At 39.3% G+C, this 72,089-nt stretch overlaps 3 protein-coding genes across 3 annotated transcripts in view; all 3 read left to right on the top strand.

The window, feature by feature from the left end:
• Positions 1-31,568: 31,568 nt before the first annotated feature.
• On the top strand, positions 31,569-60,539 carry LOC117806554 (serine palmitoyltransferase 2-like). Its single transcript, XM_034675501.1, has 12 exons — positions 31,569-31,961; positions 37,487-37,681; positions 38,327-38,481; positions 39,314-39,462; positions 41,442-41,566; positions 43,158-43,251; positions 45,396-45,501; positions 47,333-47,552; positions 48,100-48,226; positions 51,040-51,175; positions 52,052-52,181; positions 56,161-60,539. The coding sequence occupies exons 1-12, from the start codon at positions 31,809-31,811 to the stop codon at positions 56,278-56,280; spliced, it is 1,710 nt and encodes a 569-aa protein (XP_034531392.1). The 5' UTR covers positions 31,569-31,808; the 3' UTR covers positions 56,281-60,539.
• A 2,168-nt stretch (positions 60,540-62,707) lies between these two features.
• LOC117806295 (alcohol dehydrogenase 1-like) lies at positions 62,708-67,309 on the top strand. The gene is made up of 10 exons (XM_034675168.1): positions 62,708-62,757; positions 63,176-63,246; positions 64,485-64,586; positions 64,824-64,965; positions 65,128-65,215; positions 65,379-65,598; positions 65,772-66,032; positions 66,198-66,330; positions 66,652-66,790; positions 66,888-67,309. Exons 2-10 carry the CDS (start codon positions 63,229-63,231, stop codon positions 66,919-66,921), a joined length of 1,137 nt encoding a protein of 378 aa, XP_034531059.1. The 5' UTR covers positions 62,708-62,757; positions 63,176-63,228; the 3' UTR covers positions 66,922-67,309.
• Positions 67,310-68,937: 1,628 nt separating this feature from the next.
• Positions 68,938-72,089, top strand: part of LOC117806294 (alcohol dehydrogenase 1-like) — a 5,852-nt gene continuing 2,700 nt past the window's right edge. The window contains exons 1-5 of the mRNA XM_034675166.1: positions 68,938-69,049; positions 70,884-70,985; positions 71,377-71,518; positions 71,642-71,729; positions 71,889-72,089. The exon at positions 71,889-72,089 is cut by the window's right edge and continues 19 nt beyond it. Coding sequence (XP_034531057.1) covers positions 69,032-69,049; positions 70,884-70,985; positions 71,377-71,518; positions 71,642-71,729; positions 71,889-72,089 — 551 coding nt within the window. The 5' untranslated portion in view covers positions 68,938-69,031. The remainder of the gene's footprint in view (positions 69,050-70,883; positions 70,986-71,376; positions 71,519-71,641; positions 71,730-71,888) is intronic.

The following is a 72,089-nucleotide window of genomic DNA, read 5'->3' as shown; positions in this document are numbered from 1 at the left end:
GAATGGAGTTGGCCAATTCATTCCACCATATTAGCTAAAAAATAGTTGAACATTAGTTGAATATTATCAAATATTAGTTGAATATTAGTTGAACATTAGTTGAACATTAGTTGGTGCATTATCAGTAGATATTCAGTTGAATGTCAACAGAGTGCCAGTAGTCTATATGTTCATTTCAGGTTTTAATGATTTTACAAAAAGTGTATCCTGACTCATGGTGGGTTTATTTTGCCACAGGTTATTAACCAATATTAAACTAACTATCTATAGATTGTCAACTTCTTCTAAGTTGACTATCAATCTGTCAGCTGAAAGTCAACTGTGTGATATAAACATATGATCAAGGGTATGATAGCATGTCCTCCTCACTCACAGATATACCTCAAACTTCTCAAATGAATGAGCCATCAACTCTGTCAATAATCTGTTGATTGCCAAATAATTGTTGACAATCAACAGACAAGCAACTAATGTATCTGTTGACTGTCAACATATCTATAGATGGCTCAACAGACTATCAGTATAAGCATTTGTTGACATGTGTTAGGAGTATCCAGTTAAAGGGAAAATCAAATTATTAACTTTTCTTATAATAATCAAACAAGCCCTTCCAAAATGAAGGAGTTGCAGTCAGGAGGTATTTTTCGTCTTGGCGCATCACTTTTGTTTCCCTCTTTGTGACCTTGCCGCCAATTAGCCGGAGCAACCCATCTGGTAGTTGACCTCAATGCCAAATGACCAGAGTCAGCCTGCCATCCTCTGCCTTTGCAGGCCTATCCCCCCTTAGTGTCCTCGCCCATGAGGTACAAGGCTTCATCATTATGGTGATAATAAAATATCCTTCACTATGAGGCCAACTTACCCTCTGGCAGAGGCTCAGGAAACCATATTTCTTTCCCTGGCAATGTGCTTCAATACATTTAGGGCTAGAGCCTCTGAAAGTTTTATCACAATAAGTAGTAGGAGTGAGTGAAGAATTTATCCTACATGAGACAAATACATTACTTTGCCTTGTGAGAAAAGAGAAACACTGGCAGCCATGCATTTTCACTCTAAAACTGTCCTCATTGTTTCTTATTTGGGAGACAGTATGAGAGGAAATTCTTTGGGCACCATGTTGCCCATGGTTTGTTGAATAAACTCAGATATTGACCTGCTGTCTGTCTCAGCAGCTCTTTATTGACTGAACTTGTTGTATCTAATTGAGAGGGTTTGTTGCTGTGGCTCATAACCTGCTCAGCAACAAACAAGAATATAAAAATAGTACGCAGGTTGAACCAACTTTTTAAAATGATTTGGTTTTATAGTGCATTATAACGAGGATTATCAAATTCAGGTTTAGCTCCGGGGTGTCAGAAGTGAATCCCTGAAGGATTTAAAGAATGTTAAATTCTTTGGTAAGTTCATAGTGGCTTTGCTTTGAGGTTTTGTATCTTAAGCCTTAAAGTTTGCATGGCAGGTTGGCAAACTGGCATCACACAGGCGAAAAAGAAAAAGTGGTTTCACTTAGTGATGAGTGATGAGTTTTATTTGAAAGTTTGCACAGCAAAGGCTTCAGAAAAAGCATCTAAACCATGATTATATGAGTGTGAGTTTCTGTAAATGTGTGTTTGCTTTACATACATGAAAATTGGTACTTAATTATTATATGTACAGACTTTTTATTTGATGAAAATATTTCATGGATGCCAATTAACGTAGTTGAAGAAAAGAGGGACCATTCAGCTTGTTATTATTGCACAGTGTATGATGGTATGTGGAGGTTACTCATGGCATGTGCTGTAACAGGTCCCTGGATGCTAGCTTTCCAACAGTGCACTCATCACAAGTTCTTCACTGTAGCCCAGATAATGCAGCATTCATGATTTTCTAACTGAATTTCATGTTTTGACAGTACACTGGACAGTTTTCCGCTCTCCCTCAGTCCATCTTAAATGAGCTCAGGTCCAGAGAACGCTTTGTTTTTGTAGCTGGTTAATATACAGTTTCCTCTTTACATGGAGGAGTGATGTTGTGTTATGTGATGTTTTTATACCAGACCTTTGTGAATAGCCTCTTCAGTAACTTTTGATGAGATCAGACGAAGCAAGTTTATGTTAGTTAGGGATGGTGTTAGACGACAACATGTCCGTTTTTTGATGAAATGGTGTCGGTTAAAAGAGGCCGCTCTCTGTCAATTACAAAGACTCTGAGCCTTGTGAAGGAGAAAAAAGTAAACAGCTCTTGAACAGAAAAGTTCCATTCCATTCTTACTTTTGTTCCTACTTACCCTGTACTCAAGGTAAAAACTCTGTTAAGGTATGCCATACATAGTATACATAATACACACCATAAACTGACCCTGTAAAGGCCGTCCTTTGTTGCTGTATTCCTCTCCTGTGCACTGCTCAATGATGCAGCATGACAATCTGATTAGCACACATTCTCTAACTATGAAAAGCCTCTTGTTCTTTCCTGAGTTGTGTGGAGATACCAGATTCTTTGCATGAAGACTTTTGAAAACAGTTCTGATTGAACTGGCAAAAAGCTCCTGCTGGTACAGCTTCCGTGCTCAGTGAGGCGTTTAAGCCCCTTTCTATGAAAGAGGGCACAACCTTAAAAAGTAATATTGTATTTCACAGATAAAAGAAAGCAATGGATGGCAAATTTAGTTGATCTTTTTTAAATTATTTTAATTCCACAAATCCCTCAATCCGTTGAATGACCAGGGCGGACTCAGTGTTTTGCCTGTCCTCAATCACTTCCCCCTTCTGATTTTTTTCTCTGGACAGTTCTCACATTGCGGATCCTGCCTTGAATTTGTCCTTTAGCCTTCTCTTAAGAAAAGTCTTGCCCTGCTCTCTTTTCCTTTGCTAACATACTAGTAACAAATCTCTCCTAAGAAGTTAAAAGCAAAGGCTCTGCTGGATTGCATGCCATTGACCTTTTGGGCGGCTGTGGCTCAGTTGTAGAGCGGGTCATCTCTCAATAGAAAGTTTGATCCCCAGCTCATGCTGTCTGCAAGTTACACTTTCCTTGGGCAAAACACTGAACCCACGTGTCTTCCAAACACATGGTCGGCAGTGTATGAATGTGATTAGTGCTGATGAGCAATTGGGCACTTAATACAGCAGCCTCTGCCATCAATGTGTTAACGTGTGTGTGAAAGGGTCATGTGACGTAATGTCATAGTGGTTTGAATAGGCAGAAAACTAGAGAAGCAGCATATAAGTGCTGCCCATTTATCACTTACTGTTCTGCCTTCTGTCAGATTTTTTGGGAAGCCAGATGTCCATGTACTCAGTGACAAGCATCTGGAATTACTACACACACAATTAGCAAATCTTCTTCTTGCTGATTTTTTTTTCAACTAACAATTGTGAGTGTACTATTTACATAAGAGTACATGTAATACTGTCTGTGGTTTAAAACAGGGGTTCCCAAACTTTGCAGCCCTAGATCCCCAACATATTGGCGCGAAGACTTGCGACACCCACTGTCCCTCAAAGTGATTTAATGTGGCTTCATTTAGCTGGTCTGGAGAAAATTAGCCTACCTTTATGAGCATGTGGCTGTTTCCTGTGCTGTTATGAATTGACCTACTGCTACTGATGCTTTTGATAATTAACTGTTCACTAACCCTAAACTTAGGAGTCATCTGGCAAAAAGAAAGGCAGAAAACGCATTACATTTTCTATTTTCAAGGGTTTATTTAAAGTTTAGCTACTATTTTTGTTGATATTTTTTACTATAATGGGTAAAATGTACTAATTTTAGCTAACTTAAAAAAAAAAAAAACAACACACATTGTGGAGGACATCCCACGACCCCCCATTTGTGTCTTGCGACCCACCATGGGGTCTCAACCCACACTTTGGGAACCCTGATTTAACACATATCCACAAATTGATTCAAAAAATCTGGTACATGTGCAAAGGCGATAAACACATCATGCATTCCTATCCCTCCCTCGACAGCTACCAGCCCATCCAACAAGTACTCCTGGGCATGTGTTTGATTGGCTCTCTGAGGATGGACATCAATCGTCTGTTCATCACAGTTGTAGTCGTTATTGTGTTTCCCACAATCAAGCAACAGCTAACAAAAACACGTAGATACAACTCAGCATTCCCTTATATTTACATCTAACAGAGGTCAACAACAGACAGACATAATGAGGTTAAATCCTTTACTGAACAATTTCATTTGATTGGCTTATGGAAAGTCATTTCCCAGGATGCTCTTTGGGTTATGTTTTTCATTTTGCCCTTCATGTATTGTTTACTGCTTGTCTTGATATTCTCACCTCTTCTCTTGTTTCTGATATTTCAAATCATTATCCTTCCTCCCTGCTGAATTAAGTCTGTGTGTTTTCCTCCCTTGGTGCCAATCTCCTTGCATGCAGAGACTATCATTCAGTCCTCCTAGTTTTAGAAGGGATCAGAGAAACACAGGTACACAGTTCACCTGAACTCACCTCAGTCTTTCTCCTGTCAGAGTTTGCAGCCTTATTTCTGACTATTGTACCGTAACGCTTTGTCAGGTAAGGAGTTTTTTTGTGTTTTGTTTCTGTTCTCAGTTACCGTCTCTTGGCTGAGTCGCTGAATCCTTTTGCTTGTATTTTCTAATGTTGGAACAAAAAGATTTAAAGGATAGTTCCGCTTTTTTTGTGTGTGCGGTTGTAAGACGTACTTGTCAATACTAAGTGTGCTGGCCACAGTACAGATCACATACGGCATCACTCACCATCCAGAGCTCCCTGCCTTACTGAACGCTGTTGTTTTACCCACTTTCTTCAGTTTGAAAGATGATCAAAAAAGAAAAAAAGCCTAATGGAAGTGTGTCTGTCTAAAAAACTGCATGAATTGACTTCATGTGTTCCTATAACAAGGGACTACGTAGACACCAGAAGAAAATGGAAATGAGATACTGTCTTGGACACCGATTCTCCACCCTACCCTCAATCATGGGAATAATTGGGTAACTAAAGATCCTTTCATTCATGAACTGTACACTTAAAAAAGTTCTGGCGTTGTTGAGGTAGGATGCACGTGTGAGCATGAAATGCCAAATCCATAATGGCTGACTTGGAGTAGACATTTTGTTGCCAGCCCACTAAAAGGTCTGGATCAGTAGAGGTGAACAGACTAGTACAAAAAACAGTGCGGTATAAATTACGTTTTTTCTTTGTTGAAATCTAGAAGTTAGTTAGAGTCGACATTTGTGATATGACCATCATATTGCCTATATTGCCATCCTTAAGGCTGATTTATACTTCTGTGTCTCCCCTACGCAGCAGGGGCTGACGCGAACATGAGCCCCACATACTTGTGCGTCGGTGTGTCCGTGTCGCGCAGCAATTCTCCGCCGAAACGCCTGAGGGCAGTGCGGTCTCTCTGATAGCCGGCCGCCTGCTTCCGGTCCCGCTACGATCTCTGTTTACTTTTCCACAGAGATTCAGAGCGTGTTATGTTAATCTACAGCTGATACATGTTGCTGTTTATCATACAGACATGATTACATGAAGAATAGAGAGGAGGAGATGAAATACACGGCCGATGTGCTGCCGATGTCCGGGATCCCAGAAGTGTTGTAAATGCGGGAAAGACAAAGCCGCTGAGCGGACCAATCACAGAGCTTGCGGTCCGCGTCGGCTCTACAGGGAGTTACATTTTGGAGGAGGTGCACATCAGCTACGTGCGTAGGTCTCGGCGTAGGTACGGGAGCTACGCGGACCCCCGGCGTAGGGTACGCCGTTGATTCAATGCAGAAGTATACATCAGCCTTTAGGCTCCACTTAAGAAACCAGTGGATGACGGCGATGCAAATGTGTCCATATTTTCTGCAGTCTTTGGTCTCAAGATATATTCTACCCCACCTCTGTACTTCATCCCCCAAATACCATCAGAGTCTGCTTCCTTTTTTTAGTTTCTACATATTCAATCTTTGATGAAAAGATTGGCTCATGCCTCCACTCATCTCTCCATTCTATTTATATATATTCTCTCTCTTCTGTCCTCTTCCACTCTCTCGTTCATCATTCCTCTCCTCCACACTACACATTTCAGGTTTAATTCCCTCTGGTATTTCCTCCTCTTTTACTTTTTTTTACTTTGTTTTTATCCTGTCTTCTGCTTTCACCGTCTTCTGCTTCCATCCAGTTTATTTGTCTCATGTCATTTATTCATAAATTCATCCCTTTTTTTTCTACCTGTCTGCTTTATACGTGGATGTTGTTTCCTTTTTAATTATTCTCCATTGCTTTTATGGAGAAATAACAGAGTTTGCCTGAGGACAAACAACATCCAGGTTTTGTTGTTGGATATGCAAAGGGGTCAAAAACCTTGCCAAGCTTTGGAAAATATTTCCTTCATATTCTGTCTGACAGACTTGGCAGTGTTCAGCCAGCTGGCTCCTGTGTTCATCCTTTGATCTTAAAGACCCATAATGTGGGTCATCCAGCAGGTCTGATCCGGTCTGTACACAGAATTGTCTTTGGTATTTCAAACCAAGCATTTAAAACTTGTGATGAATACTGTCGGAACCATAGACTGTAAATAAAAATGGACAGCGTTGATCAGCCTCTTCCCGTTGTACAGTTCTGAAGCCAAAAAATCCCTCTCCTGGGCGCAGCCATTGTGCAGCCAGAGCCTGTGAAGCCTTTGTAATAAGTTCCGTCCTACAGCGTAACGTCACAAGACGCTGTGTGCCCTTTGAAGTTTCGTTCTACGGCGGCTGTGAATCAAAGGAAACCCGGAAGTAAAACCCCGTTTTTAAACTCTAATAACTAACGAAAAAGAAACTTTACAGAAAAAAGAGGCCTTGGACACAAAACAGTCAAATACTAACTACATATCACCACAGCATACGGATGTGAGAAACATTTGTACGACGTGTATTTATTTTTTAAAGTTTGACTGCTCACCCATTCAAATGAATGGGGGAGACAGATTTTTTTACCTATACTGCAGCCAGCCACCAGGGGGCAGTCACACTGCTGAAAGCCTCACCACCAGGGCCGTATCCGGCACGCTTGGTCGAAACTCATTCTTGGGTACAAATTTTTTTTAAAAAGTTCCTTAATTTGATTCATGAATTACATTTGGAGATGATGTGTCAACACTGAAGTATTATGTATTATCTTTGAAGGGAATGTCACTTACCCCTTTTCGACCGAGGCAGCTAAAGGGCCTTTTTTTCATGTTTCAACTGTGAGTGAACCGGCTCCCTGCCGGGAAAACGTGAACCGCTTAGGTCAGGGGGGCGGGCGGAGAGCGGGGTTGCCGTGATCCAAAAAGACAAACCAAACGTGTTTCCGCCATTGTCCTGCAGCGAAAAAATAAAAGAGACTAATGGATTCCAAGGCAAAGCAGTAGTCGGCTGAGGAGAAAAGCTGCCGTTGTCCGCCATTGTTGTTGTTGTGAAAGAAAGTTCGCGCTAGTGCTGCTGGGAAAAGCAGTCATGTAAATCTGACGTCATGGCGTGCCTCTTCCACGGGCTTGAGCGGGCAGAAAAACAAACGGGTGCCACGTTGGTTCACAAGTTTAACCAGCTCTGAACCAGCTCAAGCACCAACCCAGAAACACAACCCGGTTTGCGCTGGTCGAAAAGAGGTAAATGAGACTCAAAAGAACAGTTGAAATATTTGTCATTGCACTACCATTATGAAATGTTACTTCATAAGACTATATTAAAGATGTTTATTGTAATTTTATAATGATGCTTGCCATGAAGTAACAAGCAACATTTTTATGGAACAGTTCATGAAGTTTAAAAATCAAGAAATGCTTGTGTATGGGGTGCTGGTTACGCTTTATGATTTATGTGTGCACCCTATGTACAGAGACTCTGGTTCTCATTGCAGTGGTCGCTCTGTCTGTCTGTCTGTCTGTCTGTCTGTCTGTATGTATGTAAGCTCTGTGATGGACTGGTGTAACCTGCCTTTTGCCCAATGCAAGCCAGGAATGACTCCAACCCCTGCATCCCGAATGTGAACAGTAAAGATAATGTCTCTTATTGCCTCATATAAAGGCACAATGAGTTTATAGATTGTAACTAATAAAGCTTGAGCAATCAATTGAAGTTGTACAATATAACTAAGTTCTCACTGTTGCAAACACAGCTGTAGTGCTAATGTGATATTTAATGCTGCATGGGTTTTATGATGTCAGTGCACTTCCAATGTCTTCCCTATTACACACTGAGAGGGTTTGGCTTAAGGTGTAGAAAGTTTGGTTCAGGAGTGCTCTTAAATGTAGGAAAAGGACGGACGGGATGAAAGAACAGGATGGAAGAAAATAAATGAAACAGCTGCCTACTCGTTTCATTCTTCCTCACCACCTCCTTTATTCCTCTCTCACTCCCACTGCTTCCTCTGATTAATGAACCCTTCAGCTCAAGGATACATTTATGTAATACACACAAATTTATCTCACGTCTGTATACAGCAGTGCTCTAACCCGAGCAGAGCACATTTCCCGTGTTCATTGTCTTTCTCATTGTATAGCAGAGTTTTCCCCATCATTCATTCCAAACTAGATGTGATCTGAAACATCAATCATGCGCTGCTGTGTACAGTGGAGTTTCTTAATCACAGCCAGCTTCAGGTTTGAAAAGATAGGCTGTGATATTCTCCACAAAATCAATTAAACATGCATAACAAAAACTGGTCTTTGTTAGGGTTTGAATTTATTAGATTAAACATCAATCAGGCTTTGCTCGTACAGAAATATTGATTAGTATATGACACTGTGGACTCCAACATGGTTCCCTTTTTTTTTTACTCTTTTCACTTTTCATTTAACATTTTATTAAATAAAATTACAAGCCAGCACAATTTAACCTCTGAATATCCAATAAGCTTCCTGTTTACACTTCTGACAGCAATATATAATCTAAAAATATGAGAACCATGTTTGTTTCAAGTGTTTTTTTTAGTTGTAAAAAACATGTTTCATAGAGTAAATAACAGACAACTAGATTAGAATCCAACGTGATCCAACTTGATTTTAAGTACACACACACACACACACACACACACACACACAAAGTGTGCATAGTGTGTATTTATATATAATTTTACATTTAATTTAATTTTAAATTTGTGATATTGTGTTATTCTGGTCTCTTGTTGTGAGCTGCTGTAATAACAGAGTTCACCCAAACAGTCACGTCACACCGCCCCACGCCATGCCTTTGTCTCGTCACGTCTCATCTCATACCAGGCCACAACAGTAACACACAACATGCAATCTAACTAAAGATACTGTCCCAATGTGCAGTAATGTATTTGTAAATGTGTGCAAGTGAATAAAAGGCACAAGATGATTCAAGTAAAGCATGTTCTGACTGAGAGACAGCACAATAAAAAGATGACTGCAGAAAAAGTAGCCCCCAGTACTACATATCATGTGTGTGAGACTGTGTGGTTTTATTCAGTGAGGGTTGAAGTGTTTTGGATGATTTTGCCATTACAGTAACAAGGGTGGTTACTTTGGGTGCAAGATCCATGCAGGATCCCAAAATAACCTCTCTGTGAGGTAAATCTAACACAAATGGACAATGTGTTTTGCTAACAGATCTATATAATATATTACCTCCAGGCTTCGTATACTTCACATGCAAATATTCACACACAAATCCAATGTCCTTGACAGGTTGACAAGTTATACTTCTGTGCTCTGTTGCTTGTCCTACCTTGCAGATGACACTTTGAATTTGCATTCACTGTTCTATTGTGCAGGCCATTATTCATGGTACTCCAGGGCGGACTCTGCGTCTTTATCTAACCCAACATTGTTCGAGGCAGTGCAGCTTCACTAATCAAGCCAGTATACTTCACAGTGAAATCCGGACTGGCCTTGTCACAAAGAGCCAGAGCGGAGATGATTTATCATCCATGTCTGGATGCAGAAACAGCCACTTAAAGTTCCAGTAGGGAAACCTCATGTGGACAGAAGCTAAGCCAGGCACATTTCTCCTCAGCAGGACTGCAGGACTAGTCAAAATGTGAGTTTGAATGTCTTCATAGTGTGGCAGTAAGTCAGTGAACTAGGTTAACCCTGTCATTTTTTAACCAAAATTACAGTCTTAGAGTTCAAAAGTAGGGAAATTCTGAATTAATTTGAATTAGATTATAATTTCAAGCTTCACCAAACTGGGTGATATTCATGACTCTTGACAGAAATAGGTGAGATACAGACACACTGTGTGAGCTTGTTGTAATTTCTTGTATCAGCATGCCTCACATTTTATACCCCAAAACTAAAAACAGCTTTTGACAAGACAGAATAAACAATGCATGATGTTTAACAAAAATGGAGCCAAGTCAGCACCATGGTGGGCTTACATTTGCTTCATCAACAGAAAGTTTGTACATGTGTTCTCCATTTGTGACTTTGAGGATTGGACTGGATGGAGTTTGCAACAAGGAAAAGAGAGTGAGGAATGGAATGCAGCAAAGGGCCAAAGATTGGGTTTGAGGCATGGACTGTATGATACCTGGACGTAGTCTCTGTAACGTCAGCCATTTGTTTCTGAAGCTGAGTTTTGAAGCCTATCGTTGGCGGTTGTCATATTGGAAATGCTGGCTCAACCTAATTACGGGCAACGTAGTATAAGGCAAAGAGGTAGCGTTGAGGCAGGCTTTGGGCCTGTCAGTCAGGTTATCTATACCTCTTATTATCCAAAACTTGTGAGTTGAAAATCTTCTAAAGTACTGAATTAAAAAAAAAAGAGTATTGCCAAAAGACAATAAAACTATTCCGTCCGAAAAACATTTATTTGTACCAGGCTCTAAACATGATTATTTTTGCTGTACAGTTTTTTGAATGGGTGTGTTTGTGGTTTCTGGTACTTCCCTAGCCAGCCTCACGTGGACACTCAAGGAACTGCATTTTTTAACACTTCTGCACCAGCTTCATTTTTTATGGCATCAGGTTCCCACTTGGGCTGAACCTGGGGTTGTTGCTAAGAAGGATCTGCACACGATCAAGCAATTTAACCCCAAAGCTAAAACTGATGTTTCACCTATTTGAATTTAAAAGCCTAACTTACCAGCAGCCTTATACAAAAGAAGCAAAAAGAAGAGCAGTAGTAAGTAACAATTTCAAACAGTTACAATGGTTATGCATAGGGATGCTCGATATTAGCTTTTCTTCCGATATTCCGATATTCCGATATTGTCCCAACTCTTAATTTTTGATACCGATATCACCGGATACCGATATATTCAGGCTTTTTACACCAAAACTGTTTGGTAACGACATAACATATCTCCTATTTTGGAATTAACACATTATACCTAATTGTATTGTTATGCCCCACTGGATGCATACATAAAAGCAACATGGCTTTTCAAATGTACACACTGTTTGTGCAAAATAAGAGAACAACTTCAACTTCAGTTATTTAACAACAAACATTTTGCATCATACAACACTACAGACAATATAAAAACAAGGAAGATGCATATCTTCAGTCCAGAGTAGTGAACAAACATAGTCCTCTTTTATTCCAAGTTCAATGAATGAGGAAATGGCCATAACTTGGCAAATAATACAATCATTAAATTATAAACTGGGCTCCATTGCCCTGCTTTCTCAAAATAGTGCAAATAAAAACAAGAAAGATTCTTCTTGAGATGGGAGATCAAATTTGATGTATTATAGGAAGACGCCTTGTTTCCTCCTCGCATAACCAACGCTTTGCAGTCATTGCAAATTGCAAATTTACGATTCATAGGTGACACCTGGAAATAGTTCCAAACCACGGACATCTCATGCACCGGGCGAGCAAGCTTGTTAGCCACGGATAGCAATCCACAAGTCTAGCCTGTTGTTGATGTTGTTATACGTCATCAAGCACGCGCCTGTAAACGTCCCATGCTGCGTTCATGCAGGCTCGGAATTGCTAAAGCCTACCGAACAAACATTGGTTATAAGAACCCGATATTGATAATTCCCGATATTACATTTTCAAGTCAATATCGGCCGATAATATCCGAGAGCCGATTAATATCGGAGGGTCCGATAATATTGCCCATCCCTAGTAATGCACAAAGTGACAGCAACTTATCACTGAGTTCATGATTATTACCTCAAGATTCTTTATTTGTTTTTATGCAATATTTGCGATCTGATCATTTCTTGTGTGTATAATTGAGGTTTTAGTGTGCTTTTGTGCCACAGTCCCTGAATTTTCTGCTCATTCTTTCTTATATTTAATATTTTTAAAACAAAATCCAAACACATTTCCTATTTATTTAACTTGCCTCACTGGGACTGCAAATTCCAGTTCATTTGCTGTCATGGTTTTCTGATTTGCAAGGAAAATTAACTGTGAAACGAACACTTCAACAAACGGAAAAGGCTTCTGTAATAAATCATCTCCCTGCTGTGTCCTTGTGTCAATGTCATTCCGCTAAACTACTGTACAACCACACACGCAATCACACACACACTCAACTCACACACACACACACATTTGTCATGCTGTCAGAGAGCACACACGTGTTTATGATGTTTCAAATGGAGGAACAGTGAGACAAATATGTTGTAGAAGGTAATTACAGAAATGTCACATGGATGGCATGCAATTTTAGAGGTGTGTGTGTGTGTGTGTGTGTGTGTGTGTGTTTGTGTGCGTGTTTGCATGTGTGTGTGTGTGTGTGTGTGTGTGTGTGTTGGCATGTGATAATGTGTGTAAGAATAGATGATTTACAATCTCATGAGGGAAAATGTGAGAATGACTTGAAAAGTGATGTTAAACTGCACCACACGTTACATTACAAGATGTGAAGAATGTGATATAAAAAGACAGTAGGAATGGAAAATAGAACAAAGACATGATGGAGAGAGACAGAAAGACGCTTCCTGACATCATTTTCATGTTAATATTTCTCAAAGCCTGTAGAACATAATGAAACTTGCTGCTCTTTTCCTAGTGCTCTCACACTCACACACACACACTCACACACAAACACACACACACACGGACACACACACACACAAGAAATAATTAATCAGCAGGGCTTTGAATTAAATCATGTGGTTGCAAATGTAAGTAAATGCCAATTATAGAATGCAAATTGTAACATATGTGCTAAAGCAATCTTGCACATAAATGGAGTTGACAAGACATGTTACAATGGAGTAGAAAGAAAGGCGAAGATAAGAGAAATTAAAAGTTTAACTGTGAAGAAGATACCATGAGTGTCTCTGTGTCACATTCTGTTCTTTCACACTTCACGGTAAACTCTGGGAATAACTTGACAACAGGACAGGTGTTATTAGATCAAGACAATTTATAAAAACGTGTTTTTTTAGATTCTTTTGAATGGTTGACAAGGTCTCAGAGGTAATAAAGCCGTTTTTATTCAGTTTGTCCATTTCCAGATGTGCATGTTTTTGACAAGACGCCTAAAGAAACAGTTATTCCAGCCAGTGACATCTTTAGTCTTGTATATTTGGTTTGCTTACCATTCGTAACTTCTAGGTGTTATCCAATATTAAGTTTAGAAGAAATAAGTTAATACAGTGGTGTGGTCTAGGTGAAGCTAAACAGGCTGAAACCAGCCATTACTGGAAGCAGCAAACTCAGGTCTTGAAGTATGAAGTCAATGTGTAAGTGTGAAAAACTGCAGTTCCAAGAGTGTCCACTTGAGGCTGGATCCATAAACAGGTGAAACCGCATACACACCCATTCAAAAAAGATGATCTTTACAGCAATAATAAACATGTTTACAGCCTGGTAACAAAAAACGGTTTAGGTCTGAATATCTCATTTCTGTATCGGCACTCACTGTTAGCGAATAGTCGAAAGAGCCAGCCTCAACTCGACCTCTTTGCGCCATACTAGATCGACCGAAGTTAGGTTGAGTCAGCATTTCAGGTATGACAACCACCGACGATAGGCTTCAAAACTCTGCTTCAGAAACAGATGGGTGATGTCACAGAGGTCACATCTATTTATTATACAGTCTATGAGTTGAACACATCTCATACAATTTATCAATGTAATAATTCATCATCAGTAAAACTGTACTAGATTTTTTGAGCACTGTGTCCTTGAGTTTTTAACCTAGTGACTGAAACACAAAACTCCATGGGATGTGGGATTTCTTGTAAACCATTCTTAAAAGGTATTTGGATGTATGTTGTTGGGATCTAAAGCTTGAGATGTAATGTTTTCAGAGTGTTTTGTCAAAATCACTACGATGTAATTCTTGTAAACTTCAAGGAATTGAAATAAAATATTATTTTGACCGTTAATCAATTGTTTGTCTTTTGAAATGCCAAAACTCAATTCTATTTCCTTTATCTCATTTGGTTGAAAAGAACATATTCCTGTCTAGAAAACATATTCAATGAAGACCAGAACTTTGAAAATAGTTCTTGAATTCATTTAACTACAACCAGCTTTATCCACTGTCCCTTAAATTCTCAAATTCTTCTGACATTTAAGACACTTGAAAACTTTTCTCTGAAAAAGAGAAGCATCTGCCACAATAAGTTTGTAAACGATGCGCTTGGCAGGAACTTCTCTCCTTCATCTCAGTCTCTATTCTTGCACCATCATCTTCCTTCTGCAGTCTCTCTATCTCTCACTTTGTCTGTCTGAATCTTGTTAATTTCTGAGACATGAAAGGTTCTCTGCAGAACAGTCACTCTTTTGTTTCCGAGCATCAAAGGTTTGAAATCTCCTTTGAAGCCATCCGAGGGCCGACTTTTTGAAATGGAGAGCAAGGTGGGCTCAGTTGAAGACAAGAGTGGAGAGTTGACACAGGGAATAGAATAGAAACAGTGCTTCCTCTCCACTCCACCTCCTCTCCTCTTCCTTTTTACCTCTTCAAATCATGAGGAGGTCTGTGAAATCAACTTTGGATAGCAGAAGAGGTACGTGAGAAAGAGATGGGAAATGAGAAAAGCTTGGTGAGGTGACACTGGTTGGTACTTAGAAACCCACAGAAGTTAGATGCTATCATCAGCTAGCTATATCGCCTACTTGATCCATCTGCTCTCTTCTCATAAGTTACAGGACAGGCTGATTTTTCATCAAATGACCTCATGGAAGACATGCAGCAAATGGTAGAGGCTTGGAGTAAAACCCGCCGCCAGAAATGAAAATAGATACAGACATATAATCCACTATCCGGCCTTTGACTTCACTGGTCTTTCATTGAGATGACATTTATTGTGTTTAGTGATAAAAAAAAAAATGCGATTATCGGCAAATGAATTATTTTGGAACTCAATATTTGAAGGGGTCTTCGCTGGATTCTCTGTGACTGACTTTCTTGATTTCTCTCTCTCTCATTCACACAGTCTCACAAGCTGCCAAACAGGTGCACATTAATGGACGGTCCAGATTGTTGGAACAGGATGATGCCGGCTAGATTGGATTTCCAGAGTAATCTCATTTCAGTCAGGTCTAATCTAAGACAGAGAGGCAGAGAGAAAGATAAAAGAGAAAGAGAGAGAAGGAGAGAGAGACAGTGATGGAGAGGAAAGTATATTTTACTGTGGTTGCAACAGTGATGTGTAAAAGTGTGTGAAAGGAGACAATATGAAGTGTGTGGAGCTTTTTAATTTTGCCACTTAGAGTTTTTGACTGAGGGTCTGTGTGTGTATTTTGCGGTGGCCCAGAAGGGCAAAACACAACATATCAGGAAACACAGCGACATTACACAAAACATCCTGGCATGGACTCTTCCATGGGAGATGAAAATGAAACACTTTCCTCACACTATAGACTGAACTGTGCTTTTGAAGTACAATATCCAAATAGTGGAATGAAAAGACCTACCAAAGTAAGTCCATCCAAGCAGCCATGTAGTGTTGAGAATAGACCTACTACCTTTTAATCTGATTGTTCTGGATTCAAATCCTGCTAAGGGCTTCCAACGTGAGATGAAAATGAAACATTTTCCTCACAATGTGGTTGAGCTGTGCTTTTAACTACTAAAACAAAGTGGTGGAATGACACGACCTAAAAAAGCAATCACTGCCAGGCAGCTCGTGGTGTTGTTGTTTTAACTGCTGCCTGCAAACGCAAGGATCCTGGGTTTGAATCGTGGACACGGACTGTCCATTGGAGATGTAATTAAACACTTTCCTCACACTGTAGTAAGAACTGTGCTTTTGAAGTACAATATCCAAATGGTGGAATGAAAACACCTACAGAGACAAGCACTGGCAAGCAGCTCTGTGGTGTTGCAGATATGACTGCTGTCTTTCCATGCAAGGATCCTGGGTTCAAATCCCTGACGTGGACTTATTATGGGAGATGGAATTAACATACTTTCTTCAGACTGTAGCAAGAACTGTGCTTTTGAAGCACAATTTCCAAATGGTGGAATGAAAAGAACTAAAGTAAGTTATCCAAGCATCCCTGTGGTGTTAGGGTTAGGCTTACTCTCACGGTTCTGGGTTCAAAACCCAATAAGGGCTTCCAATGTGTGTGAGTAAGGGGGTTTGTGTTTATATTTATGTGAGAGAGATAGTCTCAAAACAGACAGTGCATAATTCAAGCGTGAGGCTTTACCTACTGCTTATCACCTTGGGAGCAAGCAGCTTTTACATGTGATAGGTACAACAAAAACTACATACAGTGCTTCATTTCCTCTCTTTGATCAGGGCCTTCGTCGTTTGGTCCATTGAGAACAGGACAACGGATTCAGCTCTACCTAAACTGCTTGTTGGGGTAACTAATCAGTCAACAAAACTTTTCAGCGATTCAAAACTTTCAACTTAACATTTCCAGGAGTAACAGAATAGAACATAAAACTATCAAGATAATAAAATAGGTTCTATTCCTCTAATTGTTTGCTTTCGCACTGCATCGGGAGATCTATGAAGATAGTGCAAATTAGACCCATTAAGGATTAAAAAATGAGGAAGGTATTTAAGATGCAGTTCTTAGAGCGGAGTCATCCTGCTGTTCTTTTTATTTACTCTGGTGCAACTGACATATTAATGGATTAATACATAATGGAATTGGAACAAGCTTGAGAAAGCAACTTTAATTGGTTTCATTTTTTTCTCATCACCCCATCATTCAACGTTAGGGTTTCATGGGGGATAATGGCTCAGGCCAGCTAATAAATGTGGGTCCTTTATTCAGTCTTCTCTTAGCTCTGTGTTTGGTCAGGCCAGCTAATAAATGTGGATCCTTTATTCAGTCTTCTCTTAGCTCTGTGTTTGGTCTTCACTAATCTAATGAGAAAATGTCCTTGTAGCAGCAAAAAACATCTAACAAACTTTGTTACTTGTTAGGTGAAAAAACATGACTGCTACATCTAGAAATTATGTTCATGAAAGAAATGAGACTAAATCAAAAACAGTTTCGTCCGATAGTTTCTGTAGCAAAACAAGTGGGACCCTAAGCCTAAAGTATAAGCTAAAGAGTGTTTCTGCACATTCAGTTATGATAAAGAGACTGAATTTAGTTTCAAGTTCTTCTGATGGGGAGATATATATTAATGCTACTTAGTATGTAGAGGGGACAAACTCTGTGTGAAACCAATAGAAGATGAGGTGCGTGATATATAAAGGAAACTAACTCCTATTTATTAACTAGAAGAAGTGTAATGTCATGTAATGCATACTTTCATTTATGATACAAGTTTCCAAGTGCCTAAAAGGGGTTGAAGAAAGATGCCAATGATCACCTTTCTGCATTTATACTATTTGTCTCACAGTTTCTGATCTCCTAAAGTAACCCAACAACAAACTGAGGACTTCTCAGAATTGCATTATTTTTTGTTCAGACTTTGTCCGTTTATCAGCCACCAAACACAAAAAGCTCAATTATTCTTCATTTTTTTGCCTGCTTTTGATTTTAACTCCCATATGCCCAGCAAGATAAGCTCTGTTCAAAACTGTTGTGTGTGTTGTGCACAACATCAAGCAACTCAGACCAAAGGCACAAAAAACCCAAAACCAAACAACAAGCACAGAGATGAAAATGCTGCTTTCATTACCAAATGCAGCCAACGTTTTTTTTGTTTGAGATAGACATTTAGAGTTCAAGAGGGCCTAAGTGAATTTAGGCAGCAGCACAAGAAAGACATTACATCTTTCAGTTATTTGGTGAAAAAGTATAAAAAATAAAGTACAGAAGAAGGAGAAACACATGGAAACAGGGAGAGAGAGTCCGGGTGGGAGAGTGGTTGAGCGACAGAAAGCTATAAAAGTCCCATTAAGCTCTCAGCCTTGATTGCTCTACAATTAAATGTCCATTTTCTCTGCCTACATAGACAAGCTTGGCAACTTCATTTCAGCAGTTGTTTTACTGGTGTGTATTTGTGTGTGCGTGTGTGTGGGAGGTTGTATGCCACGGTGTTAAAGCCATCCATTAGTTGTTGAGTCTTAGTGCTGTTGCTAGAAATGCACACTTACACATTGGGCTGCCAAGTTCCAGTAGCCTGCCAAATTGATTTCAGGTCAAAATCAGTTAATTAAATAAAGAGTCAAACTGCCCCAGAGTCCAAAGCCAAGTCTCTGTAACCACCTCGTGTTTACCTTGGAAGTTCCCACAACAGAGAGTTCAGTCAGACAACTCACGTTTACTTAATGAGTTTATTGCAGCATACAGTATTGTGTTTGGCGTGTGGGCTCCGAACTTCATTACTCCTTGTATATTATTTAATGCAGACATTAGGAGCAATGAGATAGGACTAACCCCTTGGAGCCCGCAGGTGGAAGCCGGGGAGGAGGTGGGGACAAACTTCACACAGCACTGAGCAGAACAGCAGGAGCACTGCAAGCAGAGGCAGAGATAGGGAGACTTGCCGTTTAAATAGACCGCCGAATGAGGATGTTGAGACCAGCTGATGGAGAGGTGGTGACGTGTCAGTATGATGAGCGCGGCTCGAGTTGTCTGCCTGAACTAGCTTGCAGGCGGCGCTCCATTAGTTGAACAATCTATCCATGCGACAGGGAGGAAAACACATCAGAAGCAAAGATTTTATTATGAAATCTTTCACCAAGAAACGTTGAGGAACAGAAGTCTATTGGACAAACGGACGGCTCTGGCCTCCAAGTTTCCATATTGTTTGATAAGGGACACCTCATTGAGTGATTCCCTTACACAGGACTTCCACCAGATCCGTGTTCGGTACGTCTCTGATCCGCTGCGGTCGGCTCTGTGCTCTCATGTCCGTCAACACACACAGGTTGCGTTTTCGGAACGGTGCACGGAGCTGGACTGCCGGACAGCTGGAGTCATGTAACTGAGATTTTCCCGCTGTTATTACTGAATCAACGATTATCCTCATCCATATTGTCTTTATCAGCCTCTGAAAACCTCTGACCTGTTGACTCCAGGTCTGCCTCCACTCAAAATGACATTTTGTTGTCATAATTAAGTTAAAAATGATCTGATGGAGTATTTATTCCGAATATTAACCAGATGTTTGAATTTTGTTTTGGTGCCTGACTTCCTGTCCCACTCCATCTGCTCTGTTGAGATTAGTGCTCCGGCATCCGGCAAAAATAGAGGTGTCTGATCTGTTGCGTTTCGACCTGCCGGATCAGAGACGCAGCCGAAACACAACGGAGCGGATCCAGTGAGAGTTAAGACATTGATTAGAATAAAAACCTACCTGGGGCGCTGGTGGCCTAGCGGTCTATGCGCCACACATTTGGAGGCTATAGTCCCTGTTGCAGAGGTCACTGGCTCAAACTCCCAGCCGGTTGACCATTTTCTGCATGTCTTCCCCCACTCTCTACTCCCCACATTTCCTGTCACTCTTCAGCTGTACTATCAATAAAGGCAAAAAAAAAGTAATATGGCTCTTCATCATGGTGTTCCCTCAGGTACACAGAAAGAGTTGCAGTCTGCTCTGAATCTGTCTGCTGTACGCACTGTTAACCTCTGTTCAAAGCGGCTTCTGTGTTTCTATAGAGGCCCATTAGAGGCATGTTTGTCCCATAGACTGTATAAAATATGGACGTAGTTTCTGTGACGTCACCCATCTGTTCCTGAGAGCTGTTTTGAAGCAAATCGATGGCAGCAGCCATATTGGTAATGCGGAACTCAACTAGGCAGAGTGTGACGTAGTGTGAGTCTCTTAGCCAATGGCTGTGTGTTCCCGACCGGGAGTCACGTCAGTCATGTCCTTATTTGGGCAAAACTCGTAATCTTAATATCTTCTTAACCGCCACGTTAGAAAAAAATTCACCCCCCGTACAGTGTGTGCCATTAGAGAGATTAGCTTTGTAGGGCCAAGTCGTTTTTTGAACCAGGCTGTAAACATGTTTATTAATGCTGCAAAGATCGTCTTTTTCCCATTCATATCTATGTGGTTTCCGGTGTTTCTGCAGCCAGCCTCAAGCGGATTTTAGATGTATTGCAGTTTATAGCACTTCCGCATTGGCTTCATCATTTGAGACTGGAGTTTGCCGCTTGGGTTTGTCCACTATGAGTGAATGAACAGTAAATAAAAAGGTTTGTAATTTCTGTCTTAATGAGGAACAAGTTACTGGGTTGTCATGGGTTGATCTTAATTTTTTTTACCCTTGTGTTTCATGCCTTACTTCCTCCCTGTCTGTTTTTCTGTATTAGTTATAAATTATCATATGTTTTCTTTGTGTGTATTGATCCATGTCTTGTGTTGTATTCCTTCGTGTAATTTCTCGTGGTTCTTACTCAAATCTGTTGTGTTTCCAGTTTAGTTTTACTTCCTGCCCTTGTGTGTTTCCCTCCTTCTTGATTACCCTGATTAGTTTCACCTGTGTCCTGTGTTCCACACCTGTGTTGTTTACTCTGTGTATTTAGTTGCTCAGGCCCAATCAATGTCCACCATGAGCCCTTCTTGATTTAATTGACGTCACCTGGAAAGTGATTAAGGGCCAAAGGCCAAAAATATAACTTTAGAGAATAGAAACCTATCAGATTTGGTGCCGTGACGGATCAGAGACAGACCGGACAAGGATCTGGTTGATTTGGCCGTTACTTAACCATGCACGCACACAGCTGATTGCTTTCTTTTATCAGGCTGCCCATGTAATTCTGCAAAAATAAAGCATATAAACTATCTTTGTGTAAATTTAACTTTTGGAGTAGTTTAAGGTTGAACCTGTTAAAGGATGCTTTTCTTGCCTCCATCTACAGGCGTTTTCTGTGGATAATATTATAATGACTACAGACTATCACACTAAAAAGCTGATGTTTGCTTTTCAAAACAACATTTTCAGCTAGACCTTTGATTCAATTGACATAATAATAATAATAAAAATAGTCTTAATAGACAACCAAGCCCATTGCCGTGCATCTGATGAATTGAAAGCTGCCCTGTTACTCATATTGGGACAAATAAGCTATATATGAGGACTGAACTGGTGCACTTTCTCAACTAGATACAATGATCAGGTTTGTAAAAACCTGTCAAGATGTAAAATGTTGGCGAGAAACATAATCCAGAAAATCATTCCACACAGCAGCAAGTTAATACCCTCATTAGTGCCAGAAAACAGTAGGTGGGTTTCACACTGTCCAAAGTAGCAGGGTTTGTTAACTCAAAAACTTTGTGCACAGCTTGCTTAGAGAGTGAGCGGCTCCTTTTTCCTGTTTGCATAATGAAACCAGACAGCGGCACTGATGTGAACACGACACTAACTGCAGTTACATTAAAGTAGAACTTTTAAAGAGGCCCTTAAATGTTTGAAAGAGCGAGGTAAAATCCAATCCAACTACCTATTTGAGCAGCAGTTTGAGTCTGTCTCATTATGTGAATTTGCAACACATGCACAATCAGTATTGATGCTGGTAACTTCTGAAACAATACATATGGTATTAAATGAGGCATTACTTTTCTCTCAAGTATAACTTGTACATATTCAGTCTTTTGAACACCTGAGGAATATAGTAATTATCAAAGGTACTTATTAGGACAAACAATGCACATGCTACTTCCATGATTCTTGTATGCCTTTAAACCATAGACTGTAAAAAATATGGACGTAGGATCCGTGACGTCACCCATCTGTTTCTGAAGAGCTGTTTTGAGACCAATCGGCTGCGGCAGCCATATTGCTTCTGTTGAGCCAGTTTGACGTAAAGAGGCGGGCTTTGAGCCTCCTAGCCAACAGCTGCAGTGTTCCTGCAGGCAGCTGTGCCTCTCATTGGAAGACTAGTAATCTCAATATCTTCTAAATTACCGAATTAGAAAAAAATTCACCCCCCTCACAGTGAGAGGACATCGAGAAATTAGCTATTCAGACTACACTCATCTTTTGTACCAGGCTGTAAACATGTTTATTAATGCTGCAAAGATCGTCTTTTCCCCATTCATGTGTATGTGACTTCCGGTACTTCCGGAGCCAGCCTCAAGCGGATCCTCGATGAACTGCAGCTTCTAACACTTCCGCATTGGACTCATATTTTTAGACCGGAGGTTGCCGCTTGCTTTAAACTCATAAACTAGAGTTTTCTGTTGCTGAAACTTAGAGAAGATAACATTACAAATCAAAGTATTTAACCCAAAGTGTGGCTTTAAGCACGAGGAAACAAAATGTGAAATGCATGATGTTGCTGTCTGAAATAAAGAGGGTGCTGAATTGGTTCTGAAAAATCAAAGGGAGGTTTTTAGAGTCCTTTGATTAGATAATCTCTAATATCTGTAAATCATAACGGTCTTTTTGAATTCTTTGACTGGCAGCTTCAGCCACAGCCCTCAGGGTTTAACCTGCTGTGAGCCTGTTAGTCATGGAAAGTAGTTCTTCAACACATTAATGCATATCTCTCGTAAAAATCCCAAGTGTGTTATATTTATTTATTCACTCTAATTAGACAACCTTAACTTTGATTACAGTTCACTTAAAGGAAGACTTTTTGAGTCATGAGCTAGCATGAAGAGTTGTGTAATGATACTGAATCATTCATCTGGCAGATCATGCTGAGGTATCAATAATTTATCACTTTTTAAATTCTTTTTGACAAGAATTTAGCATAACTAGCCGAATCCTGCCCTGTTTTTTTTCCTGTTTCAAATGAATTAATCTGAGTCATCATATTGATTAAACAGAAGTTAAGCAAACAAAGGTGCTGCTTAATAAGACTTAAATGCTAAATATACCTGAGACAAGTTCAAAAACTCAATGAACTCCCTTTTCATTGCTCATTATTGTGCCCATAATCCCATAATAGGGCGAAAGCTTAACCCTACAGGTAACCAGGTTGTTGTCCATTGATTTAAATCTCCCATCATCCTCTTTTCCCCATCTCTCCATCTCCTCCTCTCCCTTTGCTCCTCTCTATCTTTCAGCCTCATGAATACTGAGCAGCACATCAAATATTCATAGCGCACGAACACAGCACACTCTCAGCCGTTCACCGTGATACACACACACACACACACACACACACACACACACACACATACCCATACAAGCTTACAGACCTTGACAAATGAAGTGCACACGCGCACACCCTCGCCACCTCTCCGTCTTGTGCACTTGAACGCACCCGTACACACACATATATGTACCGCACTGCACTTATTCACATGCTACGAGAGGAAGAACCGGCTCAAACCAAGCGGCCATGAAAGTTTAATACAGCGGGTGTCCAACGGATTCCCAAACAGACGCACAGATACAATGCATACACACTCAATAGCCACAAGTATGTGCAAAAACATCAACTCCCTTTCTTTTTTCCTCAGCCATTAAAGTTTAATCTACAGGATGTCAAGTGGATTTATTTTATCGAGCTGTTTGTAGCACCTGTATTTTTACACTCCTTAAATATTTAAAACATTTTCATACTCCAAAACACAGCCCACAACACCGCTATCATCATCATAGACATCATCATCATCAGTCCACTCTTAGTCGCAGTGCTCAGGACTGTCGGGAGGGATTAATATTCATCAACAGGAGGGAAAAGTAATATGGCTCTTCATCATGGTGTTCCCTCAGGTACACAGAAAGAGTTGCAGTCTGCTCTGAATCTGTCTGCTGTACGCACTGTTAACCTCTGTTCAAAGCAGCTTCTGTGTTTCTATAGAGGCCCATTAGAGGCATGTTTGTCCACTATGAGTGAATGAACAGTAAATAAAAAGGTTTGTAATTTCTGTCTTAATGAGGAACAAGTTACTGGGTTGTCATGGGTTGATCTTAATTTTTTTTTTCCTTGTGTTTCATGCCTTGCTTCCTCCCTGTCTGTTTTTCTGTATTAGTTATAAATTATCATATGTTTTCTTTGTGTGTATTGATCCATGTCTTGTGTTGTATTCCTTCGTGTAATTTCTCGTGGTTCTTACTCAAATCTGTTGTGTTTCCAGTTTAGTTTTACTTCCTGCCCTTGTGTGTTTCCCTCCGTCTTGATTAGCCTGATTAGTTTCACCTGTGTCCTGTGTTCCACACCTGTGTTGTTTACTCTGTGTATTAGTTGCTCAGGCCCAATCAATGTCCACCATGAGCCCTTCTTGATTTAATTGACGTCACCTGGAAAGTGATTAAGGGCAGGAGGCTGTAAGGGCTCAAAACTGTGGCTGTTTCCGAAACAGCCTGCTACATACTACTTACTAATGTAGTAGGCAGTAGGTATTGCCTACTACATACTGCGTTTGAATTTAGTATGTAGTATGACTGTTCTGTTCGATCTGTCATGCAGCATGCTGAGCCAGACTTCGCTGGATTTCCGGTTTCGGAAAGCGGAAGTAAACAACGGCGAAGCTGATAAATAAAAAGCTTATTTAGCATCCATTTATGATTTAAAAAGTTAGGAAGTGGTTTATATGTAATTTGATAACTTTCACAGCACCCAAAAACAGATTTCATCCCGTCAAAAAATGAGGAAAAAGAAAAAGCAGAACGAGCGCTGTGCATTATGGGAAACAGTACGCGAGGCAGACTGGTCCAATGCATACTGAGATATTTTCCTGTATCAGTAGACATCCGGGGAGTTTTGGCATACTGCAGATTTTGCTCTTGTTCACATACTCCTTACTACGTACTGAATTTTGGACATATCAGTACGTACTGCTAGTATAGTAGGCGATTTCGGAAACAGCCAGAGTAACTAGGAATGGGAGAGCACTTTGCCACTTCACACAATTTTTACTTTCCTCAAATTCAAGGCGCTTAAGGGACGGATTGACTGATTGCGAGTTTAGAGAGGTATGGAGGAGCGAGGTTATGGATGGCCTTAAAGATGAAGATCAGAATCTTGAAATTGATGCGAGTTTTGACCGGTAACCAGGAGCTGCTGAAGGACAGGAGTGATGTGTCACATGGGTGCTCCTCAGTTTTTCCCTCGATATGACAAAATACTTTGTTTTATAAAATCATCTATAAAGGTAGAGGACACATGTCCCTCAAAGACATTCAGAGGAAATTCAAGCTTTTTTAAAAATTCACATTCAGATTTTGTTTAAAAGAATGAGACTCAATTAGTGTAATTTCCTTTGCAACTGAGGTAGCCACATTTTTAGCCTAGCTTAGCATAAAGCCCAACTTTTGTCTACATCAAAAGTTCTAAAATAATCCTCAATGCACCTCTGCGGCTCGTGTAAAAATATAGATTTTAGAGGGATGTATGTTACTTTTTCTTAAAAGTATCATCCGTATCCTGTGCAGCACCTCCAAATGCAAAGTGGATGACCATTTTTTCACTGTTAAATAAGCTGTGACATCAAGGCTTCAAAGCATACCGTCTCTGCACTGCGCTGTTGTTAATATTACTCAGTCTAAAATAAAAATCTGTCATTTTACTTTTTTTTTTGTGTGCAGATCAGACAAACATTACCCAGACCACAACCAGTCTTCACCAGAGTGCTCAGTTCTTCGTGTGGTACTGCTCTACGGTCGAACTACTTCTTAGTAATCCTAAAACGTGATTGGCTATGTGATCAGTGGAGATATAAATGGTATATAAATAGTATTTGAGAGTTCTTGCACACATACTTCATGCTTCCTCCCTCATTCAGGTCATAAATAAAGCTGTCTGTGTCATCCCACATTGGTCTCTCTGACTGAACCATCTAATTAATGGAGACAGTTCTATTACCGGTAAATATCACCATGTGCTGTTTCATTCTAACTAACAGAAGTTAACCTGTGGCAAGTTCTTGCCTTGTGTGTTCTGATTTATTCAGCTGTCTTACCTCAGTGTGCAGGTACAGTAGCTAGCTAGCTCATTAGTTTAAAGACTGATGTTATAAATATTAATTGTTTTAAGAGAGACCACAAAGGGTAGTGGATGTGTTTGTAGCAGAGACAGTGATCATAGATTAAAGTGAGCTTGCTCATGTGCATATTGGCTCTCTAGTGTTAGCACCTACATTGCAGAGGACAGAGAGACAGAGAAAGACAGATCAGCAGCAAATATGCACAAACTCTAATTCACAGTTGCTATGGGGAGGTAGACAGTTTCTAAAAGTCTGTCAGCCTCCCTCTTCTCTCCCTCCTTATTTCTCCTTCAGGGTTTCATAACCCCCCTCCCTCTCTGTCTCTTCTCTCTCCCTTTTTCCTCACAATTACTGTCACTGCCTCTTTCCTCACCTGTCTTGCATTTCTTGTCCTGCACTTAGCAAGTGAAGAGCAACAACTCCACTACCCAGTCCCAGTCCCTGAAGGGGCCCTGCCCTAAAAGCTAGAGGAACAAGTGGAAGAAAACCCTCAGAATAAAAATCTCTAAGTTACCATAAGCTATCAACTGTGGTCATGATATATAACATTAAACTGAAGCCGTTTAATCCTCCTCTGTTTTATAAATTTAGTATTTGAATTCAGAATATCTACCAACATTTACAGAGCAACTTCTGTTCAATTGTCCTCAAAAATTTCTGCTGGATTCCAACAAAGGGACATATGTTACTTAGTTTTTTCCATTATCAAGTTCCATCCTTTGTCCCTGTCCTTATCTTGAAATCACCAAAAGTTCCATAATATTCCTGAAGGCCAATGTCAAGTTGGTGCCCTGTTATTAATACTTAAAGGGGCCACGAAACAGCTCCCAGTGTCATTGTATTTAATTAATGTGCAATCCCATGGGCTCTTTAGAGGCACCAAGGCCCTACCATGGGACCATTGAGGTCACACCTTTAAAAAAAAAAAGCTGTAATTTTAACCATTTCATGACATGATCATAAAAAATCCTTGGGTATGCTTGATTAGAATTAGTTCAACATCCACACTGGATATCCCAGGAGCCCCAGAAGCTAACAGGAACTGCCCTTGGGACTTTCCCACCTGCAGTTAGTGACCATAACATTCATGGACACAGAGGTCATACAGAGGCTGCCCGAGACCTGCCTGGATAAAATTGATGAACTATCCAAAGGGGGATATTCTGAGGGGCAGGGGTCCTTACTGCCCAGGGACATGCTTGCATGAATTTGGGGTCGCACTCACTGAGAGGTTTATTCAGAGGATGTCACTGTGTGCCGACTGTCTTCAGCTCCCTGAGGGGTCTTACCAAGTTAAAATTAATGTAGCATCCCTTATACAGTCGGTGTGGAGCATGAGCAGAACAACAGAGAGGTAGGCATAGAAAAAGATCTTTATGCTTTCAGTACAGTTCCATTTTTCTCCTTTTCTCTCTTAAATAGCTCAAGGTCTGCCCCCATGGGTGCCATAGGTGCAGAGATCAGCGTTTTATAGGTGCAGAGATCAGCTTTTTAATATCAGCAATGTAGGGACTATTAATATTGACTGCAGTTATCACTGTAATCTATCATTGATACAGTGGGGGGACTTATGGGCCTGCCCTCATTAGCAAGCTATGGAGATTTAGAGGGACAGAGAAGAGGGAAGAGGGCAGGGGGAGAGAGAGAACAGTCTCTAAAAGTAGTGAAGTGAACATTCAGAGTGAGAAACAGTGCAGTTGTGTGAATACCCTGCTTGGTAAATTAATCTTACATAACTGAAGGATGCTTAATAAAAGAGGTTTGTGGTTATGTTAAAGGGTTTAGGCACTGTTCCCCTGGAGTTAAAAACTGAGCCGTCATAAACCAGTTAACTCCAGCATGTTACATAGAATTACAAACATGCTAATTTTAATAACTGAGGAACAGACATCCTAACTGTGAGCAGAATTCTGTTTCCTTTAACACTGGATGCAGATTTCAAGGCCTGTGTTGCAAATATGTAAATGTATGAATTGCCACATCCTCAAATGCATACTCTGTCTTTACTTGGTAACTGTTATACATGACCACCATCTTGTGGAAATACCTGATGTTACAGTAAGCTTAAAACCTTAAGATTTATTTATATAACCAAGAACAAAAAAAGACACCTACTTGTTATATATCTTTGTCAAAGAAAATATATCATCTGTTCAATTTGATTAATCAGACAGATTAAAGTGTATGTACAGCTTTAATATGACACTCGTCGTCAATGAGAAAGCTTTAATCTTAATTATTTTTTATTTCGTGATGACACAAAAATGGTGAAATTTAAAGAAGGTAAAGATTAGTAGAAGCTACTCCCTGTGAGTTCACTCCTGATATTGGGTGCAGATATCTGCCTCTGAATCTTGTATTGATTCAGTCTGCTTCCCAGCGTCTGGGCTAGCAGCACACCAGCATATCAGGCCCAAGAGCTCAGAGCTGATTGATACGTACACACCTGAGTGCCCATGTGAGTGTTTATGTGTCCTATCCTCTGACACAAAGGTCTTGACAACATGAATAAGGCAAAATAAGCATTCAGTCTAAGTCAATTAATGTATAGTAAAAAAGATTATCTATAATGTTCAAGAGTAGAATTGGTTAGAACGATGGATAAACGTACAGTACTTAGTATTTAATAGCACTTAAAGTTTCTTAAAGTTGTGAGATTTTTACTGAATGCACTATTTATAGGGACAGGTTGAGTATAAACTGTTGGAAATGAGGCCCTGAGAGAGGCTCTTAGTGTTAGTTCAACCTCAAACCACAAGAGGGAGCAGCTGAACTGTAATAACTTCCACTGTGACTGCAATGTCCAAATCATGGTGAGAATAAAGATTGGGTTGTCTTTGATGGAACCCACAAATTGAAACGTGCATTGAGTTTCAACTGAAATACAATAATACACTTATTTTGATGTTTGTTTGTTTTTCTGAAGGTGCATAGAGGTATGACTTTTATTCAGACTTATGACAAACTCAATGCCAATAATTTTACGCTGATAATAACAAGCTGACTTCATATCAAATTTAAATGGACATGTTATTTTATTGACACTGAGGCTCCTGAACAACATCATTCACATCAGTTATTATAACTAATTTATTACAGGAAGAGAATTATCTGACATCACCAGCACCACTTATTGGAACACACTGTGAGTTTTTATATCAGTATTTATTGAAACTCTATCTATTTGTCAGAATCAGAATCAGCTTTATTCGCCAAGTATGCTTGAACACACAAGGAATTTGACTTTAGTAAACTGTAGTAAGGGCAGTAAGGGCATTAGAGGCTTTTAAGTTTTTTTCAGCTGCTGTTCATATTGGTGTGTTTCAATTTCAGTCATATTTTTAGCAAAAATAAATTTGAATTATTTATTTTAGAAAATATGTTGCTGATATTAAGATAATGCAGACTTACAGTGGATATCAAAAGTCTACACACCCCTGTTAAAATGCCAGATTTTGTGATGTATAAAAATGAGACCAATATAAATCACGTCAGAACTTCTTCCACCTTAAATGTGACCTATAACGTGAACAACTCAATTGAAAGAAATAAATACTTTTTTTTTCTCTACAAGAATAAAAACTAAAAAAAATAATAATGTTTTGGTTGCATAAGTGTACACACCCTTTAACTAATAATTAGTTGAAGCACCTTTTGATTTTTTTTTTACAGCGCTCTGTTTTTTTGTAGGAGTCTATTAGCATGGCACAAATTAACTTGGAAATATTTGACCGCTCTTCTTTATAAAAAAAAAAAAAGCTCCAAGTCCATCAGATAGTGAGGGCATCTCCTGTGCACAGACCTCTTCAGACCACTACATAGATATTCTATTGGATTTGGGTCTGGGCTCTGGCTGGGCCATTCCAAAACTTTAATCTTCTTTTGGTGAAGTCATGCTTTTGTTGATTTGGATGTTTGCATTGGTCACATTAAAGGTGGAAAAAGTGCTGAGATGATTTATCTTGGTCTCGTTTTTTTTTACATCACAAAACCTGGCATTTTAACAGAGGTGTGTAGACTTTTGATATCCTCTGTAGGTTGTATGGGCATTTCAGATTTTTTTTTTACAATTTTTTAGAATTGAATATGTTCTGTTATTTAATTATGTACTTCATTAATTTGAGTATTATCTCATTAAAAATTTACTTTTACTACAGGAAACACCCCCCCCCACACACAAAAAAAAAAAGGTTTTCGCTTCAAGCTAATTCACCTAATGCACTGTTAATCCTTTCTGTTTCAACGTTGATTTCTGTGAACACACAAATTCATAGTTCCTCAAATCCAAAATATTTAAATTATTTGACCTTGTGGATTTTAAAACTGCACAAATGTGTATAAGGCAAGGAAAAATCTTCTGCCAGGAAATATTCAAAGATTGTTCTTTGAAAGAGAGGGGGGTTATAAAAGAGGGAATTTAAGATTAAAGATGGTGAGCTTTCAGACCATAAAGAAAAGCTTTTGTGTTTCAATCTGTGGTGTGAAACTGTGGAACAGACTCAACATGGAGCTACAGCAATGTCAGAACATAATCCAGTTCAGGAAGAGGTATAAAGAAGTAATTTTAATGAGGTACAAGGAGGAAGACAAGCGTTGAGAATCATGAGGGGTTTGCTTTTGCTTTTGATTGTAGGTGTAAGTATGAAGATAGGAGATGCAGATTTATTTTGTGGGAATGTACTCGTATAATGCCAGATAATAGTGAATAAAGGGGAAGGATTAGATAAATTTTAACTTCTTCCTACTCCTTTTTGCACGTGTAAAGTAAAATGGTTCTGTGCTTGCTAATGGAACTGATTGATTTGGGGTTTTTTGTATAACTATTTCTTCTTTTTTTACTTGTATGTTTGTATAACTATCTTCTTTTCTTACTTGTATGTTTGTATAACTATCTTCTTTTTTTTACTTGTATGTTTGTATAACTATCTTCTTTTTTTTACTTGTATGTTTGTATAACTATCTTCTTTTTTTTACTTGTATGTTTGTATAACTATTTCTTCTTTTCTTACTTGTATGTTTGTAGAACTATTTCTTCTTTTTTTACTTGTATGTTTGTATAACTATTTCTTCTTTTCTTACTTGTATGTTTGTATAACTATTTCTTCTTTTTTTTACTTGTATGTTTGTATAACTATCTTCTTTTTTTTACTTGTATGTTTGTATAACTATTTCTTCTTTTTTTACTTGTATGTTTGTATAACTATCTTCTTTTTTTACTTGTATGTTTGTATAACTATTTCTTCTTTTTGTACTTGTATGTTTGTATAACTATTTCTTCTTTTTTACTGGTAGGTTGTTTTATTTATTTATTTATTTTTACTTTAACATGTTCGAAATAAAGACACCAAATCAACATAAATATTTTAATATAATTTTATAATTTTTATTTCTGTACTGTAAGCCGCGCCTTTATGTTCATGTGAAACAATTGGCCCCGCCCCCTCCTGCAGGCACCGATAATATTGATGGGCGTTGATTTCCGGTATCCAGAGCCTGGATTTTCAGGTTCCACAGAGTGTGTGTAATGTGTACGTGTGTGTTGTTTTTGAGTGCATGTGTGTGTGTGAGTGAGAGAGAGTTTGCAGCGTGGTTGTAACCGTCCTCAGCGTGGATACTGTCACCGCCTTGCACCGCAGGCAGGCACCGTGTTCATACATGCAACATACCGACGCGGCTCCACAATCTCTGGCCAGCAATGACCGAAAGCCCCGCAACCAAGTCAGTCAACGGGGATGTGTGTCAGCGCGTCAAGAACGGACTGAAGCCGGAACGAAACGGTTTGTTGAAGACCCTCCACCACTGCCATGAGCGGCAACCGAAGCACCAGTACCACCCCGGAGAGGAGGAGGTAAGGCCCGGGATGGGACGGGGAGGAGAGGCTGGGGGAAACTGGGAAGCACGGACCCGGAAACACCCGGACGATGCTTGTTATTATTTTCTATCATTTTTCATACACTCATGCGTTCATTTGCAATAACACTTTGGGTACAATGTGTCGACGGTGCCCTGCGTAATAATTGGTTCGTGCTCTGGTGGACTCAGCGTAAACGCCCAAATAGGCAAATACATAGAAAATATAAGAGTGTCAAAAGTTGTTTTCTTTCCTCAAGTTATTCCCCCCCTTCATCCATGAATCTAAGTCCTGTCTGAACCTTTATGCTTTTCTATTCGGCACACTCAGTTTGGTCTGAATGGATTCATGCACTTCACCATCCCCATCTTTAATAGGAGAGAGGTTGAAAGCAGGTATGACAACTCCTAAAGTTGGCACTGCTCTCTGTTCCAATACTGTTTCATTAAAAGTGGTTAGGTCATGTATGCAAAGGCACTTGGGATAAAATAGCACCTAACATTTCCTAAATATATTATATTATTATATTCGATTAGTCCATGTACTTCAATCCCCACATAAAACAGTTGTCCCGGTCATGTTTCTTCCTTTTACAAAACATTGCTAAACTTAGGTCTGTTGTGTCACATCTGATCATTCATGCTTTTGTTTCATCCTGACTATTGTAATTCACTTTTCACCTGCCTCAGTAAGTCGTCCCTCCATCCTCTTCAATTAGTCCAGAACGCTGCTGCAAGGCTGTTGACAAAGTCCAGCCGGACAACCCACTTCACTCCGATTCTATCTTCTCTACATTGGCTCCATGTTTAATTTAGGATTCATTCTAAGGTTCTGGTTTTTGCGTATAGAGCTACTGACCATGCAACCTGCTCCACCCCTACCTCACCAAGAGGTCACTCAGGTCTTCTGACCAGGGCTTGCTGGTTGTCCTTCGAGCTCGTCTAAGGACAAAAGGTGACTGTGCTTTCGAAATGGTGGCACCAACATTGTGGAACGCTCTTCCTGTAAATATTTGTTCAGCAGTCTCTGCTGTCACTTTTAAAAAACTCTCAAAGACACATTTATTTAAACAGGTCTTCGATTCACCTTGTACAGACTAATGTTTTAATTATGCTACTGTCTGTTTATTTTTATTGTTTTAAGATTTCATTTTTTATGATTTCATTTTAATTTGAATATTTTTCTGTGAAACACCTTCTGATTTTATTCTATGAAAGGTGCCATACTAAATAAAATGTACTTACTTACTTAAATCTTATAAGATTTAGAAATTGTTAGATGCTATCTCTAATAGACACAGACAACTGATCCTGTCAAACCGCTTGAGGCTAACCTTTACCTTGATGACAGCAACAGGTTTCCTGGTTGCTTCTCTTATCAGTTAAAACACCTCGTGATGAGATTCCTTCAGTTTATGAAAAAGCCTTTGATTCACACTGAGGCATCATAATGATCCACAGATGCAAACCAGACTTTCAGAAATGGGACTTTTTATAAATTATTTCTCTACCATTTTTACTAATTCAATATTTAGATGTCAGAAGAAGAGATTGACATCAAGTAGCAGATGAGATTTTTCATCAGACAACTCTACTTTAACATAAACAACACATTAAACAGCTTTGACCACAGCGGGTCCTTAAATGAACTCAAACCAGAAAATTCCTTACAGGAGCTGTCAGCGTATTTTAAACATAGGAAGTGTGAAGTGTGTTTTAATCCTAGGCCATTATTAAGTAATTGAACTCTGTTTCTCAAAATGTTGGAACAGTGTTAGAATGCAAATAGAAACAGAATGTAATGAATTGCAAAGCATTGAAACCAGATTGGTGTTAAAGGAAGAGAGGATACCACAAAGTGGTAAACATGACCCCGTCTAAACTTCTTGGAAACCTGTTGCAAGTGGTTATAAATGCAAAGTAGAATCCCGACAGGTTGAGACAACTCTGCAAAATGTCACAGTCTTTTTTTCTATTTGTATACATTCCCCTGCTTGTAACCAGGCTATCAACTAAATACATAAACAAGTTGACACAAAGTATTGATATAAAGATGATTGTATTGACTTTAAGATGATCCCTCAGTTTCGATGGTTGGTAGTGCTTTCATGGCATCGGTATTCCTCCCAGCCAACTTACAGGTGAAATTAAAGTTAAACTTAACATTTTTATTCACAGTAAAGTAAAAAAAATTAGCATCTTTTGGTTCACGTTTGGTTAGGTTGATTGATCACTCTAAATTGCCCCGTAGGTGTGAGTGTGTGCATGAATGGTTGTCTGTCTCTCTGCGTTAGCCCTGTGATAGGTTGGCGACCTGTCCAGGGTGTACCCTGCCTTCCGCCCGAAGCCAGCTGGGATAGGCTCCAGCCCCCCGTGACCCCTAACGGGATAAGCGGTCAAGATAATGGATGGATGGATGGTTCACGTTCATGACAGCATCACCTTTATAAGATCTTCTTACCCACAACTTTTCTATCTGCATTTCTTCTCACACAGCCAGTCCTTCAACACTGCCAGAACCCAAACCGCGTCATAGTTTTCATTGCTTTGTGTCTATTTCTTAATGAGATAGGTGTGTCTTTGACTCAGCTCCGCTTCCTTATGTGTTCTAACATCCCAGTAAACAGGATGTGCCATGACTTCTGTTTGCAGATTGATATGTTGGAGGTGGGTGATGTGGTTGTCAGTAGCATCTGCCTTTTGATATTCAGAGTTAATTGCTGTTGTCAAAGGGTTTTGACCAATCAGAATCAAGTATTTAACAAAGCTGGGTAATTACTCCAATTAAGTATGAGTTTTCAGTGTTTCGCAAATCCTCACATCCTGTTCCTATTTACATATTAAACACAGCATTCCAACTGTTTTTGAAAACCTGTACAAGATCTCTTCATTCAATTATGTAGTCCCACATCTCAGAGTGGTGACTCTTTTGTTAAAAGGGTAGCCTCCTGCTTCCCAAAATTGAAGACTGAAACTGTGATGAGGGAGAATTGAACCAGTGCTCTCTTTCAGGTAAAGCTGTCCATTGAGACTACACGCTTGCTTTGAAATGCTTCCTCCTAAGAGACTAATTAAGTTCCACCCTTGGATGAGCCCTCTGTTACTTTCCCAATTAACTGCTCTCTCTGGACCATGTGATGATGAGATGCTGTTACACACGAGGGGTTTAGGCTCATGGATATGTTGTGTACATTTTTAATTAACTGGAGCCTAACTAAAAATGAAAGCAGACTTTAGATATCTATTTTTATGTTCTTCTTACTGCTAGGTGTGTGCAGCATCGTGTGGGAAAGTTTGTAGGGCAATTTAACTGTAAATCCAAGCATCCTCTGTCAATGTTTTTTACTGTTAGATGTTTATAACTGACTGTTAAATAACCTGTGGAAAAATATATTCTAAATTTGGTCTAGTTTGGTTCCAAAGGACACTTAGAGTAGAGACACACCTCTAACAGCCTGCTCTCATCACCAGACATTGTGGGGCAGTAGAAACAGTTCATACTGATGTTTCACTAAGCTGCGTGTGGTTGGTTGAAAAAAAAAAAACCCGGAGTGCCTGGTGACTGAACTTCAGCTGATTACGGTTCATGTGGATGTCAGCATTGCTGCTCTGTAAGGTATTTGAGAGAGAGGCATGACTGGTCACATGTAGCGCCTAATAGCCATGAGCACGGAGATGAGCATAATGGGACGGAGAATTGCACAACTTCTGTGAGTCAGTAGTGAGTTTCTGTTCATCCACTTCCCAGGATGGAGAAAAAAAAGACATGTGAAACAGGTTTTTCTTAACTGTCTAAACTGAGAGAAAACTGTACAATTGTTGTTGAAAATTGTATGAATGCAATGTAGATCTCTGAGCTAAGCTCCAAGTGTGCAGATTTACATAAACACATCCAGTCCTTCCCTTATTTGGCAGTCAAATCTCCCCTCCCTGGTGTGTGTCACACAGTGTTTTCTTTCCTGTTTAGTTAGCGTACAACTCGGCAAGCTGTGTCAGTTTTCTTATACTTCTCCCTATTGCAATTTAGTTGCAGGTAAATCAACTTTTTAAGAGAGAGTTATGGATTTAAAGGAAGCTAACAATACGAAATGACACACTGTGTTTTCGTTCGGAGAGGTCACAGAGAGTCTGGCTGTGCATTTATATGAGGAGATTTTCAGATGGGAGGCTTTCGGCCAAGGTGTGAAAGTGTGAGTGAAGAAAAATAAAAAAGCTACCTTGAACCAAAGAAGATATTTAGATTAGATGTTGTCTATTTAGATGATTGCAGTGGTGTAAAGTACTTTAACTAACTTACTGCACTTTAGCACAGTATAGCAGTACTTGTAGTTATGTGTACTTATGCTCCACAACTTACCATAGAGGGGAAAATCTGACACTTGTAGTTGGTAGGGTCTAGCTGCCCATCAATTATTATTTGTCATATATATACAAAATTGATATGTTAGGTCTTAAATTATGAAGCCCATAGGTAAGTGCTAAATCCTGCAGTTCATTTAGCGGTGGGGGGGTTATTAAGATTACGAATTTTTGCCCAAATAAGGACATGACTGACTTGACTGACAGTTGACTAGGAGGCCCAAACCCCGCCTTTTTCATCACTTGGGCTGTTTCCGAAATGGCCTGCTACATACTACTTACTAATGTAGTAGGCAGTAGGTATTGCCTACTACATACTGCGTTTGAACTTAGTATGTAGTATGACTGTTCTGTCCGATCTGTCATGCAGCATGCTGAGCCAGACTTCGCTGGATTTCCGGTTTCGGAAAGCGGAAGTAAACAACGGCGAAGCCGATAAATAAAATGCTTATTTAGCATCCATTTATGATTTAAAAAGTTAGGAAGTGGTTTATATGTAATTTGATAACTTTCACAGCACCCAAAAACAGATTTCATCCCGTCAAAAAATGAGGAAAAAGAAAAAGCAGAATGAGCGCTGTGCATTATGGGAAACAGTACGAGAGGCAGACTGGTCCGATGCATACTGAGATATTTTCCCGTATCAGTAGACATCCGGGGAGTTTTGGCTTACTGCAGATTTTGTTCTTGTTCACATACTACTTACTACATACTGAATTTTGGACATATCAGTACGTACTGCTAGTATAGTAGGCGATTTCGGAAACAGCCTATGTTTGGTTGAGTTCAGTATTACCAATATGGCTGCCGCCGAAGATTGGCTTCAAAACTGCACTCAGGAACAGATGGGTGACGTCATGGATACTACGTCCATTTATTATACAGTCTCTGGTGTCACTATGTAAACACTATATTGTCACAGCCCAAATATATAGTAAGTAATAATATACACAGCGAGACGATACCATACAGCTCAATTATAAAAAGTAGTAGTGGACTGTAAGAAAATATTGTTTGTTAATAAAACTTGATTGAAATTAATTGAATATTTTTGAATAAAAAAGTCTGAAACATAGGCTTCATTTTCTCTCCATAAAGCCTGAAGTAAATGATATTTGTATTCTGGTGATAAGTGATGTCATTGTGTTTATTTCTGTTTTTCAGGCCCATGCAGCACCACATCATGGCGGCCTGTACAAGCAGCCTTTCATTGAGTCTTACGAGGAGACTCCTATGTTGGTGGCTGTACTCACCTACATGGGCTATGGCATCCTGACCATCTTCGGCTACCTCCGCGACTTTCTCCGTCAGTGGAAGATCGAGCGGTGCCACATCGCCCGGGAAAAGGAGGAGCAAAAGGTGAGAGAGGCCTGGTGCAGTTTAACAACACCTTCTTGTCTTTCAAAGAAGGAAGAAAGTCAAGCACTAGTTTTGGCTGTGATCCTTGTAGTTTCTTCTGTTACAGGAAATAAACCATTTACTCCTAACATTATGTTAAAGGTTTACCCGCCTCTGTAAAAGCTACGAGTCTGAGTCTTAAAGTTAGTTGAGACCCTCCCCTGCATTTTTGTCTGAAATCGCAGCTAATAGAGGAGTAATCTTCCTCGTTGGAATATCTCCTGTTCTACTGACATTGTTTTTAACTTGTTATGTAATATTTGATGGCGAGGCCCATTGTTTCAAGGATTTGGTTTTGTTACAAATAGGAAGTTAGAGGGATAGTTATGGGGAAGTCATTAATTTGCCCCAAGGGTATTTCAGGATGTATCCTTCAAGAGTCGAGACTATTGAACTCTCTCAGTCATGCCTTGAATGTTAAAGACATTATTCTCTGAAAGACTGACTTAATTCCAGCTAATCGTTTCCTAAAGTATGAATGGTATTTGGTTCTTTGGAGTAGTATTTAAACTGTACCAGAGTGAAATTTCTCCATTTTCTGCTCCTCAAGTCTTATATCTCTCTTTACAGCTCCTCATAATTGTGCTTCTCTTTATCCATGTGCAGGACTTTGTTCCTCTCTACCAGGACTTTGAGAACTTTTACACCAGAAACCTCTACATGCGTATAAGAGACAACTGGAACAGGCCAATATGCAGCGTCCCGGGGGCCAAAATGGACTTGATGGAACGATGCTCCCTTGACTACAATCGGACGTTTGAGTAAGACAGCTATACCATTTAATCAAGACAGTAAACACAGATATCTTTTGGTTCACTTACTAGTTATCAGATAAATGGTTAAGAGCAGAAGGCCCCAATGGAACAAAAGCAAAGATAAAAAAAAAAAAGATGTAGATGGTTTTTAATTGAAAATAGTGCAAAGACAACATGTCCTTTCTGAAACTGGAGAGTTTTATTTCTTAATGAATAATATATGCTCCTTTTTAAATTTGATGCCATCAAGACGGTTCAAACAAGTTGGGACAGGAACGACAAAACACAGAAAAAATTGTGAAATGCTGAAAAAATACCCACCTGGACAAACATTTCCCAACTCATCACATTAGTTTGCAACAGGTTAGTAACATGACGGGGTATGAAAAGGGCGTTCTAGAAAGGCTGAGCCTCTCAGAAGTAACATTGGGAAGAGTTTCACTGCCCTGTGAGAGAAAGTAATTCAACCATTTCAAAATAGTTTCATCATCTACAGTAAATAATATCAGTACAAGATTCAACAAGGCTGAAAATCAATACTGGGTTGCCTTGATCTCCAGGCCTTTTGGTGGCATGATAGATATGACTCTGTAGTGGAAATCACTGCATGGGCTCAAAATTACATCCAAAAACATTGCTGTAGGGTTGTGTGAGCTTAAAAGACAGCTGAGAGCAAAACCAGAGGACATTTAGTGCCATGCTGTCTGTCTTTTTGCTTATCTTGAATCAAGTTTTTGAGTACACCAACCATAATTGGTTGTGACAATAAGCTGGTAAAACCTTCCTGTCGTTCATTGTTACCTTTTGCTGATCATCTCCTTTTCTCTCTCACTCACAGGTACACAGGGCGGGTGGTGCATGATGTGATTAACTTGGGCTCGTATAATTACCTCGGCTTCGCTGAGAACATGGGCCCATGTGCTGACTCTGCAGCTGAGGTCACTGTGAAGTATGGCGTCGGGGTTGCAAGCACCAGGCAGGAAATTGGTACAAACACACGACGAAGCACAGACACAAACCCGATAACCTATAGTCCTTATTTTTCTGTAGCCTTACAGCAGGATTAGATTGTAGCAATTGAAGGTATTATTTATTCAATGCACAGTGGACTACTTCGTTTGATAGCACAGTTTAAACAAACAATAATTTCTGACTCATGTGTTTGTACTATGACGGATATCTTGGTTTTACTCCTACAGCACATCAACCGTGTGTTGTAGTAGGGGCTTGAAAAGGTGTTGGGTCAATTTAGAAACAAATATGGTGACTTCAACAGAGCTCAGAGACAGTTTACCTTGGGAATTAGCACTTAACCAAGTTAGCCAGCAGCTTGTTTAACTCTTGTCACAAGGTAACTTTTAGGAGTGGATTCTGCAAAATACCCTGTTACAGTAATGTGAGAGTTTTTTGGGTGGCTTGTGGGCAGATTCTGTCACAGACTTCCTTTTTCTTTTTCTCCCTGTTACCAGTTTTATGCGAAGCTAAACACCTCCTAGCTGTAGCTGCGTAGAATTCTTACATGAGAGTGTTATTAATCTTTTTATCTAACTTTTGGCAAACATGACAGCAGGTGAGAAAATGTCTCAAAATCTCAAACTCACTCTTTATTTCAGCCCATGTTAGATTTAAAGATGAAATACTCAATCTAAAGATCATACTGCTCTGAAACAAGAGAAGCTCAAAATCCAACTTTCATTTCAGCTGTAATTGATTTCAGCACTATAGAGAAGATATGGAAGAAGTGCATCCAAGGGTCTGCTTCATATGTCAGTCTTCCAGGCACGTCTGATATGAACCAGATTTCTCTGGGGGGGAAGTAAAGTGCATCATATGGTTAGCAGATGTTTTTCTGATAAAATTAACCTAATGCTGCCTCTCTTCATACACGAGGAGAAAGCTAGCCCACATTTGATAAATGTGTGTGCTCTAAAAGCTGTCAGATTTAAATCTAATACACTTCTGCCTACATGAACTGTACAGTTTGACACTGAACGACAAATTGACTCCACAAGTGTCTTGCTCTTTGGATTTTGGTGCCCTCAAAGATTACACATGTAAATTGTCATAATTAAGCTTTTAAAGGTGTAAGCTATTGAATATATTCAGGGAAATACACACGCTTCATTTCTCACTCAGAGTTAGACACAAAGTTTGAAACACTGTCATGTCTCCGAGCAAAATATGGAGACACAGCCAGCTGACTTAGTTGACTTAGACTGACTCCATCAAACCAAATATTTGTTGAGGGATGAAAAGAGTAAAGTAAGTCACTGCACCCTCCTACATGTAGCCAAACAAGTGCCGACAATCAAACATGACATGTCATTCTAACTCTTACATTTAGTATTTTTTATTTTATTTTATTTTATTTTATTTTATTTTATTTTATTTTATTTTATTTTATTTTATTTTATTTTATTTTATTTTATTTGATCTTCATTTTATTTTATTTCACTCTATTTATTTTGTTTTATTTTATTCTATTTATTTAATCTTTATTTGATCTTTATTTATTTGATCTTTACTTTATTTGTATTTCTATTTTATTTTACTCCTTCTATGAATATTTTGACTTTCTTATATACTGTTTATGAAGAAGCTCTATAATGACCGAATTTTCCTCCCCGGGATAAATAAAGTATTTCTTATTTTGATTCTGATTCTGAATACATGACATGCTGTGTTTGTGGTAGCCTTGAAAAACAGATCAAGGCTATAGGTTTCCTTTTTCTATTTATTGTGCTAAGCTTAAAAAAAGGAAGCTGACTATATTCAGCTTAGTACTGAGTAGACCGGTTATGAGAGCAGAATCTATCCTCTTGTGTTTTCTCAGGAAAAAAATTGTTATAGGTATTGTTCCCGAAAGTATCCTTAGTTTTTACTGGCAATCTGGCCAGTAAAAACCAGACATTGGAGGTTGGACTTGCAAAGTCTTTATACTGATTTCCTGAATTTGTGCTCCTCAGGTAACCTCGACAGACACGAGGAGATGGAGAAACTGGTGGCAGAGTTCCTCGGTGTGGAGTCAGCCATGGCGTTTGGGATGGGCTTTGCAACCAACTCCATGAACATACCAGCGCTGGCAGGCAAGGTAAGACCCCGAGACGAAAAGTGTTTGCTCCACAGAGCTGTGATTTATTATCATCCCTTCATTTCTTATCTCGCCCTTCTGGCTTGATGTTTGTTTCCATGTCAAGTTTACTTTATCTCCGCTCAGCACTTTCTGTCCTCTTTCCCCTCTCTCTCTATCTGCCCTGTGTCACACTGTCACTGACGCCGTCTCTAGCATTCAGATATTCGGTTTTTAAATCTTTGAATGCAACGTGTATTTTCTTGGTGAACATTTTTTAGCGCATAACACTTTTTGTTTGCACAGGTACAATTAGCCTGGACAAAAGCTGTTCCATAACAACACACTATCACAGGTTGCCAGAAAAACCCAAAACAAAGAGGCAGAAAAACACCGTCTGGTCTCATATCAGTAGGAAACACTTCCCGTTGACTTAAGCAGCTTGTTACTCGGCTGCATGTCAGAATTGAAAAATAACATGGCAGTGTGTTTGACACTCACCACTAATGGTGTTTTTTGGGTAGATACTTCATCACATTAATGGTTTGCATTGTGAAAGGAGACCGTGTGCGGTATATGTGAAATGCATGTGAAATAATCAGTTGAAATAATCAACATTAGATTAAGTATTCAGATGTTTTAGTAACAGTGCCCCACTGTGATAAGACTCCACTCTTACTCCATCCAAAATCTGATTTGAAGGAATGTCATTCTCATCAGCTACGTTTACTTAAATGTACAACTAAATTGACCAAATTCACCTAAAAAATCAAAGGAACAAGCACTTATTCAGCAAAAGTACCTTTTGATTTACAATAATATTTGATAATTATGATTAATGTTAAGGCAGAGCAATCTTTTTTATCAATCAGACTTTATTTATAAAGGGCTTTTATACAATGACATTGTCACACAAAGTGCGGTACTTAAAAACAACTAAAAAAGGAAGAAATTATAAAAATTAAAATTAAAAAAGACATATATATATTAAATTAAAAATAAAAAGACCCTCCCTTTTCCAATCCCAACCCCAGCTCTGACCCCAAACCCACCCCACAATCCTACAGTTAAGACACAATATATGCAAAAAAAAATTAATAATAAATAAATAAATAATAATAATAAAATAAAATAGAAATAAAAAATGAATGAAAAATATTTTTTTATTGCAGTTGATTAGTTTTATCTCCATTTATGAATTGAATTATTTACATGATATGATGTGTGAAACTTCAGATCCATGGATTTCCAACATAACAGCTGTTCTTGGGCTCAAACAAGCCGCTCTGTTTTCAGTATCATGACTTCTTTCAAATAGCTTATTTTGTTCAAGCAGTCTTAGAATTTTCTCAACCAATGAAGTCTTAATATTTTGGCACTATCTCAAAATTACAGCTATAGAGTTTCAGGGTTTTTGCTGATCTGTAGAAAAATTACCCCCATCCACTCACCATACTCACCAACCAATAAAAACAATGTACCCAAGGGATTTTTACAAAGGTCAATATGTGTGTAACATTATCTGCTACCTTATATTTAAAAAAAAAAAAAGAAAAGAAAGAAAGCTTAATGAGTCGTTTCTCTGTACTGAAGTTGGTCTGGTGTTCTACAGGGCTGCCTCATCCTGAGTGATGAGCTGAACCACGCCTCTCTGGTCCTGGGAGCCAGACTGTCCGGGTCCACCATCAGAGTCTTCAAACACAACAGTGAGTCTTGTGATGACACAGAAGTGTTTCTCCTACCCGCACAGACAGGACCTTTTCTGTTCATCAGGTCCCTCAGTTCAAATAGTTTTCCTTAATCATTACTCATTGCATTTTCTCTTTCAGTCCCGAGGCTTTTATTGCTTTAATCGTCCCATACTGTTCAGCTGTCATGTTTGTCACAGCTGTGAGGAGATGAAATCTGATCACTGTAATAACAGAGTGGAAACCTTGCATTGTAGAAAAACACTCTGCTGTGGAGAGAGAGCTACTGTACATTATATCTCTTATGTTCAGATATGTTCAGTGGATCTACACTACCAGTCAAAAGTTTGACACACCTTCTCATTCAATGGTTTTATTTATTTTAATTATTTTCGACATTGTATATTAATACTGAAGACATCAAAACTATGAAATAATCTGGTTTTGCCATAATATTGAAAACAACAGTAGTAAAATTGGGCTATCCATTGTGTGCTAACCCTACCTCTGAACAACACAACTGATGGTCTCAAACACATTAAGAAGGCAAGTCATTCTACAAATGAACTCTTGACTAGGCTCATGTTAATTAGAAACCATTCCAGTAGACCACTTCATGAAGCAGACTGAGGGAATACCAAGAGTGTGGAAAGCTGTCATGAAGGAAAAGGGGGCTACTTTACAGAATGTAAAATATAAAACATATTCTGGTTTGTTCATAGTTTTGATGTCTTTGGTATTAATCTACAGTGTTTCAAATAATGAAAATAAATACAAACCCTTGAATGAGAAGGTGTTTCCAAACTTTTGACTGATAGTGTATATTCATATTTACATTTAAAAAAATCAGTGTTTGTCTGTCAAATGCAGAACAGCGAGACGCAGGGCTAACAAACAAAACAAACAACAAACACTGAGTACGTCCTTAGGGGGATTAACAAAATGCAACATGTTCAGAATCACCTTGAGACACTTAAACTATAATGGGGAATCATTTGTGTGTTATTAATTGTATAACCGATGACCGTCCAGCTTCTGAATAGCATTTGTGCCAACTAGCCCAGTCTTGGCTCTGCAGCTACACCCAGGCATTGTCTGTTTGCAGATAATCTTGTTGTATATGTTGCTGTTTTATTTAGTTGACAATCCAGCTGAGACTGCTTCTATACAGGGTAGCAGCTCGCTCGGCTGGAAGTGAAGCTTCCACCAAAGTGTCTGTCTCCTGGTGGCTGGCTGGAGTAGGCCATAGGTCAAAAACTCTGTCTCCCCCATTCATTTGAATGGGCAGCAACGCTGTCCATTTTATTTGCAGTCTATTCTTCTATAGTACGTTAGCAATGATGCTAACGAGAAGAAGCTTTCTGTATTTCTAACGCCAGTCACTAAAACCAGTTTAATTAGAATCTAATGATTAGCATCCAAACTTTTCACATTGTAGCTTAAAGGTACAGTGTGTAGAAATTGTGAGATTCTGGATTGAAACGCCCCCTTGCTCACCCTCTCATGTCAATGAAGCAACGCTGGCCTTTAAGGACAAGAAGCTTTTTTTTTTTTTTTGCATATCTCTTCATTTTCGTCTTCCAACTGGGGCATTTTGTGCGGCCTCTTAGTAAATACAAAAACACATTTGTTTCAAGTTTGTCCATTCTGGGCTACTGTAGAAATGTGCCGGTGCAAGCTGGCAGCCTCCATTGAAGGGGATCCTGTTCTATGTAGAAACAAAAGGCTCATTCAGAGTTACAAGAAATAAAACAACTGTTGCATTTAGGTGATTGACACTGATTTAAACATACTTACGAATATTGTATCCCTTTTCTGCACATCTGTTCTGTTAATGCCGCTGATTACCACCCATTGCACCTTTTAAGCCACATTAATTCGTATGTAGATGTCCTTTTTTAAGTTAAGCTAATATCCTGTTCTGCTGAAAAGAGGACCAGCCTAATCAAAGCATCTGACACTGTTCAGTTGTGCTTTTGGGATTACTCAACATTTCAGCATTGTGACCTTTTCACCCTTTCTTTGGGGCTATATTGAAGTCGTCGGCGTGCGTCTCATTGTTTTCTGAGGAATTTCCAGCTTGCAAAAAAATTGTCAGTGCAGCTCTGTCATCACTTCTCTTTCCACCTCTTTCATATTGAATGTCTTGATTTTCCTGTCAGATATGCAGAGCCTTGAGAAACTGCTCCGAGAAGCCATAGTCCACGGCCAGCCCAGGACCCACAGACCATGGAAGAAGATCCTCATAGTGGTAGAGGGTATTTTCAGGTATGTTATTCATATTCTTGAAAAAGAGGAGGCTTAATTAAGCATTTCAAGAAACTGTGACACATTAAGAATACTGTTACAAACCATGTCCCTGAAGCGCTGTGTCACAACTTTACTGAAATGGTTTTGTGTAGACGCAGAAAATACCAGTGTAGATGTTATCAGTGCAGAAAAAGTCCAGAAGAAGGAACATCCAGTTTCATGTTTGCCGTATTTACAGATAACCTTGAGGAATTGACAGATGCCAACTGTAGCAGGACAATGGGGAGTTCCCAGTTATTTCCTCTTCCTCTCCATTTTAACTTGAACACATCCTTTCTCTTAATCCACTTACAAGCATTTGAGTTTTTTGAATTGTTTCACACTACCATGCTCTTTGATTCTCTGTCTGATTTTGTAACAGCCTACATATTTATGAAATTCATGTTGGAGTTAACGTCATGTCAGTTCAGTTTTTTCAATGAATAATCAGGTCAACATATCTATACACTATCAGTCAAAAGTTTGGAAACAGCTTCTCATTCAAGGGTTTGTATTTATTGTAATTATTGTAAACACTGTAGATTAATACTGAACACATCAACACTATGAAAGAACAGATATGGAATTATTGAATTCACAAAAAAAGTGTTAAACAAAGCAGAATATGTTTTAGATTATAGATTCTGTAAAGTAGCCCCCTTTTTCCTTCATGACAGCTTTGCACACTCTTGGTATTCTCTCAGTCTGCTTCATGAAGTGGTCTCCTGGAATGGTTTCTAATTAACATGAGCCTTGTCAAGAGTTCATTTGTAGAATGACTTGCCTTCTTAATGTGTTTGAGACCATCAGTTGTGTTGTTCAGAGGTAGGGTTAGCACACAATGGATAGACCTATTTGACTCCTGTTGTAATCCAGATTATGGCAAAACCAGATTATTTCATAGTTTTGATGTCTTCAGTATTAATCTACAATGTTGATAATAATTAATATAAATAAAAACCATTGAGAAGGTGTGTCCAAACTTTTAACTGGTAGTGTATGTCTGTATAGCTCTTCCTTAACACATTCCCTTCCCACTCCCTCAATCCATGGCAACCAACCTAATATGTATTGATGTAGCTACATACATGTGTATATGTGTATGTATTTCTATAATTACTGTGTATAACCACATACATGTACATATATAAGCATATACACATACGCATAAATACAGCACATTACTACATGTTAATGAAACAGAGGATTATAATTCAGTAATGTTGGAGTTCATCCTCTTTCTAATTGGTAATCGATAATGACTCAGTTATGGCTAGTGTTTCTGACCAAGATGAGATGTTTTTTTTAGAAATATCATATTTAAATAGACTTTCTTTTTTGAATCCACTACTCTGTATCAGTATGCTTTAGCTGGTAGGTGACTTACACACACACACACTCACAGAGGGGAAAAAAAGGGAAGGACACAGGCTTCCAGAGGCAGCACTTATCTCCCTTTGATGTGATTCTATGAGGTTCAGCAGTATCAATACTCCTGGGGGAGGATTGCTGGTTGACAGAGCTGATTCAGTGCTTGGTTAGCTCTTAGTGTTTGTGTACACTGTGAGCAAGTTTGATGAGTTACTTCATCCAGCCAAACTGGCTGCTGCAGGAAGCTGCACTGTATAGTAAACAGACGCTTCAGGATGCAATCAAGATTTAAACTTCATAGCAGCTCTGTTATTTTTTGCGACACTGTTTCATCTTCTTCCTTAATGTTTGCGAAGCTTTAGATTTTAAATGATAAATCTAAGAAAGGCAGATGATTTCTTTAGTTGTGACTGTTCATTCTCTATTTCCCTCCCTGCAGCATGGAGGGCAGTATAGTCCGCCTGCCTGAAGTGATCGCCCTGAAGAAGCGCTACCGGGCCTACCTTTATCTAGATGAGGCTCACAGCATAGGGGCCCTGGGGCCGAGAGGGAGAGGTGTAGTCGATTACTTTGACCTAGACCCCTGTGATGTGGATGTCATGATGGGCACATTTACCAAGAGCTTTGGTGCAGCAGGGGGATACATCGCAGGAAAACGGGTGAGGACACTAGATCATTCATTAATTGTATTAGCTTTTTGTTCGTTTGACGGAACTCTAGTTTAAAAAGCAGAACTCACGAGACACATGTGGCTGAGTAGAATGAGCTAAACACAAGCTGTGGTCACATGACAGAGATCATGTTCCACTTAGGAACCTAGTCTTCCAACTGGGTTAGTAAACAAAATTAAACATTTATCATCCTGAGAATACTTTACTTGAAGGTAAATCTGAGGGTCAGGACTTACAGTATAAAATCTCTGAGGTTTAAGTTTCAAAAGAACTCACCTGTCCTGCCAGATATGTGGACTTGCAGCCTTGCAGTCTGTGTAGGCTGCATTCCTGAAATATTAGCCCAGTTTCATGATACACTTCTGTTATGAAAGCAGCTTATAAAATCCTAAGAAGCCTTGTGTGTAAGTAAGCTATGCCACTCCTGAGTTCTGTGGGGTCCCAGATTGTTTATGCTTGAAGAGACAGCAGAGTGATTTGAAGCTTTTCATGCATATGTATCTTCTTACATCTCCTGTGTATCTGCTGGGTTTAGGAGCTTATTGAGTACCTGCGCTCCCATTCCCACAGTGCAGTGTATGCCGCCTCCATGTCTCCTCCTGTGGTGGAGCAAATCATCACTTCTATGAAGTGCATTATGGGAAAGGATGGCACAACAATAGGTGAGTGGTACAACACTCACCCTGAAACCTCTATGAAGTAATTTTGAATCACTGGGTTCGTGTTTTATTTGTCTGATACACATTTAAAGCTTTAATAGTAATCAGTAAAATCTTAAAATCTAATGCCGTTTTTCGACCAGAGGAACTTTACCCCGGAACTAGAGACTTAACCCCGGAACTACATGCGTTTCGACCGGTGGACCCAGGGTCTAAATTTAGTTCAGGGGTAGATAATCTCCCCCCTAAAAGGCCCCTTCTAGGGGGGTTGTACTTTTCAAAGGTCCCGGGATTTTCGGGGGGCAGGGCTTGCAATGCGGAGCGTGTCTGATTGGTAGATTACCTGCAGTGTTGTTATTTTGACCGCCGTCCACAATAACATCAATTGATTTCTCTTTCTTTAAATGTTCTACCTTTTTTGTATGTGTGTACTTTTCAAAAAAGGAGGTGTGATTTTTATCAATGGGGGCACATGAATCTTTTAGTTCAGGGTAAAGTAGTTCTGGGGGCTAAAAGACCCCGGAACTCTTGGTCAAAATGCACCTTAAAACATTCAGGGAGCCAGTACAAAGACGCTAAATTAGGAGAAATATGGTCAAGCTTTCTGGTTCTGGTCAAAACCCTGGCGGCTGAGTTTTGTTCAGTCTGGAGACGATCAACTGATATGCTTCTAGCTGTGGTTTCAAACAAATCGAGTGATTTACAGCTGGCTGCAGTACACCATCAAAGACAGATGAAAAATACAGCTTTAATCAAACATGATTATAAACAAGTTTAGTTTCAAAATTCCTAAATTGGCCAATGCTTTGGACTTTTAGACAAAACATAGAGTTTGTTAACTTTCCCTGTACAGCAACACTGAATGTTAGCATAACCTTTGTTTACAATAAAACTCTGCATGCCCCCTTTAAACTTAAAAACAAGTCCTCCGATGAAAGCAACTTTCTGCTTGAATCTGTGTATGTTATCTTTTTAAAGTATTTTTTAACTGGGGCTCAAAGTCAAGTGTAATTTCAAAACAAATGTAAATCAGGTTCTTATTTGTACTGAACCCAAAGTGGCTTCTAAAAAGCAGTGTGTCCTTGTAGTTTTCTTAATCTAGCAAATCACAGAAGCATTTAGAGCAGTGAGTATCTCTTCATTTTCTACCATTCACAAATCTAAAGAGTACTTAACATGTACAGAGATATAGACAGGGCATCTTTTGTTAGTGCTAGTATCTTAGCAACTATCACAGATAACTCGGAGTTCACAGATTCCAACCATCCAAAACTTGAAATAACTGCAGCAGCTTCTATAAACTAAGTTTCTTAATGATCATCCTGTATGACATACTTTGATGGCATTATAAACACAAATGATTGATGACAAACTTGAACTTGCTCTGCCACATTCTGGTCTGATAGTATTAAAAGAATTTTAAATGAACTGTTGTAATTTTCATCAGTCACCACTAGGGGTCAGCAGTCACTCAATGTCTTCTAACAGTCCACATCACATAAGTCATTATCAAGAACAGTCCATCCTTAAACAGGATCCACTGTGTGCATAGTGGGAGGTAAACAGGTAGCATGGAGGCGGGCGGGTCCAGCACACCGGGGCTAATTGTGGAGCCTCTTCAGGTGTTCTGGGGAAGAATAAACCAGGCGGTTACTTGATGAAACACCAGTGAAGGGAGGAGCCCGCTTGGCTCTCATTGCCCATCTGTCCCCATCTATCTTCATACTTGGGTCATGGGGGACATTAGGGGCCATATGGTAGGTTGTGTAACTCGTCAGTAGAGGAGAAATATTGAAATGACGGCGTGATGGTTTCTTCACTGAGTGCTTATGCTTTTCATAAGAGCAAAAGCAACCTGTGTTTATCTAAAATTCATGGCTAGTTTGACTTTTTGATGGCCTAAAAGCTAAGTTTACTGATCTCCTTTCTTCAACTTTGACTTGTATGACTTTTTATCATCGAATTTATAAAATGTATACATCAATAAGAATGCATTATTCTAAGTTTAATATAAAGACACATTTCAGTGCCCTTTTTTCACCACCTCAGCGATGCCAGAAAAATCCAAATTCATAAGTTAATTTATATCTGACCCAATTTTAAACATTACAACAAAAAACATTACCCTACAAACTACACACAGCCAGGGAGAAAATCCTACACAATCTAAATCAAGTGCTGTCCCTTGTGGAAATTTTAACTCTGAAAAATATCCTCCAAAGCTGGTCCAGGTCATTCTACATTTTCTAGAATATTTTTCATCATGCATATCATCAGAAAGCTATTACACGCTATTGACATGTGTGCCATTCTCAACAAGCCTGTAGTGTAGTTGTGTTTGATGCTCACCTAGATTGTCAAAGGACCTAATAAACCTCCTGAACAGCACAGAGGAACAGAAGACTTGATCTCCACATGGGGTCTTGAAACCCTAAAAAACTCAGTTCTTTTTTCAAACCCTTCCAAAAATGTGATTGATGTCGGCTGCCTATCAAACCTTTTTCACTTCTTCAAAGCATCAGCAGAAGAGCTCTGAAACACCTTTCCTTTTTTGTGAACCAAAATAAACAGCCAGTAAAACATGCGTCTGGAAAGAAGACAAGTCTTGATTCATTTATATGTAAATCCTAAGGTTTTTAGCACTCCTTTATATTTGAATCAGACATTGCTCCGTATAAAGATCATGTACAATCATTTAAATCTTATAAATATATCCTGACTGTCCGTAGTTGTGTTTGTTGTCATCTTTCGTAAATACGTTTTTTGCATTTCCTGTCAAATCTGTTTTTTTAAAAATCACATCTTGTCATCTCAAGGCTTTGAGCGTGTGCAACAGCTGGCAGAGAACACAGTCTACTTCCGCAAGAGGCTTCGAGAAATGGGCTTCATCATCTATGGAAACGAGGACTCACCTGTAGTACCCATGATGCTCTACATGCCGGCCAAGATAGGGTGAGCCTGAACTTATTCTAGCTACAGTTTACACCCCCTGTGAGAAAACATGAATGTGTGAGGATATTAAGAACAACATATACACATGTGACTGGTATTAAATGCCCTGTTAGAAAAAATTGAGGGTTTAGATTTACTTCAAAGGAGCATTGGGTAAGATTCAGCAGCATCCTGAAATGGGGTGACCATACTCGAACTCCTCCTCTATCCTGTCCTTTTAAAAGTGTTTGTTAAAATCATAGTGGAAGGTTGAGGCTTAGGCAGAGGCACCCAGGAGGGAAAGGCGAGGTGAAGGCCCTGGTAGGACTATGAGGGGAGCTCACAGCTTAGGTGGTGAGAGGCTGGACAGGGAGAGGCACTGGAACTCACAGACTGGACTGGAATTTGGTAGAAGGACAAGTCACACGGAGAAACAAGTACAAATTCAAAAACCACTGGGAAAACTAGGCTACACCTAGAGGCCAACTATGTCACATGTAGGCGGAAATCCCCTGGCAGTGAGGAGGAGAAGAGCCAGGGTGTAAATACTGCAGCAGGTGATTGTTGATTAAAACTAAGGGAACCTGTTGGGAGCTCCAGCACCTGCAAAACAAGCCCAGCCTCTGAAAGAAAAACACAGGGGAAAACCAAACCAGAATTGCATGGGGTAAAGAACAAAAAAATGACAAAAATCCTGGTTCAGCACAGTTTCTCAGTTATCTAATAAAAATTGAGCGCTAAAGATCACATATGACCTTCGAGAAGACGTTTTCTTCTGTTGAGTACTTTTGAAATCAAGCCTACTTCGCAAAAAATGTTTCTTTCAATGAAGAACACCATAGGACAGATGTTTTCCACATGCAATTGACCGGTGTCCCCTCATGTCCGCCCCTACAGAGCATTCGGCAGAGAGATGCTGAAGAGGAACATCGGGGTCGTGGTTGTCGGCTTCCCTGCCACGCCCATCATCGAATCCCGGGCACGGTTCTGCATCTCAGCCGCCCACACAAAAGACATGCTCGACAGAGTAAGTAGTTGTGTTGGCTACTGTGTGACATACTTTTAAACTGATGAGCAGTCTTTTTTTGCAAAGTGAGAAATGACTAGTAATTTAAGAAACATTAATAAGTATGGAAATCGTTTGCTGACTTAAGAAGCTCTCAAAACATGTCGTAAAACGTTTCTTAACCTAATCTTAAAAAATCCTAGTTGTGTTTTCTTTATGGAAGAAAATGATTGCTTTATTCCTCCAGAGCCAAACACATCTTGATGATAGTGGCTGCTACTAGCCAGATGTGTGTCTGAAATTCCCACAGAGATCATTAAAAAGACAGCTCGTCACTCTCACCTGAGCAGAATATCAGGAATAGTAACATTTAAGTAACTCCATGCATAAAGTTTAGTCTGGATCACTCTGCTGAGTTAATGTAGAGTTTATTCACACTTCATTCCAAGGGTTTCGAGTTCACCCTCTACTCCAAACATCCTCCTTTGTACACAATGTGCTGCTGGGTTTAAGAGCAGACTGTTCAAGTGCAAGTGTTCTTTGCAACAAATCAGGGAGCCGCCCACTCACCTCAACTGGGAGCTCTCCTTCTTTCACAACACTGAGCTCACTACACTCCTGCCTGGTCTTCATCTCATCATCCAACTCTTCAGTCTCTCCTTGTATTTACTCATAATAAAAATCAGCTCACACAGTCCAATTTAACAGGAGTGTCCTTATGTACATGCATACTGCATCACTAGACAGTGCTGCTGTACGCAGGCTGTTATGCACTCCCCTTCTATTTGTGCTCTTTGCAAAAAACTCAAATCAAATAAAGTGTAGACAGAGAGTGGGAGTATTGTAGCGCTGTATAGCTTTTATCTGTCAAGATGTTAAAATCTCTCCTTATTACTCTTCATCTCTGTATCATTCTTTCATACTTTGATGTGTCATGTCCATTTTGCGTGTTCCTTTCATCTCCTGGTGAGCTTTCGCAGTTTTGTCTCCTAATTCTGCACACCCACACATGTACACACCAAATTCATGTCCTTCCAAAGACCTTTCATTTCATCGGCTTTATTGATATCCTAACCCTCAAGGCTTAAGCAAGTGTCAGCTCACACCAAACTACACTTACTGCTTGAAAAAGTGAAAACAGATCCAGACACTTTTATTTGGGGCATCCTTGGCTGAAACGGTTTGATGATGACATTGAAATCAAAGTTTGAGAGTAAGTCTGTTGCCTTCTTTTCATGATAGAAGGATGGAGCAGTGGTTCCTCTTTCTTTGTACGGTGATCGTACATGAACTGCCTTCTAATTGAAGTTCTCTTCTGATTCCTAAAACTGTCACTAGCTCTAACCTTCAGTGTCATGGACACATGAAGTAGGTCATTCGTCAAACTCGCTCTGTCTTTAGTGAAAGTCCTTTTAATGTCTTTGCTGCCTTGTATTGGCTTGAGAGACAGAGTTATCTTAAACTGGATTATTTTATAAGCTTGGATTTAAAATGTATTTAAAGAGTTTATGCACATCTTGATTGATATCATCTCAGTCAGACAACTCACTTAAAGTTTACCAATGCAACAGAACAGTGTTTGTTTTTGGCGTCTAGGCTCCGAACCTCATTCCTCCTGCAGGTTAACTTAACTGCTGGTGAGGAGGTGGGGTTGAAGTTTGCACACAGCACTGGAGCAGGGCAGCAGTAGCACTGGCAAGGCAGAGGCAGAGACAGGAAGTCTTGCAGCTTAAATAGACCGCCAGTGAGAGGATGCTCGGTCTGCTCATAGAGAAGATGGTGTGTCAGAATGAACCGGTGCAGTTTGAGTTACCTGCCTTAACTAGCTTGCAGGTGGCGTTCCATTTTTTACTTATCAGTTGTTTATTTTGGTCTTTGTATGAATCTCGTTTTCCTTTCCAACCCCAACTCGGTCTCAGCAGATGTCTGTCCAACATGAGTCTGGTCCTGCTGAAGGTTTCTACCTGTTAAAGGAAGTTTGTCCTTGCCGCTGTAACTTGCTAAATGCTGCAAAGTGCTCTGCTCATGGTGGATTAAGATGAGATCAGACTGAGTCCTGTCTGTAAGATGGGACTGGATCTTATCCTGTCTTGTTGGGTCTTTGTTAATGATATAACATAGAGTACGGTCTAGACCTGCTATGTTCGTAAAGCGTATTCAGATAACATTTGTTGTGATTTGGTGCGGTGTGAATAAAGATATAGATTGGATCGCTTCCTTGCATGGATCACCTGTTCTCGTAATGGCATTGTGAGTGACAGTTTTTAAAACACCACTTGTGTTGTTTGGGGGACTTTATGAAATGAACTGCTGATGAATATTGTCGACAGCAGACACACACAGGTAAAGAGAAAAGGAAGGGAGGGACACTGTGTGAGAGACTCAGGCTGAGTGTGTGCGTGTGAACACATATTAATGTTGAATATAACCCACGTATAGAACATGATGTATAACCAAACATCAATTGAAGAGGGTAATGAATCGAGCACAAACATATATAGAATGTTCTGTGAGCAGAGCACGTGTTTCAGACATCAATCATGTCAATCATGTTTCTTTGATCCTGCAGAGCAAAAATCGTTCAATTATTCATTCTGCAGGCCCAACATGTACACACTCCAGACATACACAAGTGTCACTCATTGAACTCAACTCAACTCATTTTTATTTACACAGCACATTCATACATTCAAGCATGCAGCCCAAAGTGCTTCACAAAAAACAGAGACAGAAAAAAAGGGCAATGGGTTAAAAAATATAAGTCAAGTCAAGTCAAATATTTTCATAAAGCACATTTAAAAACACAGCAGAAGCTGACCAAAGTGCTGTACAATACATTAAAAAATCACAATGTGAGATCAAACAAGCAATCATTTAAAAAGAGACAAACAAAAGACAAGGAGAGCACAGCATTGGAAATGAGAACCTAATCAGGGCTAGAGGACTCAAATGCTAAAATATAAAAGTGCGTTTTGAGGAGAGTCTTAAAAGAGTCGACAGAGGGGGCGGCCCTTATTGAGGAGGGGAGGCTGTTCCAAAGGCGCAGGGCTTTTACACTAAATGCGGGGTCGCCCTTCAGCTTATGTTTTGACTGGGGAACTGCCAGGAGACCCATGTCAGAAGACCTCAGAGGCCTGGAGGTTTTATAAGGCTAAACAAGAGAGGAAGCTGATATGAAATACTTTAAAATAAAATAAAATCATTACAATACAATCAATAAAATAGCATCTGATGAATACCAGAAAAATAGAATAAAATCAGATAAATATCAGAAAAATAGAATAAAATCATTAAAATAAAATAAATTAAAAAAAATCAGATAAATACAAAAAAAAAAACATTACAATAAAATCATTAAAATAAAATCAGATAAATATCAGAAAATTAAATAGAAACAAAATAAAAATATAGAATTAAATAGAAAAGAAAAATGATGCTAAAACAATTTTTAATATGGTTATAATGCAGTCCAGGGCTAAAGGGAAATTATTCCAAGTTAAAAGGCAGATTTAAAAGGTAAGTCTTAAGTTAACTTTAAAAAACACCCAGAAGCAGAACTTAAAAAACAGCCCTAAAAAAACATACTTGCATTGTTGTTCCAATCTGGAGCATCCCTAAGTCATACTGTTGTCCAGTTTTAGTCCACATTACTGCTTAAAAAGTTAAATATTTGAATGACTCGATTCAGGATTGATGCACTTCAGCACATCTTATTTCATGAACAGCTTTCACCAGAATGTGCTCCATAAACTTATTGCCCCCTGTGCCCAAACAAAATATCCTTCTGGTGACTGCCCCCCATATCCGAGTAATATGAATGAAAAATTGAGAAGACTGGGTCCATCTGGAGCATTAAAGTTAGTGGTGTTTTCTGTCTTCGCCCAAGTTTCCTGATTTAATCTTACAAGACAGGTGTGCTTGGTGCAGTTTTAAAATTTCCTCAAGCTACATCCTGCCCTTCATGCTGACAGCCTTTTTTATGGTATAAATGTCTCCACAGGCACTGAGTGTCATCAGTGAAGTAGGAGACCTTCTTCAGCTCAAGTATTCCCGTCACAGGATACAGCCGACTTTGGAGCGGCCCTTTGACGATAACGTGTATGAAGAAATTGATGACTGATGAAACACTCCTTTCCCAAAGTGGCGTGAACCAGAGCAACCCCCGAAAATACTGAGCCCTTCAAGATGGATCACATGTCTTCCACAAGGACGGAGACGTGCACAGGTGCCCCTTGTCGACAGCTTGCCGTTACATAACATCCCAACAAAAGAGAAACACTTAGAACTGTCATCTAACTCTAGTTTGCCTTACCTAAACGTGCAGAATTTATGAACTCTGATCTGCTTTCTACTGTGTGTATTTTATGTTTGTTTATTTTTATCTTTAAGTCTAATATTTTTTAAAGTTGTATCTGTGTATGTCTGCAATGCTTGAAGAATCTTCCTTGTTAGGCTTGTAATTGTGTCCATGAGGGGGAAAGGGTGGAGCTAAATTACTTTTAAATTTAAGTACAAGAGTTCTTTATGCAGCACTATTCAGATCAGTGATTATAAGTGCTAAGATTGTATCACTGTCAGCTTGTATGTTAGTAAATATAATTCAAAATGAAATATTTTTTAAGGAAACCATTGTTGACCTTCCTGCATCAACATTGTTATCTTTCAAAATGTACGTCTTACAAAAAACACGATAGATCTCTGCATCTTGAGAAATTTTAAAAATGACATCACTCCTGGGCGTCAAGTAGTTGCTCCACTATAGTTGCTCCATTTTTCTCAACTCAACTCAACTCAACTTTATTTATATAGACAAGCATGCAGCCCAGAGTTCTTCACAAATAACAGAGAGATGGAAGACAACAGAGATGGTTAAAATAATGAAATACATAATCATGCACAAATAAAATCCAAACAGAAAAATCTATAAAATAAGTAAGGGTTGAAAGTAAAAAATTTAATTCAATTCAATTAATTATTAAAAATCTGTAAAAGTAAAACAGATCAGATAAATACAAGAAATAAATAGATACATAAATAAGATAAATACATGTTAAAACAATTATTATGATAATGCAGTCAAGGGCTAAAAATAAATTACTCCAAATTAAAAGCCGGATTAAAAAGATAAGTCTTAAGTTTACTTTTAAAAACACCCAGAGAGCTTGTCTCCCCAAATCGTTCCCTTAATGGGTGATGAGACTTTTTAGTTTTAACAACAGCCCAGTGTAATTAAAGAGGAGTATAGTAAAGAAGTTACTCTGAATGTGCATCAAAAATGAAAATGATCACAGAGGTGAGGAGGTTAGAGCGGAGCTAACATGATGGTATCTGCACTGCCTGTTAATGCCAACTCAGAGAGAGGGTGTAGAGGTGTTTATGCAATGCAGGGACAGAGCATGAGAGACTGATCGGCTTTATATCTGGTCATAAAACTCCTATATACTGTATTTAAATAGCGGTGGACTAGATTACACATATATAGATTAACTACGTCTTCAAATGCTGTAAATGACACAAGACGGAGATATGATCAGGAGTAGTTTATCAGCCGTTTAGTAATGAAATAGAAGTTTCACTGCAGATGCATGATCCGTCCAGGTGTGAACGGCAGCACTTCAAGCTGTCCACATGTGATCAGATCAACCGGGACTCATAGCAGATATCAGGTATTCCACCTTGAACACCCTCTGTGTGTTGGCATTCATGCAAAGTACAGATACCATTGTTCAGGCTCAACAGACATCCCTCATGCATGGAACTTTCTGACGAGAAGAACGGAGCAGCCTTAGTGTGTGAACTACGTGGCATCAAAGGTTGCAGAACAATGGCCGCCCATGAGTGAGTATTTCTTAAATTCTCTCAAAATATAGTAATCTGTTGTGTTTTTTGTACAACATGCACCTCAAGGGTAACAATGTTAATCCTGTAAGATCCACAAGCTCTCTTATGTTGGATTCCTTTAAGGATTATTTAACTAATATTTCAGATTTGGACTTTCTGCCATTGGACAGAAAGAAATAGGCCGGTCTGTCACACCTTTGAAAAGATGGATTAATGCTGTTAACTTCTCTAAACCAGACTTCCCTGCACAGTTTCAAAACCAAGTCCAATTTAGATCACACTACAGTAATGTCATTCCATGTTATTCCATGATCCTTCTGGAGTTTTGAAGCATATCCTGACAAGCAGGTTTGCTCTCTCTCAATGCAAGTCTTTGTCATGAGTTGGTGAATGTGGTGTGTGATCACAGGTCAGAGGAGCTTTACGAAAGCAGTCCCTTTACTTTTTACCCTACGATAGTTTGTCTTAATAGGAATATCATTCCTTAATTTGCTTTTCCAGGATCAGAAACGCGTCACATTCCTAATAACTGCTAAGTTTGGCAGATTATCCCTTAGGATTTATATTAAGGTAACAGGAAAAGTAGCGATGTCAGCAGCAGTAGTGGTGGGTCAGTCGGGTGCTGGTCACATTTTTAATGATTGCTACTGTGAGCTTTTCACTTAGCATTTTTAGCATTTACATACAAGCCATGAAAAAAATGTTAAAAACAGACCATGAAGTTACTTTCTACAGCTTGTGTTTGAATGAAAATGAGCTCCAGGTCAAAACAACTGTGCCAAAACAGAAATTACTCCATCTTGTTGGTGGGATTTCAATAATAGCCATCTGTTACACATGGATTTGGTTTGTCTCTACGGTTACTTGCAGTTACTGGCATCCCACAGTGGGATTGCATAATTTATCATAAACTTTGTATGTTTTTTTAAATGACAGTTAGACTAAAAAGCAAGAATAACTCGACCCAATTTTCTTAAGGACAGAGCTGTGAGTGTAAAATAAGTCGTATATTTTATTCAAAAACCATCTCTGCCCACTTTCAGTCCAGTTTATTGGTATCAAATCACTGCTTATGGTACAGTGTGGAGGCATCAGTTAAGGAAGTGTGACAAATTGAAAATATGTACTAGTACGCTTGTATCTCCTCCTCTGTATTTCCACCCTTTCTTAAATGTGTATTAGTAACAGCCTCACTGCTTTGTGTCAGATTACATTGTTTTAATGCCTTGTTAAACAAAGTGCTATCTTTCTGCTGTGACTGAAAATCATTAATAACTGTAATCAGTGTGACAGGGATAGGATTGTGTGCTTTCAAGCATGGATTTGGGTTTTTATGAGTGTGTTAATGCACTTTTTCCTCGCTTTTCTTCTGCACACACTCTGTCTTTTGTACTTTGGGTTTATCTGTACATCGTGTTCTTCTTTGCTGTGAGACAACACTCCTAAATCAAGGCAGCTGTAAAAGCAAAAAGGAGGGAGAGTAAAATCCCACATGTGCACATTTAATCTTGCCTTTATACACACTGACAAGTATTATGTAACCACTCGTTCCTCATGATAATGCATGTACAGTGAGAATTAGTCATGGAAGCTGCTCCACAGTCTGTAGTGCTCAATTATATACACTGTTCTGCTAGATGAGACTTGTTGAATGTTATGAAAAATCACTCCGTTCCAAGGGAACATACATATCTTGGTTTATTGGAGGTTCTGTTTTTCCTTTTCATTAATGGTTCCTGTTACTTTAAATTGAAGGAGTTCGTGTTTTTTACTTTCATCAATGTGTAAAAAGTTTTAAAATTCTAATCTTTTAAATCACAAAAATGATCATCAATGTGCTAAATGCTTAGGTTGTCATTCAAATAGAAATTGAATGTCTTTTTATGTTCTTTCTCAAATTTGCACAAAGAAAAGTCATGAAATGATTCTTAAAGCGGGCATTTAGAACATATTTTAATATTGACCTGTAACTATGTAGAACCCCAAGATCTAACAGCCGGGTGTCTTAAAGATGCTTCTCTTCCTTCTTTGAATGCTTTTCTTTTTTACATTTCTCTTCAGATTTATTGAAGTTTGTTTAAAATCATCCTGTTGTGATATTTAAAAGAGTAATCCAGTTGGTCCACAGTCTGTAAAAAAATACAATATCTTCTCTTAAGCATATGTTTGTTTACCGTAAAGCTTGGGAGATGCGTTTCTCACTATTTCTAGCTACTTTTGTTCACAGTGCTCAAGTGTGCCAATTACTGAGGCAACCATTTGAGTGGTTGACTGCATGTGACCACCAGTCAGAGGTGATCCTCTCTGAAACAGTGCCTTTGAAGCAAATGATTTTCTATGCCTGTCATCACTTTGATTGTTCGCTTGACAGTCTTAATGGATCTTGTACTACTTTGTCTTAAACAGTACTGGATGTGTTCCCTCTTTTAACTTATTGCCATGCATTTGATCATAAAAAAATGCACTCTCAGCATATGTACCTTAAGTGTCACCCGTGTCCATGAAGTCAGATTAGATTATTAAACCACTAAAAAAAGGCTTTTCTGAATCGCTGTCATTTTTTTAAGACTGTCTTTATAAAAATTGAGAGACGCTGGCCTGGAGCAGAGAGCACATCCTGGATCTTCATCCCACCACTGATGAAGATTGCGAGGAGTTACAGACAGGACTCAGTCTGATCTCATCTTAATCCACCATGAGCAGAGCACTTTGCAGAATTTAGCAAGTTACTGTGGCAAGGACAAACTTCCTTTAACAGGCAGAAACCTCCAGCAGGACCAGACTCATGTTAGACACACATCTGCTGAGACCGCGTTGAGGGAGATGAAGAGAGACAGACGAGTACCTAGAAACTGCTAAATAAGTATATCATTGGCATATTAACAAATACATGATTTTTAGTTTAACATTTGATAATTGGATATCATTAATTGGTATGTTGTGATGTTTTAGAACAGCCAGTTCCAAAAACAGTCAATAAATGATTACTTTTCATTTCATAGGGCAAAGCAGTCCTATATTTGGATGTTCACTTAACAATAGTGCTATGGTTTGTACCAAAGTATTTTTACTGGACCCAAATTGCAAATCACAGACAGGGTTAAAGGTTGTGACAGATGGATTTATTGAGAGCAGGCTGTTAGAGGCGGTTGAGAGACATTGGATATGGCTGAGGCTCGGTGGAGGGAGGCACCAGAGACAAAAAATAGCAAAAATTAGCAAAATGTCAGGGACAGGACAAAGCAACAGGTAAGACAAAATGGTAACAATACGGCAGCAAGTTGGGAGAAGACCGGAGCTTATAAATAGCAGTTACTCAAGAGTAGATGGATGTCAGGTGAGTGCAGAGCCCAGTGCCTGGTGACCACGCCCAGACTCTGAGAAGGAGACCAGGGAACAAAAAAAACAAATTCAAATCACACAGCAGGGAAACAGACTTCAAACATTAAATACAAATCCAAATCATGACAAATTGCTTACCAATAAAAGCAAATCTGACAAATTACTATATGACATACTCAAAGACTCAAATATACACTATATTACCAAAAGTATTCGCTCACCCATCCAAATGATCAGAATCAGGTGTCCTAATCACTTGGCCTGGCCACAGGTGTATAAAATCAAGCACCTAGGCATGCAGACTGTTTTTACAAACATTTGTGAAAGAATGGGCCGCTCTCAGGAGCTCAGTGAATTCCAGCGTGGAACTGTCATAGGATGCCACCTGTGCAACAAATCCAGTCGTGAAATTTCCTCGCTCCTAAATATTCCACAGTCAACTGTCAGCTTTATTATAAGAAAATGGAAGAGTTTGGGAACAACAGCAACTCAGCCACGAAGTGGTAGGCCATGTAAACTGACGGAGAGGGGTCAGCGGATGCTGAGGCGCATAGTGCAAAGAGGTCGCCGACTTTCTGCACAGTCAGTTGCTACAGAGCTCCAAACTTCATGTGGCCTTCAGATTAGCCCAAGTACAGTACGCAGAGAGCTTCATGGAATGGGTTTCCATGGCCGAGCAGCTGCATCCAAGCCATACATCACCAAGTGCAATGCAAAGCATCGGATGCAGTGGTGTAAAGCACGCCGCCACTGGACCATAGAGCAGTGGAGACGCGTTCTCTGGAGTGATGAATCACGCTTTTCCATCTGGCAATCTGATGGATGAGTCTGGGTTTGGAGGTTGCCAGGAGAACGGTACATTTCGGACTGCATTGTGCCAAGTGTGAAATTTTGTGGAGGAGGAATTATGGTGTGGGGTTGTTTTTCAGGAGCTGGGCTTGGCCCCTTAGTTCCAGTGAAAGGAACTTTGAATGCCTCAGGATACCAAACCATTTTGGACAATTCCATGCTCCCAACCTTGTGGGAACTGTTTGGAGCGGGCCCCTTCCTCTTCCAACATGACTGTGCACCAATGCACACAGCAAGGTCCATAAAGACATGGATGACAGAGTCTGGTGTGGATGAACTTGACTGACCTGCACAGAGTCCTGACCTGAACCCGATAGAACACCTTTGGGATGAATTAGAGCGGAGACTGAGAGCCAGGCCTTCTCGACCAACATCAGTGTGTGACCTCACCAATGTGCTTTTGGAAGAATGGTCAAAAATTCCTATAAACACACTCCTCAACCTTGTGGACAGCCTTCCCAGAAGAGTTGAAGCTGTAATAGCTGCAAAAGGTGGACCGACATCATATTGAATCCTATGGGTTAGGAATGGGATGGCACTTATGTTCATATGTGAGTCAAGGCAGGTGAGCGAATACTTTTGGTAATATAGTGTATATTGTTTTAATCACTTAATTGTCCTGAACATGTGATGCTTCATGTGGATGGCTACTGAAACTGACTAAGATAGGCAAAGCTCCACCAAGCATACATCCCAGTTTTTATTATTACCAGAGCTAAACTCTGCTCTTTTCTTTCCTTAATTTTAGTTCTGTAAGCATATGGATAAAAGCAAAGCTGATAAAATACATTGCAAAAAACTCAAAGACTCAAATATTCATGGGGAGGACTGGATTTTTTTCCATCACAATATATAATGAACATTATGTTCTATCACATCATGTGACTTAAACAAGTCTCTGCCCATCCAAACTTTTATGCAGCTGTTTTCTGTTCCAGCAGTATTTAAACATCAAGTCAAAGTTCTCCCTCCTCTCTCTTCAGTCCTGCAGGTCTTTAGCAACTCATCCCTCATTTAACTCATCTCTGCTGGAAACATGGCAACAGCTGGTAAGGTAGGTACATGATTCAATAAGGGAGTACTTTTTTACAAGTGTGGTGCTTTTACCAGAATTCTCAAGTTTCATAAGTACGATCAAACAGAACACAATAGATCATAAAACAATGCATGGTTCACTGTGCTATACTTCTTTTTTGCAATATTGAAAGTCATCACTATGTTTTTTATTTGACTACATTTAATGTGTGTTGGTGATGTTATTTCAGTGGTCTCAGTATGGATTGTAATATTCCATACCGGGCTTATACTTGGTACAAAAAATATTGCCTTGCTCTCATGTGCAGTTTGTGTGTTTGTGTGTTATATGCATGTTCATGTTCTTCTGCAGATGTTTTCAATAACAGATGTATTCAATGTCTCAGCTGTATAAATTAGCATTACACTTCTGTTGTGTTGCTGTCTATTTGCAGCGCGTTTTTCTAATGTATTGCGTTGTGGTCTTTGCATCGCGTTTTCTAAATGCTGCGCATGTGTTGTCAAATTGATGAAGAGGTTTTCTTAATTTTCTTGTGTTTTGTCTTTTTGCATGAGTTTTCTTAAGTTGCAGTGCTGTGAGCTCTCAGGGCCACCGTACCTCTCTGTGCCAGTTGAGATGTTATCTGTGATTATCTGTTTTATTCTAAATAAAATGTGTTAAATTCTTTATATGTGTTGCTTCAACTACATTTCAACTCATTTTGCTTCAGCGTATGTGTTACCTAAGGGATACATGTGTTACACTTTACAATAAGGGTCCAAAAAGCATTCACTAATGCTTAATTATGGTTAAGTAATGCTTATGAGGCAGTTTAGCATTTATAATGTGTTACTTAAGTGATGCATGTGTTACACTTTACAATAAGGGTCCAGAAAGCATTCACTAATGGTTAACTAATTAAGTTTTGTAACTTTTATTAATGCTTAATAATGTATTAATTAACTCTGAGCAGTGGACATTAATTAACTGCTTATTAATGTATTAACTAATGTGTTAGTTAATGTTAGGTAATACATTATAATGATTATTAAACTATTATTAAACTGTTAATTAATGCTTAATAATGCATTAACTAACGCTAATTAAGGGACCCTTATTGTAAAGTGTTACCTGCATTTTTCATTTAAGCACACAAATACACCTCTGGACATTAGCAGACCAATGTCCCAGAAATCATTACACAAAATAACAAAGCAACAGTACAACCGTGGCAACATCTCGTGATATCAGACTGAAGTAGTGTCACTGCCATTTAGGTCATCAAGTGCAAGGCAGCAGTGGCCTGGGAACCCAACAAGCCTCTCGTGATGGAGGAGATTGAGGTCGCCCCACCCATGGCCAATGAGATCCGCATCAAGGTGAGAGATGTCTGCTTTAAAGGCTTGCATCTGCACGGACATCATGTTGAACTTTAAGCATGTTACTAAAGGAAGGAATTAATTATAAATTCAGGCTTAAGTCTTCTGGTCCTGGGTCAGAAGACTTGTACTCAAATTTTGCTCCTACCCAGCCATAACTCACCTCTTAAGCCTCATGAGGGGTTTTTCTCAGGCTTGGTACACTTACCCTACATTTTACTCACTGTCTGGGTTCAGGTTGTAGCAACTGGGGTGTGCCACACCGACCTGTATCATCTGTTTGAGAGCATGCACAAGGATGGCTTCCCTGTGGTCCTTGGTCATGAGGGAGCTGGCATTGTAGAGAGCGTTGGGCCTGGTGTCACAGAATTCAAAACAGGTCAGTAAAAGCTCAAAAAGTCAACAGCTCATGTTCTTCCTCTGTCTGACATTATGGTAAAAATGTTTTCTGAATCAAAGTCAATTTGTGTGGGTGTCATGTTGGTTTTTTTTATGTTGCCATGAAATAATTATACACTTTCATATCATTTTTTAAATCCAGGGGACACTGTGATTCCTCTGTCCATCTCCCAGTGTAGAGAGTGTCGCTTCTGTAAAAACCCAAAAACCAACCAGTGTGAAAAAGGATGGTGAACACATGTTTCCTTCATCCCTTAAATGTATTCATCCGTTGCGTTTCAATAAGGTCTTAATGCCTATTGATGGTAACTTCACATTGTATTTACTCTGTTTCTAGCAATGCAATCATTCCGTCATTGGATACATTTTGATTTAAATTCATTCTCTATTCAGGATTGCTGATCGCCACAGTGTGATGTCTGCAGAAGAGTCCAGGTTTACCTGTAAGGGTCAGAAGTTGTTGCAGTTTACGGGAACTAGCACTTTCTCTGAGTACACAGTGATAAACCAGATCGCTGTGGCCAAGATTGATCCAGCTGCCCCTCTGGACAAAGTGTGTCTCCTTGGGTGTGGGATCTGCACTGGTTTTGGAGCAGCAGTTAATACTGCCAAGGTTTGTATGTTTAGCTGTAAGGGATGGTACCATGTGTACTTTTAAAGAATAATACCTTCTGTTATAAATTCATCCCACATCAGCATATTCAAGGTCAAACATCTCAAATAACACACAGTAACCACATGTGACCCCAAAGTATTAAAATGATCTGAACTTCTGCTTCATTTTAGGTTGAACCGGGCTCCACATGTGCTGTGTTTGGCCTGGGAGCTGTGGGTTTGGCTGCAGTCATGGGCTGCCATTTTGCAGGAGCCAAGAAAATTATTGCTGTTGACATCAACCCAGATAAGTTTGAGAAGGCCAAGGTGTTTGGTGCCACAGATTTTGTGAATCCAAAGGATCACAGTAAACCCATCAGCGAAGTTCTGTCTGAGATGACCAACGGAGGAGTGGACTACTCCATGGAATGTGTCGGGAATGTGGAAGTCATGGTAGGAAGTCAAAGAGATTGGTCTAAAAGTATGTTTTACACAGACTACAGCTGAGGAGGGCTGAATATATCTAAGATGTATTCTGAAGAACATTTACTCAAGTGCACTGGTGATTTGAACAATGTGGTTGCAAACCCACTGACCTTATGCTGTTTGTCCATCTAGCGTAGTGCTTTGGAATCTTGTGTGAAAGGCTGGGGTGTCAGTGTGATTGTCGGCTGGACAGACTTGTTCGAAGTTGCTACACGACCCATACAGCTGATAGCTGGACGCACATGGAAAGGCTCCTTGCTTGGAGGTGAGATTCAGTCACTCAAACTTGATCATACACGACAGGTTAACACAATAAGACGTTTATGTTACTTCATGGTCACGTTGCCATTTAGCATTTTGATTAATCGCAAGTTTCCAGTTAAGGCCGACATTTTCTTTTAGTTGTCTGGAAAGCAAAATAATTTCTCCTTATTCATATGGCTTGTTGGTAACTAATGTTGGTAGCTACTGAAGCCATATGGCTTAGAGATTATGAAATCCATTTATCAGTAAAGCCTCTGCTGTGACATTCTGTTTTCTTGAGTCCTGCTATGATTTCATGAGATGCATGTTCTCTGTGACTCAGGGTTTAAGAGTAAGGATGGCGTACCTAAGATGGTTAAAGCCTACATGGACAAGAAGGTGAAGCTGGATGAGTTCATCACTCACAACATGCCGTTGGCTCAGGTCAATGATGCAATTGAACTGATGAAGCATGGCAAATGGTACACTTACGTTCCTCAATCAAGTCCATTATTTAAGATTTACAACCAGCTACACATAAAGAGCCCTCTAATTTCTCTTCTGCTTTTGTTTCCACAGCATTCGGACAGTCCTGAAGGTTTCCCCACAATGAGAACATGGTGCTCATTTTAATGATGCCAAAACCTTTTTATGACCCGCAGCTGTGTTGAACCATAAAACACCGGCAGCACAACACACTTATTAATGAAGTCTTTCAAATTATGAACACGGCAAATTCCTGACCTTGAAGAACAAACAATATCCAGTGAATGATGCTAATATGTGATATTGAGGATCATGTACTGACACTGTTTTAATATGAGCAGATGGGATTTTATCGCTTCCTTATTTGTGTTCTGTTTCTGTTGTGATGTGTTCAAGTGTCCAAGAACTCCCATGTACTCACACCATCTTTGTTTTACGACTGTTTGCTCAACTTGACATGCAATGTAGACATCATATAAAAAAATCCAAAGAAGAATAAACATCGTTAAATATCACCAAAGTACATGGAGTTTCTGTTTCCACTTAGGAGCTAAGCCTACAGGTACACCTAAACATACTGATTGTATCACAAAAGCTAGCTAAGGACTATTTTGTACGATCTGTATTTCACAGAATAAACACTTTGATGCTGTCTCTAAATCCGTATTTCAGACTACACTGTTTTTTTTTTAAATCATATAAAGTCAAGATCATAAAGTATATTTCATTGCATTAATATGTTTCTCTCAAATCAAAGGGACTGGTAAGATTTGCTTTACATTGTCAATGTGGATTTAACAGCTGTTTTGAAATGCCAAACAATGGCATTTAAAATAAACTTAAATATTGTTAATTGTGATTAACTGATTAAAATTCAGAGATAAATCATAATGAAAAAATAAAAGATTTGATAGCGTGACACATATTAATCAACACAACTTCAAGTTCAGCAACCCTTTGCTCTAGAGCAAAGGTAACCTTATAGGTAACCTTAGGTAACCTTCATCAGTTGTGTTTTTTCTGTTCTTCTGCTCTTCTGCCTGTCACAAAGCACACCATCAAATCTAAAGTTTCACCCATAGATAGTGTTCCAGTCCCTATATTTCAGGCTTACGGTAAATCAAGTTTAGAAGACAGTGATGGAAAGTAAGTCCTTCCTTAAATACATTTGCTTAGGTTTTGTTCTTAAATTTGAGGTCCCTGCTCCTGAGTTCTTCACTTGTCCTTTAGAGGGGTGTATTTGACTATTTATTCCACTTCAATGACAGACTTTGTTAGTGGTTATGTAACAGAAAAATATACTGCACTGAATAGTGTTAGTAGTGTAATATTACAGATTAACTTTTAAGGAATGAGTAAAACCAGGACTGAAGGCAGCACTGAACTGCCAGTCAACAGCCGTATTAGTCTGAAGTACAAGGCTATAATACTGATGATGTGCACCCTGCTGCTCAATCTTGCCTTCCCAATAGAAAATAAGCAATCACATAAAAAAAGGAAAAATAAGGAAAAGATGGCAGCGTTTGACTTGCACAAATAAGGACATAAGGAACCTTTCAAACCAAATGCAGTAGTCTGCAGTTGTCTCACTCTATCTGTCAGCATACATTGATCACAAAATCTTGTTTTCCACAGTGGCTAATGTCAATTTCATAATCCTTATTAGTCCCCGATGATACACACTTGCAGTCAAGTAATCCTGTGCAGAAGCTACCAGCCTTTAAGTCTTACATGGCACAGTTTAAAACACAGGGAATTTGCAAGGATATATTATAATGCTGTCCAAAACCTGCATGATCTTACACTGCCTAAACAGTCAGTGCCCTTTAATTCTGGAATTCAACTCCTAAGTCAATTGTTTTAAAGGTAATGCATATTGTGCAATATGCTGCAGTGGCTCTGTGAAAGAATGATTCAACTTTTTGACAGTTGTAATAAGTCATGACTTCCATTTCACAGAACACCAGTCCTAAACATGTCACGTTTCCTCTGGATGGGATGAATTTAGATATATGTTCTTCAATCACTTCATTAAATTTGTGTGCTATCATATCATGTCCCTGAAAAATTGATGACTTGATGAAAAAACTCCAAGTCTCTGCCCATCCAAACTTTTACGCAACTGTTTTCTCTTTCAGCAGTATTTAAACATCAAGTCAAAGTTCTCCCTCCTCTCTCTTCAGTCCTGCAGCTCTTTAACAACTCATCCCTCGTTTTAACTCGTCTCTGCTGGGAAAATGGCAACAGCTGGTAAGGTAGGTACATGATTCAATACGGGAGTACTTTTTTTTACAAATGTGGTGCTTTTACCAGTATTTTCAAGTTTCATAAGTATGATCAAACAGAACACAAAAGATCAGAAAAAAATGCATGTTTCACCGCATTATACTTTTTTATAGCACTACTTATATTTGATGTGTGATGATGTTATTTCGGCTGTTTAAGTATGGATTGTAATTGTCCATACTAATCTTATACTTGGTACAAAAAAAACGAGTGCAGTTTGTGTTCCTTTGTTGTTTGCATGTTCATATTTCTCATAAAAACTCTTTTTCGCTGAACATTTTGCTGATATAAAATAAAATGACTTTATTCTTATTAGCTTTTTGTCTTTCTTCCTCCCTGACTCAGTGAAATACTGTGTCCTATTGTTGCTTGTAACTGTCCAGACAGTGTTGTGCAACTGTGTATATTGGCAAAGATGAGGGACTGGTAGGCCAAAAAAGATAATGGAGGAAGCCAAAGAATTTACAGGAAAAAAACAAGAACTCTTCAATGCAAAACAGATGTTTTCAGATCATTTTTGATAACAGATTTATTCAATGTCTCAGCTGTATACATTTGTATTAAACTCTATATTTCTTCCAGATACCTTATATGGACCTTAAATAATTGCTTTGATATTTGCTTTTCAGAAACAGCTGTATTTGATAAACAGAATCCACTGAACTTACCATCATGATAACAAAGTGCAATGAATCAGTGAGACCCATGTGTTTGCTTGGATAATAGCTTGTATGGACACATCTAAGTCAATTTGTTGCCTCTTGATGAGTTTTCATGTTGACATCACAACACAAGTTTGATTTCTTTCTTTCTTTCATTCTTTCTTTCTTTCTTTCTTTCTTTCTTTTAGTTTTGCTTGAAAGAGTGCAAAGACCATACAAGTGCTAGCCATTAAAAAGGACTTTAGTAAAGTAGTGTTGGAGAACAATAATCAGTCGAAGTTATCAGGTAGCCTATAATCTAAACATGCGTTACACAAACAGATCACGCTTTTAGCTTAATGATAGCTCCAAACACTGTTCAAAGATTAAGTCTATTCTTCAGTGGGTTGGCTCTTTTCCAACCAGGGTGCTGTTACGGCTTGAGCAAAGGACTAGGACCCAAATGCAGAGTACAGGGAAAAAGTATTTATTAAGCAAAAACCAAGGTTCAACAAAAAGCGCCTTGCGGGTAAAAACAACTGAGAAAAAGTACAAAACTAGGAGTAACACAAAATCCCCCAAAAGGGGAAAAAGGTTCTATCAAAAACTCACAAACAAAAACTAGGAATCAATCCTCTGGAAACAACTCGAGATAAGTAAACAGAAAAGCGTGGCTTGACTCTCCTCAGGAGCAAGGCTACAACGGGACATGGAGCATGCGGCTAGAGGAATAATCTGGCACTGGAGGAGTGTTTGGTGGTGGCTTAAGAAGCCAGTGCTGATGAGCAGATCAGGGACAGGTGTGCCTGATGAGCCTCACTGCTGAGGAGACCGGCCCCGCCCCTACCCATGCAACCTGCAGGCAGAGAGAGAGAGGGTTAGGGCAAATCACACAACAAATCAGGACCATAACAGGTGCTTTGCCGAATGTCTGCACGTCTCTCTCCTGCCTCTTCCTGTTTCTTGTCACTTTCTCGTTTCAAACAAATGCAAAAATGCCCCAAACATGCCCCCTGGTCTTTTCCACCAGGCTTATGAAAATGCATTTTTAATTTAAGCACACAAATACACTTCAGAAATCATTACACAAAATAACAATGCAACAGTACAACCGTGGCAACATCTTGTGATATAAGACTGAAGTAGTGTCACTGTGATTTAGGTCATCAAGTGCAAGGCAGCAGTGGCCTGGGAACCCAACAAGCCTCTCGTGATGGAGGAGATTGAGGTCGCCCCACCCCAGGCCAATGAGATCCGCATCAAGGTGAGAGATATCTGCTAATGTTTCCCCACACACTGACAAAAAAACACCTTTGAAGGGAGGCATCCGGGACTTGCGCTATACTAACTTAATTTGATGAGCTAATGTGAAAAGAGATTTTAAAACAAAACTTCTGAACCTACCAAATGTATTTAATTTTAAACCAAATTGCTCCTGTCCCTGAATATTGCTTAGTTTCTACTTTTGTTAGTCTTAGTGATCCAACATCAGACTTAATAATATTTTCATCTCAAAGCACATAAATGCATCAAGTTGTTCTTGTCATTGCGCCAATGTTTCTACAGATCCACATGTACACTACATTAGATTCTCTTAAGATAGCGGCATACCTGACCACTAATGAACATTATTTTCACTCATTGTCTGGGAGCAGGTTGTAGCAACTGGGGTGTGCCACACAGACCTGTATCATCTGTTTGAGAGCATGCACAAGGATGGCTTCCCTGCAGTCCTTGGTCATGAGGGAGCTGGCATCGTAGAGAGCGTTGGGCCTGGAGTCACAGAATTCAAAACAGGTTAGTAAAAGCTCAAAAAGTCAACTGATTCATTCGTATAATATATTATGTTCTTCCCCTGTCTGATGTTATGGTAGAAATGTTTGCTCTCTAAATTAAAGTAAATGTATTTTGTAATTTCAGGAGACACTGTGATTCCTCTGTTCCTCTCCCAGTGTAGAGAGTGTCGCTTCTGTAAAAGCTCAAAGACTAACCAGTGTGAAAAAGGATGGTGAGCACACATTTCCATCTCTTGATTATTTTATCCATTGAGTTTCAGGAAGGGCTTAACGCCAATTGATGGTAACTTGAAATGTGATGTACTTTATCTCTAGCAATGCAATCATTCCGTCATTGGATGCATTTTGATTTTAATTCATTCTCTGTTCAGGGTTGCTGACCGCTACGATGTGATGGCATCAACAGAGACAAGGTTTACCTGTAAGGGTAAGAAGCTGCTGCAGTTCATGGGAACTAGCACCTTCTCTGAGTACACAGTGGTAAACCAGATCGCTGTGGCTAAGATTGATCCAGCTGCCCCTCTGGACAAAGTGTGTCTCCTTGGGTGTGGGATCTGCACAGGTTTTGGAGC

This window comes from Notolabrus celidotus, chromosome 22 (assembly GCF_009762535.1).
Source record: "Notolabrus celidotus isolate fNotCel1 chromosome 22, fNotCel1.pri, whole genome shotgun sequence".
Taxonomy (NCBI): Eukaryota; Metazoa; Chordata; class Actinopteri; order Labriformes; family Labridae; genus Notolabrus; species Notolabrus celidotus.
This window is presented reverse-complemented; position numbering and strand designations above follow the sequence as displayed.

Coding starts and splice junctions, on each gene's coding strand:
- LOC117806295 (XM_034675168.1), top strand. Junction 64,587..64,823: donor CCAATGAGATCCGCATCAAG/GTGAGAGATGTC, acceptor GTCTGGGTTCAG/GTTGTAGCAACTGGGGTGTG. Junction 66,791..66,887: donor CTGATGAAGCATGGCAAATG/GTACACTTACGT, acceptor TTGTTTCCACAG/CATTCGGACAGTCCTGAAGG.
- LOC117806554 (XM_034675501.1), top strand. CDS start 31,809: ATGACCGAAAGCCCCGCAACCAAGTCAGTCAACGGGGATGTGTGTCAG. Junction 41,567..43,157: donor TACCAGCGCTGGCAGGCAAG/GTAAGACCCCGA, acceptor GGTGTTCTACAG/GGCTGCCTCATCCTGAGTGA. Junction 45,502..47,332: donor GTGGTAGAGGGTATTTTCAG/GTATGTTATTCA, acceptor CCCTCCCTGCAG/CATGGAGGGCAGTATAGTCC.